The sequence below is a fragment of the Elaeis guineensis genome, chromosome 9 (assembly GCF_000442705.2).
Source record: "Elaeis guineensis isolate ETL-2024a chromosome 9, EG11, whole genome shotgun sequence".
NCBI classification, from domain to species: domain Eukaryota; kingdom Viridiplantae; phylum Streptophyta; class Magnoliopsida; order Arecales; family Arecaceae; genus Elaeis; species Elaeis guineensis.
In genome coordinates, this window is record NC_026001.2 from 88,423,068 (window position 1) to 88,495,156 (window position 72,089).

At 34.5% G+C, this 72,089-nt stretch overlaps 1 protein-coding gene across 1 annotated transcript; it reads left to right on the forward strand.

Moving 5' to 3' along the window:
• The first annotated feature begins 38,391 nt into the window (after positions 1–38,391).
• LOC105051172 (protein LOWER TEMPERATURE 1) lies at positions 38,392–54,753 on the forward strand. Its single transcript, XM_010931483.4, has 6 exons — positions 38,392–38,582; positions 38,729–38,774; positions 45,609–45,732; positions 52,684–52,763; positions 53,862–53,965; positions 54,266–54,753. The coding sequence occupies exons 1-6, from the start codon at positions 38,430–38,432 to the stop codon at positions 54,302–54,304; spliced, it is 546 nt and encodes a 181-aa protein (XP_010929785.1). The 5' UTR covers positions 38,392–38,429; the 3' UTR covers positions 54,305–54,753.
• Positions 54,754–72,089: the final 17,336 nt, after the last annotated feature.

The window sequence follows — 72,089 nt, forward strand, 5'->3', positions numbered from 1 at the left end:
TCCCTCTCTTCTCTAAACCTAAAGCCGTTGTTTATAGTCGAACTAGTATGAGATAGCCATTGAAATCCACGAATTCGAGCTGCCCCTATTTTGGTGTTTTCTCTTCCTTGTTCTGGCACTATTCCACCTAGTCCTCCATGATTTGAGGCCATGATTCTTCTCAAAGTTCTAATTGAGCTCTCAGAGACTCCTATGGCCATAATAGAGCTTAGCTATCAATCGATGAGCTCTAGTTTCCCTAATTTGACCAACCCAAGTGTCGGTTCCTATTTTTTTCTTTTTTCCACTACTAGTAGCCATGATTGATGCAGCCATTGAGGTCTTTGTTAAAGATCATGCTTGGGCAAATATAAACCATCATCACCGACTGCCTTGAGGTTCCTTCAATGAGTTCAAAACAAGGCTGCCCTTCCCCCATTTTGCCAAAAAAAAAGAAGAAAAGAAGAAAAAGAAGAAGCAAAAGAAAAAAAAAAAGAGAGAGAGAAATAATATGATTTGGTTATATTCTATTTCTCAACCTTCGATGGCACATCGACTATGATCTCAAGCACTATCACCCACCACCTGTTAACAATCCCTAGCCACTATCTGGAGCCACCTCAGGACATCCCTTCCTTTGATTTTCAGTCAAATACCCCCTGCTTTGCCTCGTGCATTTTCTATTTTGATCTCTGCTTTGGCTCTCTTTATTCAGTACTCCACCATCAGAAATCAGCCTAATTTCACCATACATGGTGGTTGCCAACCCTATCCTTCAATCACCACTATTAGACATCTGATACACCTTATCTCTTTAGCCTTTTCACTCTTATTTTATCTCTCATTCTTTCTCTCTCTTTTAAGACTTTTCTTTCTCCAGTTGGTAGGTGACCCCAAAGAGTCTCTTTCTTGCAACCTGCATTATTCTCAATAGGAGATCCTAACTCATGGCCATTAGGCAATGCGCCAGCCTCCATCCTAGCCTTTGTTCCTACTAGATTTGGCCATCTTCAATTGTAGCAACTAATTTGTATTCTAGTTCGACCTTTGATGAGAAAAAATTATCCAAATTGACTAATTTACTCCTTGGACTCTGCCACCAACATATCCTTGATTTATCTTGATTTGAGCATGAAGCCATACCCTAGTTATTACCCTAGTTGGGTTATTCCACTCTCTTAACCCATTTGGATTCTTGAGAATTTCTTATCTATTTAGCTTCTAAGAAATTGACTATAAAATTAATTAAATTTCAATGACCTTGAATATGTGTATCGAGTCTATTGGATTGAAGTGTGGATTGGTAAATACCATATTTGGTTTGTCATTGATAGAGATAATCTAACACTTCATAGTATTTTTTCTTCAAAATTTAGATCTTGGAAATCATAATTAGTTTATTAAATTTATTCTATTACATGTGCTTTATATTTGATAAGGTTCGAGCATATTACTGTTATTATTCTAATTATTTTCTGTTGGAAATGAAACAAGAATGTAGTATGTATTTGGTATATCTGTAAATTAGTTATTTTTGAACATAAGATTTGCTTAGAGCATTGAATTTGGAAAGTTTAATTGAGTGATTTATAAAATTGACTTTATATATGTTATTAGCATAACTACATATGATCCAACCTCCCTCATGGGATTATACATTGATCTTGTTGTCTTATACTCTAACAAACTAATTTCCACACTGAGCTACCGATATTTAGAATGGTAGTATTTATTATCTATTATCTGGCATTTTGTGCACCTTGTATCTGTTATCTCACCCATGCTACTGGATTACGTAGCAATAGCTTGATGTTGGATTTAGTATTAATTTTTGAAAAACATATATTTAAAAAGGGAAAAGAATATTATTCTCTGAATTTTGATATGTCTAATCATGATATGCGATAAATTATATTTGATCTATTCTACTAGCATGCTTAGACCTCATTTTGCTATGTTATGCCACTTACTGGGTGGTATAGCTCATTACTCTTTCTGTGTTTTTTTTTTAGATCCTGAATCATGCATTGCTCGGAACATGAGAGTATACTAGATCTCCTATAGATATTCATGATTATTTAAACTTCTTAATTTAGTTAAGTTTAGTTTCATTTATTTTTTTTTAGATTTTTATTTAGTCTAAATGTAGTAATTGGTTGGAGCAATATGACTCTTGTTATCTTGGAATATTTTTTTATGGAAATAATTTGATTGGATCTTTATTAAATTGATTCTCAAAGATTGAAGACTTTTATTATTTTAAGAAATTTTGAAAAACTTTTGGAGCAAGTGAGAGCTGATCAGATGGCTCTCTACTTTACTTACGGAATGGTTCCTGCCCCTGGGTTGGCCATGGGGCTTTGTTTACCAAAAAAAAAACTTTGTTTGTCTTTTTATCTTTAAACCTTCGATGTTGGATTGGTGCTCAAGTTGTGTCTATGTCTTAACGCACGATGAAATTCTTTTATGTCGGACCAAACCTCAAAATTGATGACTTGACTACTATCTTAATGGTAAAGTCAATGGTCTGATTGATCGACTATTTTGATTGCTAATGGCAAAATCAATGGTCTGATTGATCGATCATTTTGATTGCTATGAGGAAGCTTGCACACTTTTCGGGTAAGATGGATGGTTATAATGTTCAATATTCAGATATAGAGGAAATTCATGAAGAAATATTACGTTATTTACTAATGAGTGGTGTTATTGGATTGATCCTTTGGTAGAAAATTTTTTTCATTTTAAATAATGAAACTATTCCATTACTACCAACCTACGAAATAACAAACAACGTAGCATTCATGCCATTGGACATGAAATTATAATGATTTGATCAGTAGCCTTGTATTCTTGTATGGTCCATCTTGTGGGCCTACAGCTTTTGTTACATACTCGGTTTGGAGCATGACACATATTCATTATTAGAAGGGCATAAAGGGCAGTGACGGCAGGATGGGTAGCCACTAACTCTCCCATTCATATAGTAAGAGGGAAGGCATGGTGAGGGTGCTAAAAAGGATATGCATCCCTCTCCACATCACTAACTAAAAGATGAGAAGAGAAACGGCCAAAGTAGTAGACACAAGGCATGCCAAACAAACAACATATGTCTCCTAAACATCCAACATGTCGTATGTTGAGAGAGAAAGAGAGCTAAACTCATCTTCTATGTATAGGCATAGGGCAAATTCTTTGTGCACCGCAACTGATATAGAAAATCCAATGTGGAGCATACCATCTTGTCTGATTGGTTCACATAGTCATAGCTTTCCAATGCATATTTAATGTCTGCAGATTGATTTTTTCGTTTAAAAATTTTGTATAACGAAAATATCCCTATTTTTTGGTAAAATTATAATATTCTATGTCCATATTATGACATCCTGCATCCAGAAAGTCATAATTTTTATCTATAGAATGTCATAATATAATGCAGGATGTCATAATATGCACAGGACGTCATAATTTTTTTTAAAGAATAGGGGTATTTTCATGATTTAAAATTTTTAAACGAAAAAGTCAATCTGCAGGCATTAAATGCATGTTGGGAAGTGGTTGGATAAAAATATCCCTTCTATATTATGATATTTTGTGCCATATTATGACATCCTGGGCTATAATATGCCACAAGATATCATAATTTTTTTCGAAAGGCAGGGATATTTTTGTCATACAAAATTTTTAAATGAAAAAGCTGATCTACATGCATGAAATACGCGTTAAAAAGTGGTGATTACGTGGACCAGACAAGGTGGTATGCTTCACGTTGGATTTTCTACACCACCCACGGTGCACAAAAAATTTCTCATAGGCATAAATAGGATATACTATTTTTGTCTTTTTTTAATGCAATATATGATGCTTATATTCACAAAGCGGTTGATAGCCATTTTTTTCCTTGGTCCACCAGCCAATGTAGCTTCCAAAAGTCCAAATACATCATCTTAGAACTTCTCTTTGTTAGCATTGCAAAAGATAAAGCATGTAGAATTAAGAATGTGGATGGATTGACTAGGGCTAAATTCAACTTAGATCATAACCAATCAATTCGGATGCAGCTATGGTTAGAATACCACTTGCATACAATTGCAAATGCAAGTGATGCTTCGCTTACTGGACCAAAAATCATATGGAATAAAATAGAAATTAAGACTTCATATCTTTTCATCTTTGAGAATGTGTGGGCCTAAACAGACCATAATAGAAGAAGGATTCATGTAGTCTACCCTAACTAGTCATACTTTTAGTATATGTTTCTTTGTAGCTGGCATTAGGAAAACATAAATTGTTATCGTACTTATTGAAGCTACAAAGAACAAAGCTAATAAGAGGTTAGGGTAGTTTTCTTAAACAGATAAAAAATGAGCAACATTTGCATTATGACTTCAATATCCATTAAAATTGTTCATCTATATGCACCAGCAACATTTATTTTTTGAGGAAAAATATGTATAATCATGTAGGAGTAGCAACATAGTTGTTACATTATGTAACGAATTATTCCATCTCTCACCCTTAAAAAAGAAAATTATTTTTTGTCTTTGCTTCATGAAGATCATCTACATTACAATGGTGTCCCTGCATCTATGAAAATAGATTGGGATTAAAAAAAAAAAAAGGTAAATTTTCTTTTATTTTCAAAAAATACCCAACAAACTTGATGTCAAGGAGGCAGTTTTGAGCAATTTAAGGTGCAACTTTTTATGAAATGATACTTCAAATAGACAACCATTAGCTATGTGGCGTAATTACATTGTTTCTTAACAGTGGAATAATGTAATTCTTTAAATGTTAAGTCTTTATGTCATACGTGGGGTGCAAATAAGTGCCATGTTTTATGAGTATTAATGTCATCATTCAATTTAGCATGTGATTGTTATTGAATAGAGTTAAAAAGTAATTTTTAGAACCAATATTTTCTGGATTTCTATTTTTCCTAAGAAGGCCAAGGCCTACATTTCCACGAAAAGCACAATATTGTAGTCGAAAGCTATAAGTTATGACCACTAAAACTTTCTGTCTAGTTCCACAAGCACATAAGCTGATGGTGTGATTATAAACATATCCGACTATATGCATGAATCAGTTCATAGAAACCTGCAAGCAACCACACAAAACTAGTTTACCAAAAAAAACCACACAAAACTTGCATGTATTCATTTTGTATGCAGATGTACCTAGCACAAATAACCCTCTCCTTAGGCTATTAAGATGGGAACATGCCCATACAATTTCCACCAATTTTTTTCAAAGGATGCAACTCCTGTCAGTCTCTAAAATAAATCATTTTTTCTTTTATTCTTTTGTGCATGGGCATACATTATTATATATGTATTTAGATGAAATAATGTTCACCAATATTCAAGGTTGAGGATCCTACTTAGATGAAATAATGTTTGATGATGGGCAGCTAATCTCAAATTAATATGGTATTCTTAGCCTATTGTAAAGATTTGCTGGGAACATCAAATATTTATGATCTAACAAAAGAAAATATATCGACTTTTGTTTTGGAAAAGAAAGGGGGGAACCTATCCAAATTCATTGAAATTATAGATAAAAACCAAAAAAATATACTAGGAACCTTGGTGTCTCCCAAGGGAGATTACCAAGGCACAACAAAATCTCTTACAAGTTTGATCCTTATCTCTCTCATGCATCTAATCTTCTTTCCACTTTGATGGAACCAATACTTCCATGAAAGGAACCATTGCTTGGATCAATAATTTCTCCTGATGCACGAAGTCTTCTTTATGAAGATCTTTGTGTTTTATTCTATATATGATATCCTTTTCTTTCTCCAATCATCCCATATGGTTATAGTGAGGTAGCCCTACCATGAATCCTCAAGACCCTTAAAAATGGTTCCTAAATGGTTTTAGGAACATTACATTACCATTACAATTGTTTGATGGTTTCAATTTTGCTTTGTTTAATAACAACACCTTCCTATTTACCAACCTTTCTTCCATATATTCTATTCCTTCTCCCTAGCCACACAAGCATTTTAGGCTTTTCAAGCATGGCATTGTTTTAAAGAGTAGACAAGAGCATGCTAATTGTGCATATTTTTTTCTAGAAATCTATAACAAGATCTTAAAGAGAAGCCATAAAATCATTCAGCATCATTTTAGGACTATTTTTGTCAGGAAGGGTTGGACATTCTCCATCGGGGAATTGATCAAATTTTTCAAGTGGTCCAAAAGAGGTAAGGCAACTTGAATGTTCCAAGATCCTTCAATGAGTCCTATATCTTTGCAGCCTTTAATAAAAAGATTCCCTGGCCACCTACCAATCCATCTGCCACCTACTAATTATTCTGTATAGAGTTAAATCTCACTCTGTAATCCTCACTTTGAAAGGCCGTTTGTTTAGTCCAACATCAGTTGTACACCGGCAAAACATTGGGTCTTTATACAAGACCAAAGAACCAAATAACACAATTCTTGTCATGGCTGGCAGGGTAGATACCTTATGGAAACATATGGAGATGTTGTTCTCACTGGTCTCAATGTGGGACCAGGCAGGTGGAGCCAGCTGTGAGGAATTAGAATGTTTGGAATTTGGGAAAATTTCTAATTTAGGTTGTAAACCATTAAATTATAAACCATCAGCCAATAACCATTTAATGGTTACAATTATAGACATTAAAACTCTAATTACCAAGAAGTGTATGTGAAAGCAAAGGCAGGATTTATAACTCCGCCACGCTATGTAGAAACTTATCAAATTGTATAGGTTCTGAGACTCGAGTCCCACATATTTCTGGGTTCTATCTTTTGGCTGAGCTAACTCGGCTATAGGCAAAAATAACATCTCTACCCCCTTACAATCTATACAATTATTTTAATACATATTCATGGTGGATTTTCCTCCCTTTACATCAAAAAAAAAAAAATCTAATTACCAAGTGGAGCAAGTTGTGACCAGTAAACACTTAATGGTCCATGATTTAGCCACTATAATTGTGTGCACCTTATGCTACCACGCATGAAGCAAGACATGGGAAAAATTGCAATAAGATAGTGAGGTTTAATTAGAGTTAGAACTTGCCACTTGTGTTTCATGGTCACCTCTCTCAATCCCTGAAGCTGCTCATGTTCTCCTGGGTAAACACTTGTCTCCAGTATATACTGCAAAGGAGAAAATGGTTAGTTGGAAGAGAAGAAAAGCTCCAAATAAACAGAGAATTATATCCATCCAAGGAGAAGAAGAGGAGGAAAAAGAACTAACCCTCTTAAGGGCTTCACTTTGCAGGAGGTTCTTGCTTGCTGGAGCATTGCTTCCTGGGTTGGTCATTGCGGACTCCTTTCAAGGGGTCACTAAATGGGAATGCAAGGGGATTGATTGCTCCTTGGGTCCCCTTTACTTCCTCTATTATAATCTCTGGGAGTTGGGGTGTGAAATGATCTAGATCATAACAAGATATGAGAATAGGAGACTGTAAGGAATATTTTATGTTCATCCAAGGCAACTCCAAAAGACTCACTTAAATCTGTGAGAAGACACAAGAAATTACTGCCATGCTTTTAAAAGGAGCCTTTTTGTTGGCGATACTTTGGCATGAAAAAATAAATTTTATATCAAATTATCATATTTGATATAAATAATATATGAAAGAAATGATAAATAAATGACAGATTTTATTGAAAAAATAAATTTATACTAAATTATTTTATTTTGTATGAAAAGTAGATTAAAAAGATGATAAACTAAATGATAGGTTTCGTATCTATATTTCTAAAAGAGAAGATAAAATAAATACTATTAGGAATGTGGTATTTATTTTTTCATACTATATTATCGAATGAAGATACTGAAATTATCATTCCATGATGAAAAATATCCTCACTTATATTATATTATATAAAGTATATTATATAACTAACATACTAATAAATAATTAATAAATATTTATTAATTACCAATAAATTTAATATCAAATTTATTAATAATTAATATATTTAATTTGTATCCAAAAAAATATATTTATTTATATATCAAAGCATATTAATATTTATTTATAATAAGAAATATACTTTTCAATATTTAATATTAATTTAAAAATATTTATTAACTCATGTAAATATGTTTCAATATTCAAAATAGTCAATATTAACAATATTTATGTGAGTAGGCTATAAATAACCAACAAAGGATTTGAAAAAAATATTATTATTTAAATTTTTTATTCAAAAATATTGTTAAAAATTTGACAATATTTCTATATGAGATTATCTCCAACCAAACATAGTAATTTTTTTCGAAATAATTGTTTCACCAATCAAATACATTAATAATTTTTTCTTTTCATAATTTTTTTTCTTTTGATAGATAAATAAATTTTTTAGAACCATCAAATTATCTCATAATCTGACACTCCATAATCAAATAAATCCTAAAATTTTTGCAGCATAATTTTTTAAATTTTTACTTACCGTTCACCGTAGAATAACAGGTCCTGATTTCATTGATGGCAACGAACCATAGTTGGTGGAAAGCCCAAGTACATGTTGCAAGTACCATGAAAAAAAATCCAAGGATGCTAACTACTATAGTTTGCAACTTTCAAAGCTCATCGCTGACCCATTTCACCCGTGGACGGATACTAATTACTACAATAAAGAAACACGGGAGCAATTACAAGAAGGAAACACTTATTTTATATCCAAGTCATGATATGTGGGTATCTCATTTGGGCCCTGAAGGGTGGAATTCTATGATATTGACGACTCATGCATGGTATATGGCCCAACGTTGGTCCCAACCACCAAGGGCAAAGATTCAGGCTTAGCTGGGGTGCCATAATTTTTCTTTTTTTTCTTTTTTAAGCTGGTATTCCATTTGGTTTGTTAGCATGTGAGAGAATTTTTCCACTTTATATTTTTTCTACGCTTTTAGTATATATTTTTCCAATACTTTCAAATGAAAGGCAGAGCCCAGGAAGAAAAGAGAGTTCCAATGTTATACATTCGGGCAGCTTCTAAATGGGCATAAAAAAAAGGAGCAAATTTCTTTCATGTTCAATGAATGTATGTTATTGTCAAAAAGATGCCTCATTGTAGTTTCAAGAAAGATTGCAAATTGGCCGGAGTAATCTTGGTGGAAGAAAATTTCGTAAGCAGGCTTATCTTGGAACGACCAAGATCATGATCATTTTGAAAAGGCGAATCAAAAGATGGTTCTTTGGTGTACGGAGTTATAGCTTTTAATCCCTATTGATTAAAACTTATGTTAAAATTCATTTTATATTAAAAGCCCGATCGATAGAGGTTAAAGTTACAGCCCGGTCTATCAAAGAATCAATTATCAATTTCACCTTTTGAGAAATGGTAGCCATGCATTCTTCCAAAGGAACACCGTTCATGCACATTCAAAAAGAGAGATTATTTACGAATTCAAAATGGAATGACAAGAATAGTATTGCCGTAGCCTAAGCTTTCCATTCACGTATACTTTGACACACGGCAACATCTTTCATTTTCTTGAAAATTAAGAGTTTAAATTATCAAATTATCTTTTATAAGTTAGATCTTGGAGTGCAAAATTCTTCTTATTCCTACGTAATCTCAAATCCTAGTCTGAGCTCCTTCCCTTCCACCTCCCGTATGTATTAATTATTGTGATGGTATAAGTTGCATGCAATGAGAAGCCCAAAATTCTTCTTATTCCATTAAATTTATGATCATCCACTATCGAGTGTGGCTCGGATAGTATTAACTAGCTCTCCGCTCTCTTGATGACAAAGTAAGAGTTCAATTCTAAGTGGCATGGGCTCCTAGTATCTTTGGCCTACTTATTATTTCTCCTAATATAAAGTCTTCGTTCCATAAACTTAATTTAGGTGATCCATTGAATGGAACAATAAAATATAATAGTACATATAGTGTTCGTGGTGAAAGATGTGGCAATAGAGGAGAGATTAATTAAAGTAATAGGCTTATACTCAGAAATGATGATTTCAAAAATTAAGTAAAAGGCATAAATTAAAATCATGCATAAGCTAGGTCTTAAATCCTATAAATTGTTTAATTTAGCTTAGGCATGCATCAGAAAACAAAAATTCCTGATGGTGGAATCCCATATGCTTTTTATGTTGAAGCCATTTGAATGAGATCAACATCTTCCAATGGTGAGTTTTATATACTAGCAGGCTTAATACTGCCAAAGTTCGTGTACTTTATTCAACAGGTTAATTGTTAAAACCCTTCTAAATATCTGCACATGTTAGATATTTGGATGCAATTTACAAAATGATCCCAAGTTGGTTATGATTAACATATTTAGCTTTTGCTGTGGTACTCTAAAGAGCTTTTAAGTCCTTTTCTCATTGATTTTTTTCTGGCTATCCGATTAAATATGGATGGTATTGATTTACCTACTGACAATCGGTTGTATCCAATTACATATATGGCTGGTTTAGTAAATACTTTAAAGTTTTAGGGCATTTTAAAATCGAAAACAACGGCAATTAGGGCAAATATGTCTAGATTCAAGGACTTTTTAAAAAATATTTTCTCCACCCCTTTCTTCGATGCCTTGGAGTAGTAGAGTATTGGTGGCAGTGCATTAAAGAGAAGAGAGGAGGAGGGAGAGGTCGGTGTTGAGGTTGTAGGTAAGATCTAAAAAGGAAGAAGAGGGCAGCATTGAGAAAGAGTGCCATGATGGTTGTAGGTTAGATCCAAAGAGGATAGAGAGAGTGAGTTGGGATCGCACATGAGATCCAAGGAGGAAAAGGGCAACGTTGAGCCACAGATGAGATTCGAGGAGGAAGAGGGTGGCATTGGATCATGGATGAGATTCAAAGAGGAGGAAGAGGGCAGCGAGGGTGTCAATGATGGGCGGCTACAGTGGCAATATCGAAAAGGGAGGGAGGAGGGAATGGCAATGATGTCATGATGTCATCCCCTTCACCCTCAACCTCTCCTTTCTCTCTTATCCTCTGCCACCACCATTCTTATTTCAATCCATAGCTTGCTCCCACATAATCTTCCAATCCCTCCCTCACTGTGTATGGCTGTTCAACTTCGATAGCAACTCACCCCACTCCTTTCTCCTGTCTTCCTCCTCCATCAATACCATGATTATCCTGACCTCTAGCCTGCTCCTCACCGCACAATCTCCCCATCCATCCTGCTTATGGCATATAGCTGCTTCCACTCCATGACACCATAACCCCTCCACCTCTCAATGCACATCATCGTACCCCTCCACCTCTCACCATATGTTACCATCCCCCTCCACCCACCATAAATACTATAACAGCATCCTCTTTGATGCCAGCCTCCATCATCACATGAACAACCACTCCCTTTTTATCATGGTTAATGACAATGGTACTTTGCTTCTTCCTCCACCACCTCCACTCCCTCCTCCTTTCCCTATCCACTGTCGCCGCCGCCACCACCTATGTCTCTCAAAAGAATAAGGCTTCAAAAAAATATTAAAATATTTTTTTGCTTTTGATATATTTAACCAACTCTTTTTATTGCTAAACAATAAAGCCTTCCATAGAATTGCTCGTTATAAGCCTTTAAAAAAAAATGGAAGGCCAGGTTGGTGCATGATTTCACAAAATTTTTGTGCCAAATTTTCAAGCACAAATATAATCAAGACTAAATAAGATCAACCCTAAATTTTTTTTTGATATATGTGATGGACATTAATCCCAACTATCTAATTCTATTGAGCCTGAAATTTTAGATCTCGAAGCCCAAAATTCTTCTTGTTCCCATAAGGTTAATTAATCTCGAATCTAATCTAAGCTCCTTCCCTTCCAACTCCTGCATGTACTAATTATTATGATGGCAGAAATTTCATACAAGGAGAAGTCCAAAATTCTTCTTGTCCCTTTAAGTTCAAGATCATCTATTGTCGAGTGTGGCTCGAATAGTATTAACTAGCTCTTTCCTCTCTTGATGAGAGGATAAGAGTTCAATTCTAAGTGGCATGGGTTCTTAGTGTTTTTGGCCCACTTATTATTTTTCTTAATATAAAGTCTTAATTCCATTAGCTTAATTTAGGTGATCCATTCAATGGAACAATGGAATGCAATAGTACATATGGTGTTCCTGATAAAAGACGTGCCAATAGAGGAGAGGTTGATCAAGGTAATAGGCATGTACTCACGAATGGTTATGTTAGAAACTAAGATAGAAATTAAGATAATGCATAAGATCTAGTGGCTAGGTCTTAAATATTACAAATATTTAATTTAGCCTAGGCATGCATCAAAAGAAAAAAAATTCTTGATGGTGGAATCGGATATGCTTCTTATCTTGAAACCATTTGAATGATATTCACATCTTCAAATGGTGAGTTTTAGGTGCTCGTAGGCCTAATCTACCAAAGCTTGTGTATTTTTTTCAATGAGTTAATTATTAAACACCCTCCTAAATATCTACATATGCTATATATTTGAGTATAATTTACCAAAAAATCCCAAGCTAGCCATGATTAACATATTTTGCTTTTGCTATGGTATTTCGTAGAGCTTTTAAGTCCTTTCATCATTTATTTTTGTAAGCCGTCTGGTTCAATATGGGCACGTTGATTTATCCATCGACAATCGGCAGCAAATACTTTGAAGTTTTGAGGCAATTTCAAATCGAAAATAATGCACTCTAGACAAATATTTTAAGATTTGAGGGCATTTTAGAAAGTATCTTTTCCTCCCTTTTCCTTGATGCCTTGGTATAGGCATGGCAGCGGTGGTGGCGCATTAGAGAGGAGAGAGGAGGAGGAACAGATTAGCATCGAGATTGCCGATAAAATCTAAGAAAGAAGAGGCGGCATCAGGCGAGGGTGCCATGGTGGTCATGGGTTGGATCTAAGGAAGAAGAGGATGGCATCGGGGTCATGGATGAGATCGAAAGAGGAGGGGGATAGCAAGTTGAGGTCACATGTAAGATCTAAGGAGGAAAAAGGTGACATAGGGCATGGGTGAGATTCAAAAAGGAGGAGAAAGAGGGTGGTTTCGGATTATGGGTGAGATTCAAAGAGAAGAAAGAGGACAGTGAGGGTGTAAGCGGTGGGTAGCTACAATAGTAATAATGAAAAAAAAAAAAGAAGAAAAGACTGCAGTGATATCATGATGCCGCCCTCTCCACCCTCAACCTCTCCTTTTCCCCTTCTCCTCAACTACCATTATCTCCACCCCAACCCACATCCCACTCTTGCATAATCTCCCCATTTATCTCTCGCGGTCTATGACCGCTTCAACTCTGTTGGCACCCCACCCCACTCCTTTCCTCTATCTTCCTCCTCCACCAACACCATCTCTACCCCAATCTCCAGCTTGCTCTCCATCATGTAATCTCTCCATCCACCCTACTTAGGGCATACAATGCTTCTGTTGTCTAGAAAGATAGCAACCCAAAAAAAGGATGAATTGAATTATATAAAAATTTTAACTAAATCTAAACTCTAAAATATTTTTATACTTTAAATTAATTTATTTAAAGTGCTTATGAGGTGTTCAACATATGTAGCAGTGGAATTAAAATATAAGAGAAGCTATGCAAATATTAAAACTATGCAAAATAGAAATTAAAAGCTAGGTAAAACAAGCAAGAAAAATCATAATACAAACCCATAAATTTTATAGTGGTTTGGTCCAACCTCACACCTACATCCACTCTCCAAAAGCTTCTTGAAAATTCTACTATAATCCTTTTAATTACAGTACATTTGTTTTACTCAGACTCACAAATAAATCCAATTATTTTTTAGGATCACCACTCAAAACCTATATACAATTATTTTTCGAGATCACAATCAATCCAGTTGATTTTATGGGCTTACCAATCAAAACCTACAATATTCAAATTTGGGCTTGAATGAGTCTAATCTCCAAGTTTTTTTCTCCAAAGAAACTTATAAAGAAATTAAAATATAAGTAGAAGAATTTCAGCACAAAATAAAATTGAAAAAAAAATTCTTTGAAGTATGGAGAAGAGGTTGATGAATTACTCTTTTGATACTTCACTTCTCATTTTTGATGCTTGAGATGATGTAGAAAATATTAGAGAAGATTACTCTTTGAAAGCTCTCAAATTTGTACACTTAATCCTTTATTTTTTTCTTTTTCAGGATATTCAATGATTCTCACTCATTTAAAAGTTTTTCTCTTTAATCCCTCTTAATTAATCTTTCCATATGATTCTCTAACTTTTAATAGACTTGAAAAAGTTTAAGAGTGAGTTTTGACTATTGGAAGGATTGAAATAGCCGTTAGAAGCAAAAATTAGTCGTTAGAAAAGTATGAAAAAACTAATTGTTAGTGCAGTCGTATGATAGGAGTCAACTAGATTTTATAAACGAGTCGGCACGAATTTAAAAATGAGCCATCTCGAGCAGGGATCCTAAAAATATAGTTTTATATCTTCTCAAAGAGAGTTAGCTCGGATGGACTTCGAATCGATTCAAGCTTATGTCAATCTTCTTCCAACATGTCAGAGTCGACTCAAAATCTTTTGGAGTTAATGCAAAACCTTCCGACATCATTTTTTTTCATATTTTAGTCTCTTAAACTTGAATTTCTTGATCCTAATGCTTCAAAATGATATTTGCTTCTTTCAATTTTATTTTCTTCATAACGAACCATCTAAAATTATGAGAACTTGTTCTTTCAAGTGTATTGACTTGGTATTTTGAAAGGATTTATCTTTAAGATAAATTCTTCATTTTGGATACTTGAAAAATTCTATATTCAATTTTAAATATATGATTAGTACTATCATTACTCAATATTTTGTTATCATCAAAATCAATCATAGAGTCAACAATCTTTTTTTTTTAATGATGACAAAACTTTGAGTATATGTGTAATAAAGCATATTATGTATTTCAATTAATTTTTTAATATACAACATAAAGTGAATAACTAGACACACATAAGCATACACTTCATGAATGTTACCGTTATATTCAAGAGTGCATACATCCAAAATGATATTCAACATAACATACTTATTCATGTGATTTTCTTAAGCAAGCAAATGAGTATCTCAAGCATAATGAATCAAGCGATCAACTCAAACATTTCAAGCATATGATCATCTCAGGCATATACTCAACATAACTCTTCTGCTTTTTGATAGTATCAAAAGAGTATAAGAGAAAGATTTAAAATGAATCATCAAAATAAATTCTAATCAAATATACACACATTCAATTTTCAGAATTTGATTTGAGTTCTCTTATTTTCAAATCTTGGATTTGACTTTCAAATTCAGATTTAGAACTTCTTCGTTTTCTCAAAAATATTGATGCAAAAATACTTCTCAATTTCAGTTAAGAAACTATCTTGAGCTTTAAAGATTCAATAGAGATGGAATTTTTCAAAAAAACATAGTCTTAGGAGCACTTGTTTTGATACTAAAGTAGAGCACTCAAAAATATATCATAAGAATTTATCTCAAATGATGTAATAACAAGAATATAGTCATAAAAATTTAGATTTGAGATATAGCATTTTTTTTATCAAAAGATAAAGTGATGAAATTTAAGGCAAGGATAAACTATTTGATACTAATTATGAGAATTACGATATCAATTATGAAAATTTAATACCAATTATGAGAATTATGATACCAATTATGATAATATTCTTGAAAAATTCTACTTGATACCAATTGAAAGAAGCTTGAGTTCATTTTTTTTAAAGAATAATTAATTTAATTCTTTTTCTTACTAAATATTTTGAGATTCAATCCAAATAGCAACAATCCAAAAACAATTATCTTTTTTCTTTTAATCAATATAGATTTAAAAACATATCTTCTTTATTTTGAATAAAGTTGATGCATTAAAAGTTTCTCAAATTTAATTATAAATAGGCTTTAAGCTTCAAGAATTCAAGAAGGATAGAGCTTTTCAGAATAAAAAATTTTTATAGGATAAGTTCAGTTTTTCAAAAGTTATTTCTTTCTTTTCTTGAAAAGCATCAAACACTTAAATTTAGAAATGATATTAATTTTTTTAATTTATCTCAAGTGATATCACACTAAGAATATATCAGAGTAAAATATGATATTATAGTAAAATAAACTTGAGATAAAGTATTTTTTCTTTTTATTAAGAGATAAAATAATGAAGTGTAAAGCAAAACTAGATTGTCTGATACCAATAGTAAAAATTAATCTTCTTGATATCAATTATTTTAAAATCAAACCAAATAGTAATTATCATGATATCAATTAGAGATTTTAAAAAAATATTTTTTAAATATATTTTTCAAAAATAACCAATCATAGTAAAATATAAAAATATATTTCAAATTTAGCTTGATACCATATATTTTGCAATAGCAACTTTTTTAAAAAAAATTATATTAATTATTTTAATTTTGAAGTGATAAAGATATATCGATTCAAATTAAATAGTTTTAAAAATTTAGAATGATAAATCAATTTGAATTGATATCAGCAAATCATTCAAATTAAAAAATTTTTAGTTGTTCTTTAAAAAGATCATTTCATCCTTTTCATAAGAAGTATTAAGCAATTAAGCTCAGAAAAGATATTGATTTCTTAGATTTATCTTAACTAATGTATTATCAAGAATACAACTTTGCAAAATCAGATTTGAGATAGACATTTTTTATTTTTGCTAAAAAGTATATTGATAAAATACAAAGTGTGCAAATAATAAATTATCTGATACCAATTAAATAAAATAAAAGTTTTTTTTAAATATTTAGCTTTAAACATAAATGACAATTTTTTTTGAAATATTTTACATGATATCAATTTTAAAAGAATATAGAAGAGTATTTTTTAATTTATTTTTTGATATCAATCAATCAAAATAAACTATGAGTGTTCATCAATAATTTTTTTTCAAATCAAAATAATTTTTTAATACAAATTAATTATCAAAAACTTATGATATGATCAAAAATGTAAAGTATGAATAATTGCTCAAAATGAATCAAGCGATCAAAATCATAAGAATGCTCAAATAAATCCATAGGATAATCAAAGTATGATTTTTTACTAATGATCTTTCTCTTAAGATTAATAATGATTTCCAAAAGTGAAGAGAACAATAAGAGTATATAAATAGATCAAGATAAATAATTATTAATAATTTTTATTTTTATTAAGTTCCAAAATGATTTCTCTTTTGATATTCCAATAATGTTTTCTCTTCCTATTTTTCATAATAAATGCGACAAAACTTAATTTTCTTGATCTTCCCTTTTTTCTTCCAAAGAATGCACATTCATTTGATTAAAAGTAAGCATTTCAAGAATATATTTTTTTTCTCCTTTGTTTTATAAACAAAACAAATATTCAATAAAGCACAAATATAAATATCAAGCATATTGAATTTTCATAAAAAGATCAAATTTTTATTAATTAGCTGAAACATAAATATAGAATTGATAAAAATATGAATATATATACAAAATATATGATGCTAATTTCTATACAGATGAAAGAAATGGATTGCTAGGTTCACTAAAGCTCTATAAAAGAAATCCTAACATTCTAAGTAAGTATAGGTCAGGATAATCCTAGGATATAGATTTGGCTGAATAGAATGAGAGGGTGGTCTTATACTCCAGATGACTATCTTCGAACATCCCTTACTATAGAGAAAGTCTAAATCAGCTAGGCAGACTCCTCTCTGACCAATGGTAGAGCATCCATCAGCTCTCTCTGCACATGTTGTGCTTCTGATGAGTACCTCTAAATCTCCACATAAACAAAAGAGGTGATTCTAGTGAAAATTCTCTCGATAAGTGCATCCTCATCCAATATACCAAATAATCGTGAGCTACTCTCTAGATGGCTGATCTGGGACTTCATTTTTCTTTGGACGAATTGCTTTTGGGGTGCTATTGGAGAACAAGGACCATAAGAATCATATGAAAATGGAGAGAAGAGGTCCAATTTTGAAGGGAGAGGGGTTTGAAAGAGATTCAGCTCAAAAGAAAAAAAGAATAGAATGATAGAGACATGGGACATCTCTAATTAGAAAATTCATCCTAGACACAGGGGTCAACTCCTGTTAAATCAAGAGTCGGCTCCTAAAGAGGGGTTAACTCCAATAACACTAGAAGTCAGCTCTCATAGCATTATTTCTCCTCCAAAAATCACAAGTTGACTCTCCAAGTCAAGAGTTGACTTCTCAAAGCAGAAAATAGTTCAAGAAATTTAGATTCAAAAAAAATTGGCTCAAATTGTTTAGGGATCAAAAGATAATCAAATCAAGGATTAAGAATGATACATAAATCAATCAGGAGGATCAAAAATTAATCAATTGGGGGGTTTAAAATCAATGAGATTGAATTAGGAGGAAACTAGATGTAGGCTTTATGGTTTAGATTTAATTAGAAGATTTTTAAATTGTTACTCCATGAATTGATTTGGATGATTACAAAATATTTGAGGGGGTTACTAATAATTTTGGCTTATAAAAAGATTTATTGTATTTAAAGGCAAAATCATAATTTTATCAAGTTCTGATTTAAAAGTCTCAAGAGCAAGAACAGAAGATTTGTGATCTATTGGAGGTAATTTCATATTTTTTGGATATATATTTTGAGAGAAAATCAAGTTTAAAGAAAAGGATCGACCCTATGAGTCAACCCCTGTCAAAAGGGACTGAACAGCACGCTATTTTTGGCTGGCACACCCAAAGGAGATGATCCTAGGGGTTGATCTCTATTGTCTGTACAAGTCAAAGATACAGAACAGTCAGTTTCTATTATGTGCCACAGAGGTCGACTCATAGGGTCGACCCTTGTGCAGGGGACGACTCTATGAGTCAACCCCTGTAACAGAAAATCTTCATAACGATTAGTTTTTCAACTCATTTTGGCAGTATTTAATGCTCATTTAATACACTCCAACGGCTCTAATCCTGCTTAGATTACTCTCCACCATCTATTGAAGCTATAAAGGCACTTAAAGGAGAGAAAAGGAATGGATTCAAGCATTCATTTGAGCCCTAAGCAAAAAGCCCTCTTGAAGCAAAAAAAGCTTTCATTTCAAGTTCATCAACCTCTCAAAAGCTCATTCAAGTCTTCAACAATCTTGAAAAAAATCAAAAAAGCTTCTTTCTTATTATGTAAAGTATATTTAAAATTTTATTTACTCATTAAAGATCTAAACTTATATTTCTTTGTTATTAACTCTTATACTCTATTTTTGTCTTGATCTTTAGTTTTAAAGGGTTCAAAAACTTGGATAGGTTGATCCGAACTTGAATCGGATTGTATTGGATTGGCATATATCGAAAAATAAGTATTCTAGCTTGGGATAGCTAGAGTCAGAGGTACCACATTGTATTCTTGTTGAATACGTTTTAGTAGATTTAAATTCCCAAGAGAAGCTTGAGAGTGGATGTAGGTGCAAGGTTGCACCGAACCACTATAAACCTTAATTATTTGTAGTATGCTTACTTGCTCTCTTTCTAAATTTCTCTATTTTCTTACATTCTTGCATCTCATTTCTACACCTTGCTTAAATTACTTACTACATATAACTTGCTTATTATTACTTAATCCTTGTAGTTTAAATTAACTTTAAAATTTTAAAAATCCAATTCATCCCCCTCTTGGGTTGCATAGCTGGGCAACAAGTGGTATCAAAGCTCGATGCTCTAGTCCTACTTTGATTTAACCATCAAAGAGCTAAAGATCTATGGCAACTCAAGTTGGTGCTTCACTAGCTGAGGGGTAGTCCACAAACCGACCTCCACTTTTCAATGGGTCAAACTACACCTATTGAAAAGCTCGAATAAAATTTTTATTCAAGCACTTGACTATGATATGTAGAGTATCATAGTTAATGACTACACACACCCACTAAGATAATTGATGGTATAGAATCAACCAAATCTGAAAGAGAATGGGATGAGGTTGATAAAAAAATGGCTCAACTCAATGCTAAAGTCATGAATATTTTATATTGTGCTTTAGATGCTAATGAATTTAATCATATTTCAACATACATGTCGGCTAAAAAATATGGGATAGGTTAGAAGTAACTCATGAAGGCACTAATCAAGTTAAAGAATCAAAAATTAACATGCTTGTGCAAAATATGAATCTTTAAAATAAGCATGATGAATCAATAACTGAAATATTTACTCATTTTACAGATATTATTAATGATCTAAAAAATCTTGGTAAGTCTTATTCTAACAGCGATCTTGTGAGAAAGATTCTTAGATCTTTACCAAGGACTTGGGAGGCCAAAGTGATCGCAATCCAAGAAGCAAAGATCTGAATATTTTACCCTTGGAGGAGCTTCTAGGATCGCTAATGACATATGAGCTAAGTATGAAACAACATCAAGAAAAAGATGTCAAGAAGAAGAGGATAATTGCCCTCAAATCTACTGCTCAACTCGATGAAAATCTGATGAAACAAAAATGAAGAGCAAGATGAAGAAATAGCCTCATCATTAGAAAGTTTAAAAGATTTTTGAAGAAAAGAAAATAAGGGATGAGGAAGAGGCGCCTACAAAAGGAGAACATAGCAAGGAGAAAGATAAGGAGCAGCTCTTATTTGTTATGAATGTAAGAAGCTGGGCACTTTAGGTCTGAATGTCCACAACTTAAGAAGGGCTCCAAGAAGTACAAGAAAAAGGCTATGGTGGCTACATGGAGTGATAGTAATGAGTCAAGCTCCGAAGAAGAAGATTCACATGAACAAGCTAACTTGTGCCTTATGGTATATGAAAATGAGGTAAACACTGAAACTCCTAATGACTTTACTTTTGAAGAACTTCAAGAAGTATTTTATGATCTAGTTGATGATCTAAAAAGTTAGGGGTAAAGAACAAAGAATTGAAATCAAAGAATCAATCTTTACTAAAAAAATGAGATTATTTCAAATAAAAAATTAGTCTTGACACAAGAAAATCTGAACTTGAAAAATAAAATTGCTAAGTTAAAACTTATGGTAGAAAATTTACTCTAAGTTCAAATAAACTTCAAATGATACTTGATAATCAAAAGACTTTATGATAAAGTCGGTCTTGGCTAAACCCTTTAAAGAAATAAAAATTTTGAAAAATATCTTTGTGAACTCATCAAGCAACAAGTTTTTAAATATTACTTGCTTTAAATATGGTAAAGTAGGACACAAATCCTATACATGTTTCTCTAGCAAATCTGAAAATTCTAATGTGAAGAAAATATTGGTTCCAAAAGGAACCATTGTGACTAACCAAAAAGGATCCAAGAAAATTTGGGTACCTAAAGTCAAAACTTGATTTTTGTATGTAGGTGTGTCTTGCATCCCAAGAAATAAATCGAAAATAGTATCTTGATAGTGGGTGCTCAAGACACATGGTCGGTGATGAATCTCAATTCATCACACTTGATGCAAAAGATGGAGGGATGATCACCTTTGGAGACAATAACAAAGAAAAGATCATCGATATAGGTAATATTGGTATCACTCCCTTCAAATATATTGAAAAATTTTATTAGTAGATAGTTTGAAACATAATCTATTAAGCATTAGTCAATTTTGTGACAAAGGGTATAAATTATTTTTGAATCTTTATTATGCATAGTAACTAGTCCCAATGATAAGGTATTAAATTTGTTGGGCATAGATATGGTAATATTTATATGGTAGATTTGAATGATCTTTTCAAGATAAACATGTAATGCCTAGTAGCCTTGAATACCAAAATTAATGAGACTAGTTGGCTTTGGCACCGTAGGCTTGCACATATTAGCATGCATTCTCTTTTAAAACTTATTAAAAAAGAATTGGTTATCGGTTTACCTAAATTGAATTTTGAAAAGGATAGAATTTGTAATGCATGCCAACTAGGTAAACAAACAAAAGTCTCATTCAAATCTAAAAATATTGTTTCAACTTCTAGACCATTAGAATTATTGCATATAGATTTATTTGGACCCACTAGAACTACTAGTTTAGGTAGAAAATGATATGGCTTTGTAATTATTAATGATTTCTCTCGTTTTACATGAATTTTCTTTTTGGCATATAAGGATGAAACTTTTATGTGTTCTCAAAATTTTATCGAAGAGTTATTAATGAAAAAAAATTTTAATTCGAAATATTTAAAGTGATCATGGAATTGAATTTGAAAATCAATATTTTGAAAAATTTTATGATGAAAAAGGCATTGACCATAATTTTTCAGTACCTAGGACACCCCAACAAAATGAGATAGTAGAAAGAAAAAATAGAATCCTTGAAGAAATGCCCGTACCATGCTATGTGAAAGCAACCTCTCAAGATACTTTTAGACGGAAGTTATTAACATGGCATGTTACATTTTAAACCGTGCTTTAATTAGACCAATTCTAAAGAAAACACCCTATGAGCTTTGGAAAGGAAGAAAATCAAACATTATATTTTTTTCATATTTTTGGTTGCCGATGTTTTGTTTTGAATAATGGTAAAGAGAGATTAAAAAAATTTGATACAAAATCTGATGAAGCTATTTTTCTTGGTTACTCCTCTTCTAGCAAAGCTTTTAGAGTTTTCAACAAAAAAACTTTAGTAGTAGAGGAGTTAATACATGTTTTTTTGATGAGACTAATGATCTTCCTTCAAGAAAGAGTGAAGATTTTGATGATGCAGATCCTCTTATAGAAGGATGAAGGAGCTCACCCTAAAAGACTCAACAATTCAAAATGAAGAAGAACATGAAAACAAACAAGAGGATGAAGATGAAAAACAACAAGAACAACCTCAAGATACCAATGATCTACCCAAAGAATGGAGGTATGATCACAATCATCCCAAAGAATTAATCATTGATGATCCTACACATGGAGTAAGAACTCTTCTTCACTTAGAGATGCATACAATTATTTTATATTTATTTCTCATTTTGAACCTGAAACCATAGATGAAGCTGAAAAAGATTATAATTGGATAGATGCAATGCAAGAGGAACTTAATCAATTCGAAAAAAATAATATATGGACTTTAGTATCAAGACCTAAAAATTATCCAGTAATTGGCATAAAATGGGTATATAAAATAAATTAGATGAACATGAAAATATAATTAGGAATAAAGTAAGATTGGTTGCAAAGGTTATAATCAAGAAAAGAGAGAATTAATTTTGATGAGACCTTTGCACTATTGCTAGATTAGAAGCAATTAGGCTTTTACTTGCATATACATGCTTTATGAATTTTAAGTTATTCCAAATGGATGTCAAAAGTACTTTTCTAAATGGTTATATTACTGAAGAAGTATATATAGAACAACCTCCCGATTTTGAAAATTATATTTTTCTAATCATATTTTCAAATTAAACAAACATTATATAGTTTAAAACAAGCACCCAGGCTTGGTATGAAAGGTTAAGTAAATTCTTGCTTAATAATGATTTTTCAAGAGGAAATATAGATACAACCCTTTTCATTAAAAGAAATCATGATGATATCTTAGTTATACAAATATACGTTGATGACATTATATTTGGATCTACTAATGAAATTCTTTGTCAAGATTTTACTAAGCTCATGCAGGGGGAGTTCGAGATAAGCATGATGGAAGAATTTATATTCTTCTCGGACTCCAAATCAAACAAACAAAAGAAGGGATCTTCATCACCCAAAGAAGTATACAAGAGAACTACTCGAAAAATTTGAAATGGAGGGCTCCAAAGCAATTGGTACCCCCATGAGCCCATCATGTAAGCTTGACAAGGATGGAGGTAAAAATATAGACTCAAAACTTTATAGAGGCATGATTGATTCTTTATTGTACTTAACTGCTAGTAGATCAGATATTATGTTTAGTGTTTGTCTATGTACTCGCTTTCAATCAAATTTAAAAGAATCATATTTAAATACAGTTAAAAAAATTTTAAATATTTAAAAGGTATACAAACTCTAGGATTATGGTATTCTAAGATTCATCAATTGACTTAATAGGATATTCAGATGCGATTTTGCTGGATGTAGATTAGATAGAAAAAGTACCAGTGAAACTTGTCAATTTTTTGGAGTTAACTTAATCTCTTGGTTTAGTAAGAAGCAAAATTCGATGGCACTGTCTACGGCTGAGATCGAATACATTGCAGTCGAAAATTACTGTGCTCAAATCTTGTAGATTAAGCAACAACTTGAGGACTTTGGCATCAAACTCAATGAAACTCTCATAAGATGTGATAACACTAGTGCTATTAATCTAACTAAAAATCTAATTCAGTACTCTAGATCAAAGAATATTGAAATTAGACATCATTTCATAAGAGAACATGTCCAAAATAATGATATAACTCTTGATTATATTGTACTGAAAAATAATTGGCTGACATCTTTATCAAGGCCTTAAGTGAAGATAGATTTTGTGAAATTAGGAGAGAACTAAGAATCTTGATCCATCAGCTTGAGTATCTTTCTGATTCCAATTTTTTTTGCCAAAAATTTATTGAATCAAATTTTTGAGCTCAATTCTCATCTCTTCCTTCTTAAAAGCTTAAAACTATCCTTCATCTGATCAATTTCTTAAATAGACATCCTTCCCTCAAGTTTCAAATTTTTTTTCAAAATTTTTTATCATTTTTTTAAATATTCCTAGCCATGAGTCGACCCTAGGGATAAACTTGTAATTTTTATTAAAATCCATCGGGCGCTCTGTTTTATTGGAAATCTCCATTAGTTAAGAGGCCGACCCTTTGCCTTTTGTCTTCCTCTTCCCACCGAACAAAAATCCCTCCCTCTCCACTCTCTCAACTGCAAAAATTCTCTTAAAATCCCTCTTCCCATCGAATTTTCCTCCTTCAAATTGCCCTTTTAGGAACTAAATCTCTTTTTTTTTCTTCTTCATTTGGGCGGATCAAACTTACCCTAGCTTCAAACCCTCTTCTCCAAACCGGCGGTCTATCTCCCAAAATCTTTATTTTTCCTCTAAAATCCTTTCCACTCTATCTCTCATTTGATCTTCTAAGCTATTTCAAGTCTCTCTTATCCGAAATGGCTCTCAAATTGAAGCTACCGGAGAAGAAAGTCTATTCGTGGGGTTAGAGGAGGAAGTGCACAGAAAAAGAATGCAACTGAGTCCTCTCCTGCTCCAACCCCAGTTTCAAATCCTGCTCCAGCATCTTCACAGTCCCACTTAGTCCAAGCAAGGTACCACTCTCCAATCGAAAAGTAGAACCCAGGAAGAACATAAATTTTGAGTTTTTTGAAAAAGAGGGGTTCTCAATTGGATCAAAAATTAAAAATCAAGGATGTGAGTTTTATTGTCTATTGAAAAAAAATACTTATGTTGATTTGGTCAGAGAATTCTATTTAAATTTAAGTTGCTACAATGAAACAGTAAAGTCTTCAGTGAAAGTGTTAACATTGTTCTTGATCCATTGCATTTGGGACAAATCTTGCACTTGCCTTGTGAAGGTTATTCTCATATGGAGCTCCCAATCAAAGAAGAGAACTAAGTGTTATTTTAGGGAGAGCATTTACTGAAAATTTAAATAAATTAGAAGCAAGGATACTTTCAGTAGAGATGAGACTTTTGCATCACATGGTGACCAAACTTTTTGTCCCTAGGAGTGGCAGGCATGACCTCTTATCTGGTAGAATATATGCATCATGTACCATGTGATCATCGAGACCCCCTTGAACCTTCCTACTCTGATGATTGAGGCCATGAGAGAGACCCTAAATAGGTCCAAGACTTATCTGCCTTCTGGTATGGCACTCACCCTGGTCTTTAGAAGGTTCGGAGTCTATTTTGAAGGAGAGGCAGTCACCAAATTATCACATTCTGACACCATCAACTGCCACACACTGCACCCATAAGTTTTTCAAAGATTAATGGTGGTTGGTCAAAGGGTGTTGAGGAGAGAGCAGAGGAAAGACAGAGGAGAGAGCAGAGGAGGAGGGATCATTTTCACCTCCTCGTGATCACAAAGCATTTTCTGATATTCAGTTCGTGTCTGATCACGAGGCTGGTCCCTCAAGTCAGTGAGGAGGGATACTTCTATACCACAGTCAGGAGCAGAGTAGATCCTTCAGAGATCAGACTTGCAGACGATCAGATTGAGTTGATGTCCCAGCGTGTTGCTTCATTTTATTCCAGTAATTTGCCACCTCAGATTTTACTCAGAGGACGATATCTCAGGCTGTTTCAGATCAGATCTTGATCCCTCATGTCTCTACTATCTTTCAGATGCTTACAGCTCAGTCCGCATGACTTGAGGAGCTTGAGGGATATGTTCTGAGACCGACAGGCAGAGCTTTTGATTTACAGAGGTAGGTATTAGCGTTAGCCCATCCTCAGTCGCGAGAGGACATCATAGAGGTCTCCAACCTATCTGCAGAGGCGGCTAGGCTTCGAGGTGTTTGGAGAGTGGCTTTGATTTTTTGAGGAGAGAGATCAGGGGTCCAGTGAGGCTGTCTCTACTCAGATTGGTATCCTGATGCAGTCCATGTCGAGAGCCTTGGAACAATTGGACACCATCAGACTTGTTCTCCTAGCAAGTCCATATCTTCTTAGGCTCCAAGGCCTTCTGCCCTTCTGCTCGTGTCGGTACTTCTACCCATGGTCGAGGCAGACATGGTTAGGACTGCCCGTGGCTTTGATCCTGCGACTCCTCATCATATCTCTGACTCTTCTGATTCTGACGCCTCTAGTCATGATATTTATTAGATCTAACATAGTTATCTTTTATGCTAGGATCTAACTTATGGCCTTTGTATTTTTGGCTGATTGACTCATGAATAGTTATATTTTTTGTTACCCATGACTTTTTATGGCCTATGTATTTTGACTTGACTCTTATGTATTGTGACACTTATGTATCTGATAACTCTTCAATCATATTTTGGATATATATATATATATGCTTTTAACTTCTATAATGTCATTTGGATTGATTTTTATGAATGGCATCAATTGAAATATCTTAAATATGTGATATGAAAAATACCCCATATATGTGCTATGAAATATTATGAATGGCAATATCTTCTATATGAGCAAATTGAAATATCCTTTATATTGCTATAGTGAGGGAGAGTCTTTTTTAATTTTTCTTTAAAAATCCCTCAAGATCTTAATTAATGTTGTCAAAAAGGGAGAGTACAGAAATAAAATCGGGCAATAAGCAAAATTATCAAAAAAATAATCTTATAAGCAATTTTCAAACTAATCTTCAAACTACTCATGATGTATTTTATTCAAATAATTGGCTATAATATTTAAGTGATGCATCTTCATAAATTTTAAAATTCTTAATCAATACTTTATATATATTATATTTTGCTGTTGCTCAAGTATTTTATCATTATCAAAAAGGGAGAAGATTGTTGCTCCATGAATTGATTTTGATGATTATAAGATATTTGAGGATTTACTAATGATTTTGGCTTGAAAAAAGATTTATTGTATTTCAGGGACAAAATCATAATTTTATCAAGTTCTGATTCGAAAGTCTCAAGAGCAAGAACAGAAGATTTGTGATCTATTAGAGATAATTTTATATTTTTTGGATATATATTTTGAGAGAAAATTAAGTTTAAAAAAAAAGGTCGACCCTATGAGTCGACCCCTGTCAAAAGGGGCTGAACGGCACGCTATTTTTGACTGACACATCCAAAGGGGACGATTCTAGGGGTCGACATCTATTGTTTGTGCAAGTTAAAGATATAGAACAGTCAGTTTCTGTTCTGTACCACAGAGGTCGACTCATAGGGTCGTCCCCTGCACAGGGGTCGACCCTATGAGTCGACCCTATGATGGAAAATCTTTAATAGCTAATTTTTTAGCTCGTTTTGATAGTATTTAATGCTCATTTAATGCACTCCAATAGCTCTAATCCTACCCAGATTACTCTCCACCATCTATTGAAGCTATAAAGGCACTTAAAGGAGGAAAAAAGGAAGGGATTCAAGCATTCATTTCAGCCCTAAGTAAAAAGCCCTCTTCAAGCAAAAGAAGCTTTCATTTCAAGTTCACCAACCCCTCAAGAGCTCATTCAAGTCTTCAACAATCTTGAAAAAAATCAGAAAAGCTTCTTTCTTATTGTTAAAATATATTTAAAGTTTTATTTGCTTATTAAAAGAGCTAAACTTGTATTTCTTTGTCATTAACTCTTATACTCTGTTTTTATCTTGATCTTTAGTTTTGGAAGATTCAAAACTTAGATAGGTTGATCCGAACCTTGAATCAGATTGTATTGGATTGGCTTGTATCCAAAAAATAAGTTTCTAGCTTGGGATAGCTAGAGTCAGAGGTACCGATATTGTATTCTTGTTGAATACGTTTTAGTGGATTTAAATTCTCAAGAAGAGCTTGGGGAGTGGATATAGCTGCAAGGTTGGCACCGAACCACTATAAATTTTGATTGTTTGTGGTGTGCTTACTTTCTCTTTCTAAATTTTCTATTTTTTACATTCTTGCATCTTATTTCTACACCTTGCTTAAATCACTTACTACATATAACTTGCTTATTATTATTTAATCTTGTGTTCTAAATTAACTTTAAAATTTCAAAAATCCAATTCACCCCCCCCCCCCTTGGGTTGTATAGCTGGCAACATAAATCCTTAGGGTCAACCTAGGATGGAATGCAAATCATCAAGCATACAATCTTTTATGAGTTGATGACTTATCTTAATGTTCCTTGAATCATGTAGTTTTTTGATATATTTCAATAATTACATATTTTATGGAAATGTCAAAAATTAATTTGAAAATTTTGTATCTAAATATTTTTATATGCCATCAAGCTCATTTTAATTTAAGTTTCACAAGTAATATCATGTTATGAAGGGTTTGGGAGCATGCTGAATTTAAAATGAAACTTATGCTTCTTATAATCAATATGATATTATGATTAAGAGGATATAATCAGCAAAATATTTTAGCAATAAATTAAGGTTATTGTTAGTATTGAAGGAGTCATCAAAATCAATCAATTATTCTAAATAAATTCAGCAAATAATGATGGTATGATGTAGAGAATGTTCAGCTTTTACCAAGGATCATCACTTATCCATTTTTAATCCTAAGCATCCAATTTCAAGAGTTTACTCTTTTTATACCCTTGGATGCTTGGTATACCTATAAAATTACTTCTTAACTTTTGATACTCAAACAATCTTGAGTCTAATAGAGTTAGTGCATATGATTCTTTTTAAAATTTAAATTTATTTAATTAATGTATGGCCAACTCTTTTAATATTATATTCAAAAATTTTGTACCCTACTTTGTTACAAATGAAGCAAACTATAGATTTATTTTTATGTCAGGCTTTGCTAAATATATTTTTAACAAATTTTTATTCTCTCATGAATTGTAACTAATTCCAGCTTTGTTGAAAATAGCTCTTTGATTATTTAAAATCAATAAAAACTTTTGTAAACCAATGGTGAATTTTTCTAGCATAGACTTCGATGTTTTAATCTCTTTTCTAAGATTATATTTTTTTTTGTATAAAAAATTTTTTAGATTTCAAGAGATTTTCTTTTTCTTCAACTAAAACTCTCTTTTCCTTCAAAAGTTCTTCTTTTTTCATTAAAATCTTATTCTTTTCTTCATCTAGTGATATCTTTGAACTTTTAAGTTCTTTATTTTTTAGTCCTATCTTTTTATATTCATCTATTAAATCATGAAAGGCTTTATATAATTTATCAAAAAAAATTTGGAAGGAATTTCATTGTTTATCTCATCATCAATAGTCATGAGGCATAGATTGGCCACACCTTCCTCTTCTTTATTGGAGATTAAAATGTCACAATCACTCCAAATATCCATCATTGCAATCTTTTTATTCTTTTTGAGATTCTTTTTGACTAGAGGGCAATCCAGCTTGTAGTATCCCCTCCTATTGCATTTGTAGCAAGTGATGTTGCTTCTCTCCTTTTCTTCATCATCATTCTTATTTTTCAAGCCTTTCTTCATCATGAACTTCTTGAATCTTCTAATGAATAGCCTCAAGTCCTCATTTTTATCTTAACTTTTTTTTCATTTTCATCCTCTGACTCATCGCTTTCTTCAAATTTAGTGAATGATTTGAAAGTGATGATCTTCTTTTTCTTTGAATTTTCTTCTTTCTTTTGATGTATGTTTAACTTATGCATCATGAGTGAATCGATCAACTCTTCCATGAAAGCTTGATGAGATCTTTAGCTTCTTGTATAACTGTCACTTTTGCTTTCAATTTCTTTGACAAATACCTTAAACCCTTGCAACAAGTTCATGATTAGTATTGGTTTTGCTAAGACCATTTAAAGCATTAATTATATCAGTAAATCTGATAAGCATATCAAAATTGACTCATGTTGTTTATTTTAAATATTTCATACTTATAAACAAGTAAATTAATTTTGGACTCTTTAACTTGGCATTCTTCCCTCATGAGTAATTTCTAGTTTATCCCAAATTTCTTTAGCTGATGTACAAATTGATATTCTATTAAATTCTTGTACATCCAAATAATAATATAAACTATTAATTGATTTGACATTCGATTAAGCCATCTTTTTATCATATTCATCCCAATACTTTTCTGACTTGAGATGAGACAATCATTTACTTCAATAGTAGATATGTGTAGTCCTTTAGTTATGAATCTTTATATATCATAATCTAAAGTTTGTATCAAAATCTTCATTCTATCTTTTCAAAATATGTAATTAGTGCCATTGAATAGTAGTGGTCTAGATATAGATTGACCTTCGATAAATGAGGAACCAATTAGAGTTGCCATGATCTTCGCTCAAGACTACTAGGTCAACAAATGATATTAGAGTAACTACTCTGATACCAATTATTGTCCAGAAAGATAGCAACTTAAGGGAGGGTGAATTAGGTTGTATAAAAATTTAACTAAATCTGAAATCTAAAATAATTTTATGCTTCAAATTAATTTATCTAAAGTACTTGTAAAGGATTTAATATATGTAATAGCGGAATCAAGATATAAGAGAAGCTATGTAAATATTAAAACTATACAAAATAGAAATTAAAAGCTAAATAAGGCAAGCAAAGAAAGTCACAACATAAATATATAAATTTTATAGTAGTTCGGTGCAACCCCACATCTACATCTACTCTCCAGAGTCTCTTAAAAATTTTACTATAATCCTTTTGATTATAGTACATTTATTTTACTCAGACTCACAAACAAATCTAGTTGGCTTTCGGGATCATCAATCAAAATCTATATATAATTATTTTCTAGGATTACAATCAATACCGTTGATTTTATGGGCTCACTAATCAAAATCTTCAATATCCAAATCCTGGCTTGGATGTATCTAATCTCCAAGTTTCTTTCTCTAAAAAAATTTTAAAGAAAATAAAATACAAATAAAAAAATTTTAGCATAAAATAAAATTGAAAAAAACTCTTTGAAGTACGAAGAAGAGATTGATAAATTGCTCTTTTGATGCTTCACTTTTTTTTTTGATGCTTGAGAGGATGTAGAAAATATTGAAGAAGATCACTCTTTGAAAGCTCTCAAATTTGTGCATTCGATCCCTCTCTTTTTCAAGTATATTCAATGATCCTCACTCATTTGAAAAAATTTTCTCTTTAATCCCACTTAATTATTCTTTTCAAATGATTTTTTAGCTTTTAATAGACTTAGAAGAGGCTTGAGATTGAGTTTTGACCGTTGGAAGGGTTGAAATAGCTGTTGAAGCAAAAACTAGCAGCCGAAAAAGTACAGAAGAATTAGCCATTAGTATAGTCCCATGATAGGAGTTGACTTAATTCTACAGATAAGTTAGCTCGATAAGCGAGTTGGCTCAAGTTTGAAAGTGAGCTAGCTCAAGCAGAGATCTTGAAAATACAATCTTCTATCTTCTCTAAGAGAGTTGGCTCGAATTGACTTCGAGTCAACTCGAGCTTATGTTAGTCTTCTTCCAACATGTCAGAGTCGACTTGAAACATTCTGGAGTCAATTTAAAACCTTTCAACATTATTTTTCTCATATTTAAGCTTTCTAAACTTGAATTTTTTAGTCCTAATACTTTCAAATGATATTTTCTTCTTTCGATTTCATTTTTTTCACAACGAACCATCCAAATTGTGAGAACTTATTCTTTTAAATGCATTAGCTTGGCATCTTGAGAGAATTTGTTCTTAAAATAAATTCTTCATTTTGGATACTTGAAAAATTCTACATCCAATCTTAAAAACATGATTAGTACCATAATTACTCAATAATTTATTATCATCAAAATCAATCATAGAGTCAATAGCTTCAACTTTAACAATATTGCACCCACTCTACCTCTCACCTCACGTCAACACGCACCTCTCCACCTCCCATCTCAGTTGCCATCCCTCTCCACACACCACAAATACTATAACAGCATCCTCTCTTATGCCAATCTCCCTCGTTGCCATGAACGATCACTCCCTCTTTATTATGGTTAAGAGCAATGGTACTTTGTTTCCTTTCCACCACCTCCACTCCCTCCTCCTCTCTTGATCCGCTATCACCGCTATTGCCACCTATGCCTCTTGAAAGAATAAGCTTCAAAAAAGTATTAAAATATCTTTTTTACTTATGAAAAAATAATAAAAGAAGAGATTGGAAAGAGAAAGGGTTAAGCTAGCTAATCTGCTTCTAACCTATTAAGAAGAAAATATTCTAAATATCCTAATTTATTGGACCATCTGTATATCTCCTAATTATTTATAAATATTAGAATAAATTATATAAATATTTTTTCAATTTTAGTCCAATTTATTTATACCCTCTCAACTTTAAAACGTATCAAACTAGTCCTTCGAATTTTCGAAATATTCCAATGTGATCCTCCTGTCTACCTTCGTTAATGGAATGATATCATTATTTTATAAAATGACTAAACTATCCTTATCCCTATCTCCTTTCTCTTTTTTTCTCTCTAATTGTTCCCTTTCACCACCTCCAACACCAACATATCTCCTCCCTTCTTCTTATCCTCCCTTTCTTCTCTTCTACTTCTCCTCCTCATCCTCTTCCTCCAAACCTTTTCGTGCCCCTCTCCATGGTGGCTCCCACCACTTTTTTCTTTCCCATTGGCGATCTCTCCTCCCCTTCCTCCTCATCCATTTTTTTTCTCATCCTCTTCCTCTGAGCTCACCCACGACCCTTCTTTTCCCCTTCTCTTTCTCCTCATCTACTTTTTCTCTTCCTTCAAGCCTACTTATGAGCCTTCTTCCTCCATAGTAGCTCCCTCTAACTCTGCCTACCTCATCGACAAACCCTCCTTCTCTGTCTTCTCCTTTCTCCATTCTTCCTCTCCACTTCTCCTCCAAGCCCATCTATGTCCCTCTCTATGGTGGCTCTCCCTACCTTTGTCCTTTTCTTATGGCGATCTCTCCTTCCCTTCCTCCCATTCCTCTTCATCCATATTTTTTCCTCGTCCTCCTCCTCCAACTCACCCATCATGACCCTTCCTTCTCCTTCCTCTTTCTCTTCATCCATTTCTCCTCCTCTTTCTTCAAGCCCACTCATGACCCCTCCTCCTATATGGTATATAGCTACCTCCACCTCCATCCTTCCTTGTCGGTAGTCCTTTTCTCTCCCTCCTCTCCTTCCTTCTTACCCACTTCTCCTTATCATCTTGTTCCTCCTCTAAGCCCACCTATAAGTGCTCTCTGTCTTTCCCCTTTCTCCTCCTCCTCACCCTTTCTCCTCCAATCCTACCTATGAGGCCTTTAATGCTGTCCTCCTCTTCCACTCCGATCTTCGTGATCCCATTCTTTCTTTCTATAGCAACTCCCTCTATCTCTATTCCTTTATTGCTGGTAATCCATCCAATATGGGCAAAAAAATTTTATCTATTAAAATAGAACACTAATACTATTTGTTAGTAAGTGAACAATGGGACCACATTGAAATATCTTAAAAACTGAAAAGATTAGTTTGACATATTTTAAAGTCGAGAGGATATAAGTGAAATTGGACTAAAGTTAAGGAATGTTCCTATAATTTATCCTAAATGTTATAAAAGAGTACTATAGCAAAATCCAACATATTTAACCTGCTCTTTTTTCTGCTAAACAATAAAGTCTTTTATAGAATTGCTTGTTGTAAGCCTTAAAAAGAAGGGCAGGTTAGTGTATGGTTTCATAAAATTTTTGTGCCAAATTTTCAAACAAATGTAATCAAAACTAAATAAGATCAACTTTGAAATTTTCTTTGATATACATGGTAGACATTAAGTCTCAGCTGTGGACCCTCTGAACAAAAAATTCAACTATCAAATTAATGAATGGTAAATTAAGTAACATTAGAAAAATAAAAGAAGAAGAAGAAGAAAGAGATAATGATGATGATAAAAACAACCAATTCAAATAGCCACAGAGTTACACTCTTTGAGTGGATCAAATATGATGATCACAATAAGCTGATGGAGTAGTAGATGATGAAGGTGAAGCATTAGTAGAGAGAGAGTAGCAACAACAGCACAACATCATGAATGAAAAAAATAGCAAGTGCAAATACATATCATAATTTGGAGTAAAAGTAGAAAAATTAATCTATGGTTGGGTTAGTACAAAAGAATAAAAGAGTCAAGCATCAAAAAGAGAGAACAGAAGAGAGAGAGAGTATATGCCACATATATGAAATTGTAGGATATCTTATAGATAGACTATAAATTCACTTAATCATAGCCGAAAGGAAGAAGCATTGAATAAGAGAGATGATGATGAATATTAAGGAAAGGAGAGAGAGTGATGGGATGAACGAATATGTAATAGAAGAAACAAGAGAAGGATAGAGTTTGATTATTCCCTTAATTTAGATTTCATGAAAAATAGGTCGAATATGATGTCATCCCTACTATTATATGCACTTGTCTCCTTACCATATTAATCCTACTAAGTTATAAAATATGCTTTAAAGCCTCCTGTGCTTAGTAATCATGAAAACGTATGTCTTGGTGAATGAAGGAATATACAATACCATATTATTCATCTCATTACTGTATTTGAGCTTAGCACCTTAATGCACATGGAACACAAAGAAAACATTATTTGTTGGATGATGTTATTTCTATCTAAGTTTTAGAGTAAAGGGACGGATGAGATTGAGATGGATATGGGAAAGAGAAGGAAAGACATTGTTGGAAGCGGCTTGTGAAAATGTAACCCCAAGTTTCTTTTTCTTTCTTAGTTTAAAAACTAAAAAAAAAAATAGAGACTTCACACGTATAACTTAGAATATTTTAGAATCTAATATAGCATCTCATTTTGAGGCTTTCATCATTTGTAGTGGATATAATATGTCTAGAGAAAAGCTTATTTTAGAATGACAAAGTGTAGGTTCACTATGATATAAAAATAAAGTTTTTGTTTTCAAACTCTATATTGCATGTAAAGATGTTAGAATTATCATTATAAAGTATTATTTATATTTTGATAAATCTATAGACTAACCCATTGGGTCATTCTATTCTGAATCTTAAAGCCTCACTAGCAAAACTATTAATTTAAAGTTTTTCTATTAAATTATTAATTTAAAATTGAGATACTTTTTTTGTTATGAACAGGCAATCTACTTTCTTTCTATTACTTTCATTTTTCCATTTAAGTATACAATTATGTTGAAAATAAAAAATAAACCACCAAAATTAAAATATTTTTTTTCTTTTTAGCATGTGAGATGATGTTTTATTTTACAAACAAATATTTTCATGTGAGACCATTTTGCAGAGGATAGAGCTAGATGGCAAACTTGGTTTACCAAACAAATTTTTTTTTTGATAACAATCAGAAGCTAAACGCTTGCATTACTGATGAAAAAATACAGAAGCTAGTTCAAAAAATATACAAATAAACATATATATAAAGGTGAAACATACAACCATCATGAATTTATCAGGTGTATGTTTGATTAAACTAAAAAAGAGTTGTCAGAACCTACCACCAAAGCTTACCAAATAATTATTGTAATACACTTGTAATATCAAGCAAGTTATAAAGTTTATGTAGATTTTACTCAGGGTTGTAGTTAGTAAAGCTAGTTATGTTTGGTTCCTAATGACATGGATCAAAGTCTTGCTCCCCCTACCCCGATTTTGGCTAAGATTTTTTTTATTTAAATTCTCAAATAAATAAATAAATTATGGCTCATATGGTAATTATTATCTTAATCGATGAAGAATTTTGAGAAGTCTATAATTATCTACATCATGGATAGGAGAAGATAAATATTTAACAAACCTATAATTTTTTTTAGAAATTAAAGGAATCATAAACTTGCTGAAATCTAAATGCTTAATGACAAAAATCTGCATAAATTTTAAATTGAATAATAAACACATAGTTTTAAAACTAACAAGTGGTTGACTTAAAGCTAGATGACAAGCTAATATCTTGCAGTCTGCAAATATATGCTAAAAGATAAAAAAAAAATACTTACTTTATATAATATCTATAGAAGTTCCACCATTAGTGACACTAATAATATGACATGCAATACATGATAAACTTTTTAAATGTAAAAGGAGACCTTGAGTTATGATGCAGATTATAATTAGAGATCTTAGTCAAGTATATGCCCTAGGATGATAATGATTTGGTGAATTTCTTAACATGTTTGAGATTATATTTTTTTTACAACAAAACTTTTGACTGTTGACATTTCATCGAATTAGAAATGCAAATATAGTTTTTTGATGAACCCCTTCTTCTTGTGCATTTATTGTTTCAATATGATACTATTGTAAGAAGAAATCAAACAGGATTTATTCCATAACAATTTTTAATTTTATATATCATGGATTGAAAAGTTAACAAGTTGACCTTTAGGAAAATATTTTACTAGATTCCTTTAAAAGGTATATTTTCACTAAAGAGCATGCATTTATAAAGTATTAATTCTAGCTTTTTATAGGGTAAAAATTGCCAATAGACATAAATAAGAGTAGCTTTTCTCTAAAATGCAAGAAAAGAAAGAAAATAGAATCATCCTAAATAGATCATTTGAACCTAGTCTCCAATGAAATGTAAAAAAATACTTTCAAAATTAGAGTTTGGAAGCTTCAAATATAACTTATAGCTTAACCTATGGTTGTCTCGATTCTAATTACATAGTACTTCAATTCTGGTGAAAATATGCATGCATATAACTATCTAAACTAGAATAATAATTTATTGTTTGTTATAAAATATTTATTGATTGATTATATAAAATTTTATGAATTTCATATACAAATGCATATGGCTACAACTCAAGATGATACAAGAATCCACACTTTATATCATAAGAGTAATTTTGATGCATCAATTAGAAAAAAGGGAAGAGCTTGCTTATAAGGTAAGTCGATCCATAAAATATAACTTATAGCTTAACCTATAGTTGTCTCGATTCTAATTACATAGTACTTCAATTCTGGTGAAAATATGCATGCATATAACTATCTAAACTAGAATAATAATTTATTGTTTGTTATAAAATATTTATTGATTGATCATGTAAAATTTTATGAATTTCATATACAAATGCATATGGCTACAACTCAAGATGATACAAGAATCCACACTTTATATCATAAGAGTAATTTTGATGCATCAATTAGAAAAAAGAGAAGAGCTTGCTTATAAGGTAAGTCGATCCATATTAGATACAAGAATCTATCCTTTGTATCATAAGTTTGTTTAACTTATAAGGCAAGTCGATCTATATTGGTGTTAAGATATTACCTAAATTATAGTGCATTAAGCAGCACTTCATTCTGTTGGGAGGGCCTCGTAGTATTCTTTTATACTTATGAGTTTGACACTATTTTGATTGAGGGCAATTTTATTATTGTTGCTACTTAGATTAGTAAAGTGCTAACCCCATTCTTATCTTCTTCTTCCAAATATCTGTTTGACGGTTCAAACCTAATTATTTATTTACTCTTCACATAATTATCAAGCAAAGAAAACAGCTAATTAAGCATCGTTTAAATTTTCAAGAGAAAAATGTCATTAGGATTATTATAAGAAATGAAAATTTGAAAAATATAATCACTTTAAAATGTAAGAGTAAAATAATGCTTCTAACTCTAAGTTACTTTAATAATTATCAAGCTTGAAAAATCAAATATTAAATGTAAGAAAAATAATATATAATAAAAAATTTTATAAATCTAAATTTGATTATATTTAGCACACACCATGAGCTCATGCAAATCAAGCAATGTGTACATTTACATAATGTTTATCAAAACATCAATATTTTGGATTTCTTTTTTTTTTGCACTATGAAATATTTATATTCTTTTAATTATTTGAAATTTTATCAAGAATTAAATTTTTTTGATTCGATTTTATTTTTTGATCATAGTTGGTAATGTGAAAGATCTAATCTAATTAATAAAAATTAATTTGTAATTGAGAACTAACTGCTAAGTTAATATCAGATAATATTTAGTTTTATTTTTTACATTCCGGTACAAAAAGAGGGGTTGTGTATATAATATGTATATCGTCTGATGTACGGTGCTGTAGCTTTCAAGTTTGTTTTCCAGAAAATAACTGAGGATGGAGGTCGAAGGCTCCGCCGGACCGGCGAGCGAAGGCCTCGCGGCGGCGTCACCGGCGCGAGCTTCGGATCGGGCGGCTGCAGGGACTTCCAAATACCTCACCAACCTCCCCTCTCGCGGCCTCTTCTCTGCCGACTTCTCTTCGAACCTGGTAAACTCTCTCTCCTCTCTCGCCGCCCAAACCCTACCTCCTTCTCTACCCCGACTTACCCAATTATCTTTTATAGATGTTCACTTCTTTAGTTTTTTTTTGGAGAATTGTCCCGTCTTTGATCACGCATTGAGAGCTCTGTGCAGGGTGGAATGCGTGTGTACGTCTGCGATCACGATACATCGCCTCCAGGTTCGTTTAAATTCTTATGTCTTTGTTTTCGTATTTTATAAGCTTGCAAGATTTAATCTCTCTAGTGTTCATTGTCTTAAGGATGCAAATTCTTGAGGATTTTGCTCGAAAGATCCCATCTTTCCAGTTTAAAATTGGAATTTTGAAGAAACATTTATATAATGGTCAAAAATGTTCCCATCATGTGGTAGCATATGAATTTTTTATGGAGTTTTTGTGGTTTCTACATGGAATTTTCGTCCCATTTCTTTTAATTGGTAACGCAATGAAGAATGTAATTGGAACTGATTTAAGTTTTATAAAGTTCATTTGTCCACTGGGATAGGGCTAGGGTTTAGGAAAATTGATTTGCTTATCTGCTGTGAGCTGGCTGATATTGTAAGAACCTTATATAGGGACAATGTGCCTCAATATGCTTGAGAATGAATGAGCAAAAGAAAAATACAAAAAAAAAAAAAAAAAAAAGAAGTGCTGAGTGGTATAAAAGTACAGGATCAATACACCTCAATTGATGCCACAGAGGCCTGATTGGCTTATTGCTGGTGTATACTGGACTTTGTCATACTAGCTTCTACCAGTATGGTATGTACTGACTAGTATGCTGCCAGTATTTACCAAATTTGAACCCTTGGTGTTTCATAATAAATAATTTCCATTCTGACTGATGAATTGATCTAGTCATATCCTTACACGCTACAGTAATAAATTTGTAGAAGAAGTTGAATACTTTATTGCAAAATTGGTTGCCTAGTAATTTGTGAGACATGAATCTCTTGAATGTAGTGCATAAAAATTATTAAAGAAAATGGGTTTCCAATAGATGTGCATATAAACTACAAGTTTTCTCTTTTCTAATAGATTCATCTGTAAGATACATGGAACCTAGGCTTGGTGAGAACCTAACCTGCCAAAATAAGTGATTGATGTGGGAATCTAGTGCTCAAAATTTATCCTGTGGCTTGTCTTCTTGTAAATGATACATATTGATAATATTATATAAGAAATAAAATTTTTGGAGGACCACCGTAAAGATATAGGCATCAAACTTGATTAACCTAAACATCAAGAAAAGCAAAATCAGAATCGGACCCTGTCCTGGTCGACCAGTGGTATGGTTTAGTACACTCCCCCATATCGGACCATAACGGTCCTAAGCCGACACGATAAAGAAGTTGAGGAGAGGGAGATTGGAGAAAGAGAGAGGGGGGAGGGAGGGAGGGAAGAAAAGAAAGGCCGGTGGAGATGATGGCAGTGGCCACCAGAGAGCCGTGGAGGCCCAGGATGATCGAACCATAGAGGGAGACAGGAAGAGAGAGAGGAAGGGAGGGGGGAAGGGAAATGGAAGGAAGGAGCGGCAGTGGGAGACCAAACCAGCAGAAGTCCAAGGGGTGATTCCGGCCTTCCGGGGTCCTATATGGCCCTCCGATGACCATCGCTGGCCTTCCCACACCTTCCTGTCCTTCCGCTTCCCTCTCTTTCTCTTTTCCTCTCTCTCTCTCCCTCCATGGTTCGGTCATCCAAGGGCCTTGGTGGCCTCAACGGCCCCCAATGGCCACCATCGGCTTTTTTCTCTTTTTTATCCCTTTCTCTTCCTCTCTTTCCTTCTCCCTTCCTCCGTTTTCGTCAGTGTTTTGAATTGAATCTTGAACTACATCGATAGGCCACTGGTATAGTTCGGTACATCCAGAATTATCCAGTTCGAGATGGTTTAGTGAACCTTATGGAACATTGTACGTCAAACTTAACGCTGTCAATATCAATAGTAGTGAAACATAATGGCTTTGTTTAAAAAAAAAAAAAAGAATGGGAATTGAATGTAAAAGCCCTGAGAGGAATGTGCTTGAAGGATAAAGCTATCTTTATTGGTTGTAGTATGTAATAGTTTGTATTCTTTGGCAATAAGGTGGACTATTTTGAGCAAGGAAGGGTAGGAGATTGTTAATCACAAAAAACGCTAGAGAGATTGGATTTCCTTCTTCCCTCCTCTTCCTCCTCCTCTTTTTCTTATTTCTTTTTTTAAGATTATGTGCAAAACATGGTAGAATCACTTATAAAGATGGTTAAGGGTGGCTATAAATTAGGTGTGTGTGAAGACAAGGGATGGTCCATACTCCCATCCATCCATCATGTCCGTTTCATGCAACTCTGTTGTTGCATCAACATCATGGGGATGTGGACAAGATCCACATGGCACAGTGTCCAGTTTTAAGCCATACTCACATGTATAACAATAATGGTGAATGACATCCTAGGTCCATATGTGTCAGTCTTTGCGTGCATGCAGTAGACTTGATCGAGTGAATATATTGATTTGCTATTAAATTTTTACAATTTGTATTATTGTTCGGCACAAGGCATGTCATGAAAATATCTCGCTACTCAGTGATCTCGTTGATAGTATATTGTTTTTTTTTTGGACGATTCTAAAGAATAGTCTCATTGAATGGATAGATATGACTTTGATGCAGCGTGTTTTACCAGATGATGCACCTACAATCCCATCAAGAGAACTGTGAACTAGAACCTAACTCAAGATTATAAGTTAGATTGTTAACTTAGAGAGAGAAATGTTTTCATGTAGAGTAATTTAGGGCCATGAAAATTGTTGACTTTTATTTGCTCTCTAGGAGAGTAGGAAACAAGAAATTCTGTTGGAGCTTGAGAAAAATGAATACGAAAAGTTATTGAGGAAAGGCTTATATGAGAAAAGTTCTTGAAGAAAGGCTTATTTTAGAAAATTATTAGTAGTGTCAACTACTGCTAACTACTACAGTAGCTCCCTCTTGTCGAGACACATTCCCTGCCAGAGTGGCCCCCGCATTAGTGTGAGGGTATGGCATTTGGGAATGCCATAACTGGGTATGTTGAACTTTACACACCTCATAAAGGTATGGAGAAGCTTTTTCCCAGTGAAGATGTTTGTCCTGTGTTGGTCAACAGAAATCTACTGTTAGATTTGGAACAAATTCCTAGATGGAGGAATCTGAGAATCTAAAACTGCCTCTCAGGTCATAATTATGTATTTCTGATTTCTTTCTTAATCTCTATAGGACTTATACATTCTAATTTGTGATATGTCGACCTATATAAGAAAAGCGGGCAGCATTTTTTTTTTCTCATTTAACATGATAGTACAATATTGGTAATAAATGATATGTTAATCAGGTTATTAGTATTGCTGAAAAGAAATGAACTCTTGTAAGTGATTTTAATAATCCAATAACCATTCAATAGAGATGATAATTTTGGTGAGGAGTTATTCATGTCATACACCATTAGGGGTGCAAATGGGCCAGCTCGGATCGGGTCATGAGTGATCCAACCCGACTTGGTTCCTTGATCGGGTCCTAATGTTGGACCTAGACCTAACCAATAAAAAATCTGATTGGGCCGGGTTGGGTCCATGGTCAAAAATTTTGCCCTAATGGGTCATTCGGGTCGGGTCGGGTCGAGTCCATATATAACCCTATCCCAACCAGAAAATTTGGGTTTGGTTTGAGTCTGGAACGTAGGTTTTATTTTAAGAGGTTTCATGCATATAGGTTTGTGTTTTTCTGTTTCATATGTCTGTGTTTTTCTTAAAGAGGCCATGATGGCAAAGAGTAGATGAGAATTTAGATGCAGCCCACCAATATTTAATTGTGCATTGGGAAACAATGAAGATAGATTATCACTCTCTCTAGTATAATGTACTCAACACAGCAACCCTGTAAAACCAAGAGTAAGAAGAAATTAAATTTCAGCCCTCACGTAGTCCAACATAAAATTATAAACCTGCTGGTTTTCTGGCCATTATTTTACTTCAATTGCTAGAAATAAATAAATCCCATCAAATTGAATCTAGGATGGAAAGTCAAAGGCTATGTAAAATAGTGAACAAGAACACAAAATAGAGCCCAATTTTATTAGCTTAAGCATACTACAATCCTAGTTTAGTAACAGATTTTAATACTTTCTGAAGATGTTTCAACTGCCCAATATCAATTGGCATACAAGATGAAGGCCACAAGTCATGAAATGTAGGATTTTGCTGAGTTGGTGTCTATAGGACCGAGGGGTGGAACCGGGCCGAGCTAAGCCAGGCCCTACCACAGTACCACTACCCGAGCCTGGCTCAAAAATTATTTTCGGGCTTCAGGCAGGGTCTAGGCCCAATAATTTTGTAAAAATCCAGGTTCGAGCCCGGCCCAAATCCATTTGGACTAGCCCGAAACATTGCTTGGCCCGAGCCTATCATGTTTTGTTTGAAGGTAAATTGGCTGCCTTAAGCATCGAAATATCCACAGGTAGTAAGAAGAAAATAGTTATATGAAGCATCTTTGGTGAAAAGCATAGTAAGAGTCCACCCAACCATCCTGACCTTTTCTTATTTTAAATGAATCTCTAAATTTTATACGCAACTCAACCATACTGCATGTCATGGATCAGCGCTCTCCAGCAAGGTAAGCAAGAAATTCTTGTAATCCCTAGAGGTGTCATCAATAGCATCAACATTAAAGGTGGTCTTGTATCTAATCTTGTACTCCTCTTTGATCTTCTTCATATCAATTTTGGCTCGGCTGACAATAGCTCTCGTAAGAGAGTCCTCATCTGTTCCAAGTCCTAAGACTGAAGATCTCACCATCTGGCCACATGAAGCAACATTTTGATATTGAATAAACAAAAAAAATCCCTAAGACACCACCCTTGGTACAAATGTAGTGATATTACCTCTACAAAGGTGTTTTCCAGGGGATCCTATGCAACAAACGACGTCCTTTAGCATCGATATAAATTGGCTGCTACCACTGCTGTCAATATCCTGTATCAATTCATAGCTCTAACAAAATTAGGGTGATTTCAGGCTCTCAATATTCGGGCTTGAGCCTGAATTTCGGACTGGGGTCGAGCTTGCAACTAGGCTCGGACCCGGGGCTAGCTCGAGCAGGCCAATGGTAGGCCAAGCCTTGCCTAAAAATGAAATGAGCTCTATATCCGAGCCCAAACCAAGCTCGATTTTGTTCTGGCCTAACCTCAAGCCCGACCCACAGTCGGGCTGGCCCGAAGCCCATCAGGCCAGCCCAAGCCCATTTCCAGCTAAGACCCCACCTTCTACATAGATTGGTGCCTAACACATCAACACCGAATGGGTTTCTTTTCTTTTTCTTTTGTTCTTGCTGAGTTCAGGTTGGGTCGGTTCGGATCGGACTTCAATAAACCCAAACCCGACCCAAAAATAGAATGGGTCTAATTTTAAAACCGATCTAGCCCCACTGGTCCTTTAAAATGGATCAGATCGGGTCTTAGCAGGTTGGGTCGGGTTCCAGGGTTGACCCAACCTATTTGCAGCCTTATACGCCATCATCCCTACTGGGTTTTCCTCAGTTTGATATACATAAGACAAGAAGACAGATTAAGAAAGACATTGAGAGGGTGAGGTGAATTAGGAAAACAATAGAGGGGGAAGTGAGAGGGTATAGTAAAAAGAGGAGAGTGGAGCATCAATTTAATTTGAGAAAATGTAGGTGCGGCACTTCACACAAACTACATGTGGCATAAGGAAATTTGTGTAATTTGTTGGAATTGCTGCTCTACATGGGGTTAAGGAATTTTTCATGTGCATTAGTTTGGGGACCCCACATCATTTTCCATTTACTTTCTGTGCATATAGATCTTTCTTGTTTAATAAGATTAGTTCATTGAGTTGTCCAATTTTCACCGTGTACAAACTACGAAGTTAATAACCAAAACTTGTCTTTATTATATGACAACCAAATTTTTGATGTATATATTATATGTATTGCTGATTCTTGAGTATATATTATAATGTTTCACACATTGTTGACAGCCCGTTTCTGAGAATTTTTTTCCCTTAAGGAAATGAATTGGTTGGAAATTGCAACTGAAAATTTGAGTGTCAAAGTATATTTATCTGTTTGTGATAACCCAAATTTTCATGGATTATAAACTTAACAGTGTAGTTTGTTTCTGTTTTTCTTATTTCTCATACCAGGAAATCTGCAAATATGTTAAGCATGCACTAGAAACATTCTATATGTACACCTATTCTTGAATCTTCTTCCCAAGACTTAGGCAAGTCATTTACTATTGTCATATACTAACACATTTACCGATTCATCTATCTCACTGGGTCTGAAGCAATGCAAGAGATGCCATATCTTCTAGACCTTTGGGTTTTTTAAGCCAGCCAACTTTTTTCAGAATAGCTTATCTTGGAAAATAAAAAAATTCAAACCTATCAGTGATGGCTTGGATCCACCATTGGTGCCCTCCAACTAGTAGTCTGAACATTTATCTTAATTAGATGCTCTTGGATTTTGGAATGATGTTGCCAAAATAGTGGGTCTCCAATGTTGCTGGCAACAATTGTGGTTTCTCATGTTTGTGTGGAGACTCCTAGGCAGAATTTTTTATTCATTACCAGTGCAGATCATGCCTGGTTCTTGGATACTGTTGAACTTTGTGCTTAGGAGAGGCCTGGGACCTTTGCATCCAATTTTTAGGCTTGATTTGTGATGCTTGTGAAATAAAGCACTATATAAAGAAATGATCATACATTCTAAGCATAATTATACTTTTGGATATGCAGCTTTTGCATGCCTACAAACCCTTCCATCTTCTCATCCTAAATAGTAGTTACTCTCTTGTAAGTTGTACTTAGAGCTAAACTTTCCTTACTAGCTCCTAAGGTTTGAAAATATGGTGGAATTATGTCATAATACTAAAACATGCATTTATCTTGTCCTCCATGATATTCATGATTATTCAACTAATTTTGGGTTTGAACATCACTGAATCACTAAATTTCAATGGTTGCTATTCTTTTTTATTTAGAGGACCAAGTTATCAAGACAAATACAACAAATATATTGATTAGAGCTCTCCAACTCAGCAAACAAAGGAGTGAGTCAAAGGATGTGAATGCTAAAGCTCCAGCAGAGAGCAGCAGGGGGAAGAGGTATGGATTTCTATTTGATCTACTGGTGGTGTTTACAAAATTTTATTGAATTAGTCTGTAATGTGGGATGCACATGATAATGACCCCATACTGCATTATAATTTTATTTTACTATTTTTCTTTTTCAAGTTGCTTTATGGATTTAGTACAAGAAGACTTCCATATATAGGCAATTTAATCATCTGAATGAGCGCATGCTGATGTGTGCAGATTTCTTGCAAAGTGCATGCATCTCATCTAACATTTGCATGGAATTAGGTATCCATTTGACCATGTCTATGTGCCGATGTCCTCTTGTTTATCTTGGAATCATTTCTTACAAGGTTTGCACCAGTTACTCTGCAGTCTAGCTCTTGCACCTGCTTTCAGATGCTCCAACATTTCATGAATTTGATAATTTTTTTCACGCATGCACACCCGCACATGCACACGTGTACTTGAGTTATAATCTCATTGATAAGATCTGCAGTCTAGTCCTATTATGCAAAACATATGATCCATCAGTAGATGAGACTCCATATTGTTAGTTATAATATACAATACTGAAAATTCCTAAAAGCAAAGTTATATGCTCCATAATTTTTTGCCCCTGTGCAACAAGTAATCATGAAATGGGCATATTTCAATGAAAAGATAATAGTTATATTGGATTTATGCCTTGGAATAATCTAAAACCTGCTGAATTTTTAAGACCATGTGTTTTGAGTGTGTAGATCATGATCGACGGTGTAGGCTCTTGTTTTAGATGGCTCAGCATATGTTTTTGATAACCCTAGCTTTATTGCTATTTATGTGTTTGAAAAGTCTATGATGACAAGTTAAATGGTCCAATTTTAATTATGATTTGAAAAAAAAAATCAAGACTGATAAATTTAGGACATGTGCCTTTCAGAAAGTGCCCCTGACAAGAATAAGCAACAAAGTAATGGTGAAGTCATCCCAAAAAAGTGGTGATAATACAATAGCCTTTTATTGATAAGGTCACATTTGATTTGGAAGAGATATCAAATTGCCGAATTTATTTTCAGCCAAATTTTATAATCAGAATTATTTAACTTCATGTTTTGAAATTTATTTAGTTCTAGGGCATTTGATTTAGAGCTATGTTTGGATGACAGGTCATGTTTCAAAATATTGTGTACTAAAAAATATTATTATTTTTCATTAAGGCTATGTTTGGACATTTTGAATTTTACGGTCATGATCTTATCCAGCTTGAAGTCAAAAGTTTTAGATATTTCAATAGGTCTCTGGTTGTTAAAAAGACAAAGTTCAAAAATGGAATATTCAGGTGATAGAGAGGGAAAAATCATGAACTTGGAAAATTCCCCACAAAGGAGAAACATCTAATTCCGTGATTTGATGTATTCTGTGAAATTTCATTGTACTACAACCAAACACTAGGTTGTCTAAAATTATATCTTTTTAATTTCAACAAACAAAAACTACTGTTGGGTCTATATATTCCTTGAAAAATAAATGCTAAATAGTAAAAGATATTGCTAGTAGTTATTAAAGAAAACAAAATTGCAATTTACAGTACAAGTTAGAGTGCACAAGGAAATAAGTATATTTTGTTGCATAGAGACCAATTCAACCTTCAGGGCGCCATTCTAGCCTGATGTGTTATTTGTCATGTTGAGCTTTCTGTGAAGCTAGATAAGGGCTCAGAGGAATTAAATTGTAGTTTTACTATTTGCAAAAGAAACTTGGAATTTGTCTAAATCTCACAAATTCAAAGCTTGAGTAGTTTAAATATTCACCAAGTTTGTCTTGTGCTTGTAATTGTTTGTATATGGAATGTAAAGTCTGTGAGAATGGAAATGAATATGTCATGCCAATAAAGATTGATGACCAAGAGATATCATAAAGCAACTGATTTCATTACTTAGGATCTTGTATACAAACTAATAGGAAAATAGATGAAGATATATAAAATAGGATCAGAGTTGGTTGGATAAAGTGGTGATGTGCATCTAGAATGTTATGTAATAGGCATATATCTCGAAGAATTAAGCCAAAATCTTATAGAACAATAGTAAGGCCTTTGATGCTATATGACTTAGAGCAAGGCTCGCTGTGCCAATACCGAAGCCCGAACTGGTCGGCTGATGGTACGGTATGCCCACCATTTTGTACCATGCTCAAATCAACATAGCAGGGTAAAGGAAGAAGGAAAGAGAGATAGAAGGGTGGAGGGAAGGAGAGGGAGGAAGGAGAGAACCTCTGGAGGCCACGGAGGCCCATTGAGGCCACCAAAGGGCCATTGCACCCTCTGGAGGGTCGGAGGAGGCCGATGAGGAGGTGGGAAGGAAGAAGAAAGAGAGAAAAAGAGAGAGCCTTTAAGACCTGTCAAGGCTATTGGAGGGCAAAGGCGTCCGATCGAAACAAAGATGGAATCCTCTTTTTCTAGGATATCGGGTGAAGTTGGCAACAGTATTACCGACTTCAGCCAATCCCCCCCCTCCCCGGGGAAAAAAAAGAAAGACGAAATAGGAGCAAAAGCTCCTATTTCAATTGGATGCCTTCGGCCCTCCAATGACCTCGATAGATATCTCTTCTCCATCTCCTTCCCTCCCCTCTCTTTTTCTTCCTTCTTTCTTTATCCGTCCCCTCGCCTCACCAGTCCTCTAGTTGGCGCAATGGCCCTCCGGCAGCCTGTGGAGGCTTTCTCTCTCTCTCCCCCTCTCTTTTCCTCCCTCCTTTTTTTTTTTCTTTTCTTTGCCCTCCCCTCCTCGCCGATGTCTCATTCAAATGCCGGAATAGTCTCAGTCAACTATTGATATGATTCGGCACACTCTAAACTGAACAGTTCGAGATGGTTCCGCCTTCCTAGACTTGGAGTGTTGGGCAATGAAGAAAATACACAAAAACAAATTAAATTTAGCAAAAATCAGAACCTTAAGATCGATATATGACAAAACTAGAAAGAATAAAACAAGAAATGAATGTGTTAGATGAGCTATAGGCATGGTCTCCATACTGCCCCATATCATCCGGTAGAGTGTACTATACAGTACTGGTCTTGTATCGGTATATTGTCTCGTACTGTACCAATATTTGGTGCGTAGTCTTGTACGGTTTCGAATCGCATACTGATACTGTAATAGGATGATATCAGTATGGGATCCGGTACCGAGATAGCGAACCTAGCCTATAGGAGTTGTATAAATGGGGACAAAGTAATGAAAAATTGATTGAGATGTTATGGACATATACGATGAAGACCTAAGGAGGTTCCACCATTCAATGAGGAGAGGTACTTTGTTTTGTGTTGACGTTGGTAAAAAGAAAAAGGAGGGGAAGATCTAAGATAACATAGGTGGAGATGTAAGGAAGCATATGGAGAAACTTGAATAACATCAGAGGTAGCCCAAAATAGGAATACTTGGCAAACAAGGATTTATAAAGCCAACTTCAAATAGTTGGGAAAAGGCTTGATGATTATGATTATAATTAGAGTTTATTGCTTGTGAATCCATAGTAGGTAATTGGTGGTTAGGAGACCTAATATTACTTTTAAATGCAAGTATAATTCCTTCTTAGTAGCAAACAAATTTTCTAAAGATATAAGGCTAACTATCAAATAATAACTAATAAGTAGAGTTGAATTTAGAAATAATACTCAACATGCGAGATGCACATGAGAAGCAATAGGATGGATGGCTGTGAAATCTCAATCTAATTGCAAATCTTGATTTAGTTATGTTAGTATTAAATGCATTCCTATAATTTTAGCTTGATTCTCTCTTGCATTCACACACACATGTCGGGGGTGTAAATGAGCCAAACTCAAGCTGTTCATGAATAGCTTAATTAAGAGATCTCACGGCTCACATTTATGTACTTTAAGATAATTATCTTGATTCTTGACTATAGTCTAATTTGATCAAAATTTTAAATATCAGTACAAAATCGTGTCATTTTTTCATCAGAATGATATGGCATCAATACTGTATAGGTACCTATGGTATTTACCAAATTGAAAACATCAAAAAAAATAAAAAATTGTATGGACCTATATGCTCTACAGGATACTGATAGTATGCACTGATACAGTCAATACATGCTGCTATAGATAATTTTGTCATCCTAGCAACCGTACCAATGCTGGTTTTGCATTGAGGTAGTATGATACTGATAGTATCATCCCATTCTTGCAGTTTTGGATCATGAATTTAATAATCAAGATATATTCTATTATATATAAATTATGTAAGTTTATAATAAATAAATATAAGAAAATATTTTTATATACAGAATAGTAGTTAAGATTGTATCATATATATAAAATATTTATTTGTTCATAGTTCATGCTTGATGGAGCCAAGCTTGAGTGAACTAATCTAGCTCTAGCTTGGCTTGTTTGTTAATGAATCAAGCCAAAGATGAACTGGCTCACAAACAACTCACTCTTTAGTCTTTTGACAGCCCTTTACCCAGTGTACCACGGCAAGAGAGAAAGAGAGAGAGAGAGAGAGAGAGAGAGAGAGAGAGATTTTAATAGTCATTGTCAAATTGACCTGAATTGGGTGGCTCGGCCTGTATAAAACTGAATCAATGCCAAGTTGGAATGGTTCATATGGTGCATCTAGTTTGGTAATAATAAGCCTCACCTAGTCCCCCCTCGATGCTTCTGGAGCCTTTGAGGCTCTTGTTTGCTTACTCTCTTTCTCTCTCATGAGAATGCTCCAGCAGAGCTTAGATCCATGCAAAGGTTTTCACTCCCTTTCACCTTTTCTCCGCCTTCCAAATCCTATCTAATGCCAAGATCCACACTCATGAGCATTGAATCCTAGGAATCCAAATCCACTCAATGGGAGCCAAATTGATCTCTCTTTCCCCTTCTTTTCTTCATCCTGGATGACTGTTTGGTCTCATTTTGGATCTTTGGAGAAGAAAGAGAGATCTGGGTAGCGGAATTAGTTTAGGGTTCCAAATCGATCTCTCCTCTCCCACTCAATTGGCATCTTCATCCTCTTCCTTTTCTGCCGAGATCCACGCAAAGGTTTCCACTCTCTTTCACCTTTTCTCCGCCTTTCAGATCCCTATCTAATGCCGAGATCTTCACTCATGAGCATTGAATCCTAGGAATCCAAATCCACTCAATGGGAGCCAAATTGATCTCTCTTTCCCCTTTCTTCATCCTGGATCACTGTTTGGTCTCATTCTGGATCTTTGGAGAAGAAAGAGAGATTTAGGTAGCAGAATTAGTTTAGGGTTCCAAATTGATCTTTCCTCTCCCACTCAATTGGCATCTTCATCCTCTTCCTTTTTTGTCGAGATCCATGCAAAGGTTTCCAATCCCTTTCACATTTTCTCCACCTTCCAGATCCCTATCTAATGCCAGATCCACACTCATGAGCATCGAATCCTAGGAATCCAAATCTACTCTATGGGAGCCAAATTGATCTCTCTTTTTCATTTTTTTCTTCATCCTGGATCACTGTTTGGTCTCATTCTGGATTTTGGAGAAGAAAGAGAGATATGGGTAGTGGAATTAGTTTAAGGTTCCAAATCGATCTCTCCTCTCCCACTCAATTGGCATCTTCATCCTCTTCTTTTTCTGCATTCCAAGCCATCTATCGATGATGACAATGATACCAGGTGTCTCTCCCACCCTCCCCTCTCTCCCCCCTCCCTCTTCCTTTCTCTCCTTTAGCCTCTCGCCCTCCCTCCTACTGTTTTGGTATGCTCCCAAACAGCATGTTACAAACGAGCCTTGGTGTGGGTTTGGCAAGTCTTGTTTTTAACTAAAACAGATGTGTTTAATAATGAAAAAATATTTATCTACCGAATTTTCATTAAATAGTGGGATGACAATTAAACAGCTGCTTTGGCTTCAGACTTTTGCATTATAAGCTGGTAGCCGGAAATGTCTGTTTTCAAGTTAAAGTAATCAGATATAGGATATCATATATGTAACGGTACTAATTTAAATTTCTAAGTTAAAGTTCTTTCCTAAAGAATTCTGCTAGGTCACATTAATCTCACCATCAATAACCCTTTCACATGCATAATTAAAAAACCATAATGGGATCTTTTTTGATACTTTACCAGTCCCAAACCTTTGAGAATCTATTTCTTCTGCTTAATCTTCATGGTTATGCGAAGTTGATGTAAGTGCAATGGATCATTGAAAATATATGGCATTGAGATGTTTAGATGGAATGTCAAGTAGATTATAACCATGAGTATCAAGACTTGTGCGAAATATTTAGACTTGGGTTTTGTTTCCTCATTTTCCAATCTTTCCTCTTAAGGGCTCCATCTGCTTGCCCTTTTTTTCAGCACAAATGGCTTGTGTTGCTTCATGTTGCTTACAGGTGACTGCATTATGTAGCTATTGATTACCAAACGTGGTCATGTTGTGGCATTTTGCTTAAAGGGTTGCTCGATCACTATCAAATATATTTAGGACCCGTTTCAAAATTTCGGCCCTCTTGTGTTGCATTCTCTTATTGAAGATCAAAACAGAGTGAGTAGACAAGGGTGGAATCTGATCTGTGCAGGATGTGAGACAAGGTTCAAACAGACTAGATCAAAACCTGTTCACGACACTTTTTAAATTAACTTCGTCAAGATGTGTTACATTTTTTTTAATGTCGTTCTGCATTGCAATTACTTGTCAATGCATCTATTAATGCTGTTCTAACAAGTTTACTTATAAAATCTATTAAGAGAACTTTGGCTTTATTTTCTTGAAATCTTAATGTTGCTTTATAGGACTTCATTAATTACCAAACATGGCTAAACCGAATTAAATAGAGAAATCACTAAACTTAGTTTATATTTAACCGATCTTATCTGTTATTTCTTCATATCTATCATTGGTTCTTTTTCAATGACGGGCATGCCAAGCTAGCATAACTCACTTAGATAATCACTGCTTGTCTGTTCTAGTTTTCAGATTTTGTATAATACTGGATCCACATTTTTGTTTGTTGGCAGATCTGCTTTTAGAGCGTATGATGGCAGGAATCCAGCCAAAAAAGCCAACACTGGTAGTGCTTCTGGTATTTCTGGACAAGGTATTTTTTGACTTGCTCTGGTAGTTGAATGGATTCAATGATGAGTTAACAAGAAATTTAACTACCTTCCCTTCCTCTTTTATGAATTACTAGCCAATATTCTCTTCTGTATTATTCTTTTTGATCTACTTTATCGATATATAAATATTGCTTAAAGAAGTAAGAACATTATTTAACATTCTGAAATTGTGTCTCCTCTGCTTTTTTCTGAGATTGATTTCTCATGACTTCTCAAATTTTTGTATATGTATTTGAGGAAGTCCTCATGCAATTCAAAAACTTTTGGTGAAAATAAAGTAACTGAGCTGTCAACTGAAGCTATAACTTATTCTCTTTGTTTAGATTTTAATTCTGTAAAAAAATAATTAACAAATATTGAAGGTAAACTATGATTTTCCACCTAAGTTCTGAATTCTGCTTAAAAATTGATTTCTCTAGAAAATTCTTGTCCAGAATGTGCATGCCTAAATCTCGATCTCCCTAGAAACATTCTAACGCCAGCAATTGCATTGAGCTTAGCTTATGACAACAGTATATTCAGAAGATCCGACTCAATTAAGGGATTGTGATTCAAAGAACTATCTCTAGTTTCAGCAGCACATTCTGGCTGCAGCATATCAACAAAAATTCATGTCATAAAATCCATATAATACTCCATCAATGCGATCCTCTCGCATGTTGTAAAATACTTTCTATGTTCACACAGCAACATTCTTATGATGCATTTGACTATAACTAACTCCCAACAAGATGTCCAGCAAGCTCCATATGCTAGTGTTTATAGCAAACTCATTTTTTTACTCGAATGAAATTGGTGTGACTGAATCCACTACAAAATGCCAGCCAGTATTTGTTTCTTCTATTGGAAAATTAAAAACCTTACAAAGATTGTCATCTCCTGCATTCCAGCAAAATATGAGTATATAATACTTGGCGCTACTTTAAAGCTTCCTGACCCCATAAGCATTTACATAGCATGGACCATGGAGGCCTGAATGGTTCATGTAAAAAAATGGGCATTACATGTATTGATTATTACACTACATCCTACATTTTCTGGTTTTATTACAAGAATCTCAAGAGATTTTGGTGTGGTAGAGGGATCAAGTATCGGGGTGCCTGAGAAAGCATTACAGTCTTTGACCGTGGAGCGGTTGCGTGCACTTCTGAAAGAGAGAGGCCTCTCGCTTAGAGGAAAAAAGGCAAGAACATGTTTACCACACTGTTTGGTACTGCTTATATTATTGTTTTTAATAAGAATAATCTGTTAGGCATTGTTATAACCTTCACATTTTATAATCATATGATCAATAAGATAGATGTTCACCAGTGTTAACTGGTTAGGGTCTGTGAACCAGGGTGATTTCACATAACCTTACTGGATTTTTTTTTTTTTTCTTTTGCCAGTTGTGTACGTGCAAGGACTGCTTATTGCCAAATCCAACTATTGTATATAATTCTATAGAAATTCATGATCATGGGTTGTTTTTGCACTTATGCAGGATGAACTGATTGCGCGCCTGAAGGGTCAAGATATTTAGAGGATGAAGAACCAACATCGCTCCAGCTGGTTTTTTGGTCAATATGATGCTGTAGTAGGTTAAACTCCTTGTGTTGTATGTAAAAGTTGAAGCCCAAAAACAGTTCGCTTTTTGGACATAAGTTATCTCCAATATATTTTCTTTTTGTTCTTGTGTAACTGCATGTAAATTAGTAATCTTTTTGTAGGTCTGATGATGACTAGGGATTTCATAGTGTTAGGACTCCATAGTGTTAGATATGTGCTGTCAGTGCGGCTCAAGTTTTTTATGTTTTGATCCTGCCATCTGGTTTGTGGTCGAGGGATCATAAACCTACCAGCGATTCGGAGCATATGATTGTCTCCAGAAGATCTAGCGCTGCATGGCATATCTTCATGCATTAATTGTAATTGAACCTGCTGGCTCAGGTTGATGCAACAATGAGAAATCAAAGGCGTTTGAATGGGGAACTTTGGAGTGGCTTTTGATTTTTTCTTCTCAATGCTTGAAAATTTCTCATGCTGATGCTATGATAGCTGCTGTACTTTATATCTTTTTAATATTATGGGTAAAGATTTGGAATGAGAAGTGATCAGGTAACCTCATGCATTGTATTAGGTTGATTGTTCTTGTATATCTACTTCGCATCTAGTGCTCGACGTGTGCAACACAGAGGAGGGAAAAGGATAGATGGTTGTGACATATGTGCAAGTGTGATGGTCATGATCATCTATTTGAAAAATATACTGCCACTTTTAGCTTGTGCATTCTCTTTTCCTTATTTCTCTGAAGCAAAACCTGAAATTATCTGGGGCATACTTTTTGTTACCAGTTCAAGAGCAGACAAATGGTTGGCTCAGTGTCCATAGTTGAAGGCCCAGACTAATCTGCTTCAGCCGTGGAAAGCGGTACTGAAGTGCATATATTTGTGCCCCTGCATTGTAGTGAGAGTGCCAGACTTATCAAAACAAAAATGTTAGATCTAAAATACCCCTCCAATATGCCCTATTTCATATTTTGTTAAGAGTCTCAATGGATTTAACAAATATCTTGAGTTTTGGTCTAGAAGGTGCTTTAGTTATTATTTACTCTCTTTTTTCCAGGGTAAATGAGTTATTATTTACTTTGGGCATAAAGAGGTTTAATGGTAAACCCTTGCATCAACATGAGTTGTACATAGGGTGGCAATGTTTTTACTCGAGTTGGGCTGAGTCAAGTTGAGATATAAGCATTAGCAGAAACCTATAAATTTAAACTTAGAGATTGTTGGATGATTAGGCTAAAAATTTCATAGGATTCACAGACCAATATAATTAGAAAAAATGAGCTTGGGTTAGGTTGTTTTCAATAATACTCAGGGAGCCTGTGGAGTGGGTTGGTTTGAATCCCATAAAAAAAAAAAAAAAAAAAAAAAAAAAAAAAAAAAAAAAAAAAAAAAAAAAAAATCTCACATCTAGCCCACTAACAAAATCAGTTTTGGGCACGATCTAGTCCCATCTGTGTAAGCCTATTTCTAATTGGTTATATTGATCCAATCCAATGGTCCAATGGGATTTTCAATCCATCTACCTAAACAAGCCTTTAATTTATTTATTAAACATCTAGACTAGCCCAACACATTTAATTTGTTATATATATGCATGGGATTGTGTGGATTTTTGGTAAAAAATTAAATGGTAAATAAATTCCATGGGGTTTTAACAGTCTAAAGGCTAAAAATCTTAAGTAGATCAAATTGTAAGGGAATTGACCTGACCTAATTATTAAGGAAGAAATAAATTAGCCAGGTTAGGACTAAATATAAACCATACCCACTTTAATAAATAAGTTAAGTTGGGTTGACCCTTTTACAACCCAAACTCGCATATACCACAAAACTTAAGCCAGTTGCACATATGTTGGCAATCCGGGTCATAGATTTTCCACTTCCGCTCATTCATGTTTATGTTTTCCATGTTTTTCTTGGATCTGCTATAATCATTACAATCCATGAAAGATACTTCTCTGGTTGCAGTTATGCATCAATTCTCTTCTTTCTTTGCATGCCCAAATGCGTGGCATAAGTTGATCAGTTCTAATAGTAGATTTCTGCACAAACAGTGCTATAATCACGCGGCAGCACTCATCAATAAATATTTTACATTCTCTAAAATGATGTGCTAAATAATACAATTTTGATTAATGATAAGTTTATGTCTGCAAACAGGTCCTATGCACTGCTTATCGATATTTATCAATGGAGGAGGACCACAGTCATGTTCAAAGCTTCACATGTGATGAGGGAAGGTAACCAAGCTGCACACTAGTTGGCAGCCAAAATGTCGCAGAATGATTTCTTATTTACAGCTAATGGCTATCTTCCACCTAATTTAAAAAGGATTTTAGATGCTGATATCTATGGAATCATATACATCCAAGCCTAGTTTATGTTTGGTTTAGAAATATTTTCTATATTCTGTAATGTTTGTAGAAGTTAGTTCTTCCTATACCGGCAATGCTTCCTTTGTTGTATCAAACACGCACGCACGCACGCACGCAATTTTGATGATATCATAGTAACAATTAGATAAATAATAGACTTATTAATACCATACAATATTTAAATTTTATTTGGATAAATAGATTATTAATTATGATCAAAGTTCGAATTTGAATTCAAATATGATTTGATTGATATCTAAGTCGAATCGAATTTGAATTTAAATATTAAGAATCGATTGATCATGCGTTAAATTTCGAATATGAGATTTTGAATTGGGCCGACTCGAGCTTCTAACTTTTAGCTTAGATTCGGCTCCATTGCACCCTTAGCTTTTAGGTATGCGCTGCTGCGGTTGCGCCTTGATAATATCATACTCTGCCTTCATAAGTGAACCACTGTTTTTTCTTTTTGGTTTTCTCATGCCTTAAAACCAGCATGCAGCACTGTGGGCGCCGGAGCCATTGCCATGGGCTGCCAGACCGGGGTAAACAAAACATGCATGCAACGATTTTTTTTTAATTTTTTTTAATTTTTTATTTTTAAAAGTATCTCTTTCTCTATCTTATTTTTCAAATTACCGTCCACATTGAAATCGCGGTTCAACCAGCGATTTCACGAACATGTTGGCACCGACATATTCTTTTTTTTTTGACAAATAGAGGGACGATAGAGAACCCACCATGGAGGAGGAGAGGGGGGTTGGGGGTGGCACGGAGAAATCGTAGAGAGGCTGCAGAGTGGAGAGGCGGTGGTGCGAGGGGAGGCGCGAGGAGCAGCGGGTAGTGGGTGCACGAGCCACGGATGGTGCCAGGGCATGACAGCAGGGTGGAATGGGCGTGGGGTCCGCGAAGTATAGCAACAGGGTGGGGCAACGTGTGGCGCATCGGAGGGGGGTGAGTGCGAGTCGACCACCGACAAAGGAAGGTCGACCGCCGGCAGGAGAAGATCAGCCGGGGGATTGGGAGAAAGAGAAGAGAGAATGATGGAAAAAAGAGAAATAAAATAATAATAATTTATTTTAAAAATAATAAAATATTTTTTAAAATTTATTTTATCATTATTTTAAAAATCTAATTTTTTTTCATTACATAAAATAATTTATTTTTAAATAATTTATTTTATTTTTTATTTTTTCTTATTTTTCTTATGTTTAGCATTTTTTTCAATGTTATTTTTTAAAAGTAATATATTATTATTATTTTAAAAATCTATTTTTTCTTCCTTCTCTTTTATTTCAAAATAGATTTTTAAAATAATAATAAATTATTAATTTTAAAAAATAATTTTTAAAAATAATTCTTCTTAAAAATATTTTTTAAAATAATTTTTTAAAATAATTTATTTTCAAATAATATTTTAAAAAAAAATTTTTTTTTTTCTTTCTCCTCCTGCACTCTTTTGGTTAGATAATTTTGAAAATAAAATTTTATTATTTTTTAAAAATCTTTCTTCTTCCTTTCACCCATGTATTTTTCAAAATTATCTTTTAAAATTAATATTTTATAATTATTTTTTTAAATTTTTATCATTATTTTAAAAATCTATTTTTATTAAAAAACCTTCTATTTTTAAATTTTTTAATAATTATTATTATTATTATTTTTTATACTTATTATTATTATTATTTTTATATATTTTTTATTTTTTTATTTTATTATTTAAGTAAAATATTATTATTTGATTAATAATAAATTATATTATTATTTAATTAATAATATTATTTTAAAATATATTTATCACTAAAAATTAATAAATATAAATTAAAGAGAAAAATATTTCAAGAGAAAAATAAATTGATAATAATAAAAATTATTACTTATTAATAATAAAAATTATTATTTGTTTAATATAAAACATATTATTTGATTAATAATAAAATATGTTGCAGTGGCAACTACGGTTCTAAGTCAACTTTCTGATATGTGTTGCAGCTGCAGCGGACTCTGACTCATTATGGATTGAGGTGTCTAATGTACTTATGCCTCTCCTATGTAGGGGGCGGCGTGGAGGGAGGCATGGAGGAGTGGTGGGTGGCAGGCGGACGAGTCGTGGATGGTGTGAGGCATGCAGCAGGGCAAAACGGGCAAGGACTTGCGGCGGTTGGTGCAAAGGACGACGGTGGAGCGAGGCCGCAGGTGGCATGCTGAAAGGGGTGGGTGCAGTTGGTCGCTCACAGAGGGAGGTCGCCGGGGGGGGGGTGGGAGGAAAGAAGGGATAAACAAGAGAAAAAAAGAAAAGAAAAAAAAATAATAATAAAATATTTTTATTATTATTTTATGAATAATAAAATATTATTACTTGATTAATAATAAATTATTATTATTTGATTAATAATAAATTATTATTATTTGATTAATAATAAATATTATTATTATTTAATTAGTAATTAAATATTATTAATTTATTAGTAAAAAATATTATTATTTGTTAATAAAAATATTATTTTTTATTATTGAAATCGTCATTTGGGCATGCAATTTCACTGAAATCGTCACTTGGGCCGATGATTTTCGTGAAAATAATAATCAAATATTATATTTAAAAAATCATATTGAATTATTTTCAAAAATTAGTATTTTATTATTATTATTTTCTATAATTATTTAATTTTTATTTTTTGGGGTTTCTTCCCTCTCCTTCGCGCACCTCCCGCCCCCCGCATATCGGCCCCCAAACTCCACCCGCTCCCCCGCGGCTGGTGTATTTTAAAATTTTTTTAATAATTTATTATTATTTTTATTTTTTTAATATTTATTATATTTTATTATTTTTATTTATTTTTTTCTTCTTTCTTACTTGCACGCCACACCAATCCCACCCCCAGCTGCTCTGCACACCCTATACCCCCCCATGCCGGCACTCTGCCCATTGCGTCTCTATCTAATTTGTGTTGTAGCTACAGCAGGCTCAGACTTGAACTGAGGTGCCGATGTACTCATGCCTCTTTATTGGCATCAACTCCTCACCAATGATAACAGCATCCATCATCAACTATAAATCACAATCCTTCTCTTTCTCACCCCAGGCTGCTCCGTGAACCCTACCCCCATGGCACTCTGTCCATCGCATCTTCATCTCTGGAGCTTAAGCATTTTTTTAAAATTATTTTTTTAAAATAATATTTTACAGTGAAATCACCAGTCAAGTGGCGATTTCACCAAAATCGTCGGCCCTAGTGGCAATTTCAATAATAAATAAAAAATATTTTTATTAATCAAATAAAATATTTTTTATTAGTAAAATAATAATATTTAATTACTGATTAAATAATAATAATAACTTATTGATAATATTATTTAAAATAGATTTTTAAAATAATAATTAAATTAAAAATATTTTAAAAAATATTTTTTTAAAAAATAAATTTTATAATAATTTTTTTAAAATTATTTATAATTTATATTTTTTTCTTTTTTTCCCCTCGTTTCTTCCTTTCCTTCTCCCACCCCTCCGATCGACTTTCTCTGCTGGCGGCCGACCCACATCCATCCTCCTCCAGCGCACCACCACAGCCCCGCCTCACCCCATCTTACGTGTCGGTTGCCGTGGGCTGCCTCCCTCTCCTTCGTAGGCACCGTCTGACCCACCTTACCACCGTCCGCACTACATTCGTCATCCAATCTATTCCATACGACCACCACCCCTCCTCTCCTCCTCTTAGGTCTCGGTGGCCATCCATACGAACACAAAACACCCCCATCCTTCGCCCTCCGTATGCCCCAAAAAAAAAAAAATGGGAGCACATCTCCATCAAGTCGGCCGTGAAATTGTCATTCAACCAGTAATTTTCACATGAACATGACTTGAAAAATAAGATGGGAGAGGAGATACTTTTGAAAATAAAAAATAATAAAATAATAAAAAATCACTTTTGTTCTCTACTTTTATAATTAGTGTACAATCCACCTACCTTTTGAAGTTCACGTGCCTCTCACTCTCTGCAATTCAGACTATGGCCAGTTACATTTCAAATATGCAGCTTGTTCGAAAAATTTTTTTGGAACTATGCTAGTGAAACAAAACGCTAACTTTTTTGGAGCTCTCTGGTTCAACCTTGAAGAGGGAGTTGTGGGGATGGCTGAAGGTGACCGTTATGGCGACCATTTCTACATGCTTTGAGATTCAGATTTTTATTCTCTTATGTATGATTGTCGCGATCTAATCACCTACCAGAGCCAACGAGATAGTGGATGATGGCGAAGAGCCATGAGATCTCCTAATGTCTCGAAGGGCAGCGACCGACTGAAGACGAGCTGAAAACAGGCACTGCAAGGGTGGACGGTGTGGGTCTCGTCGGAACCATCACCGGAGGAGGTGATGGAGCTCACCCTATGGCTCCGAAGGTTGTAAAGGCCCCGGCAGAGGCTATCTAGGAGCGATCCGAGTGCTGGGCGATGTCTGCGGTCGTTGGAAGGAGCCTGGGGCAGCAGGTATCACCGGAGTGAGTGGCTAGAGACTTCCGGCTCCGGGAGGCATGAAAGGGGATGTTGGGCCTTCGGGCTGGAGAGGGCAATGCTCCTCTTCCGATTTGGGGAGACAGAGGAGCACGATCTGGTCCTCCGGCGGCCATGGAGTGTGGCCAGGCAGGCCTTAGCCTTGAACCATGGAGGCTGGGGTTCTTTTCAGTGGAGGGGGCGATCTCGATGATGCTGTATGAATTCGCCTTCCACGGCTCCCGACAAGTACTCGGACGAGGAGTGCTACAGGAGGTGGTGCGGCTCGCCGAAGAGTTGGTCTCCGTCGATGAATGCACACGGAGATGCGCTGGTTGGGGTTCGCGCTTGCATCTGGATCGATCTCGGCCCCTCTACGGCCAGATGTGCTCGTCAAGGGGCTGCCCTTTTTGGCAGCGCTTTGTATTTGAAACACTGAAGGAGTCTACCTCTGGTGCAGACTCTTCCATCTGCCAGCGGAGTGGTGTCGAATAGGGAGAGGCATTGTGGTGTGAGGTTGGGCCCGGATAACATCCTCCAGGTGGAGGAGTTGGAAGGGGACCAAGGATCGATAGGGCCCTCCCTCGGGCCCTGGCTGCTGGCTGTCTGATGGCAGGAGTTGGGGCGTGAGGCTGGATGGATGGGAGGAAGCCGGTGATGGGGTCAACCCACCCCGAGTCACTGGCAAGTCAACATAGATCGGGATGTTCTGCAATCGACTCGATCCGAGCGAATTCAGAGCCTGGAGCTGATGGTTAGATCCAGCCATCCAAGGTCACGCAGCGGAGGTCACCCGATGATTACATTCGGATCCAACAGGCAGATGGCCGACGAGGAGCAAGAGATCTGCGCTGGGGGCAGAGGGTGGAATGTGGGCCCGAACCTGTTCGGCCCATTGGCTAGCCCTGGCACATGGGTGATGAAGCAGGCGACCTTGCCCATCCAAGATGGGTCGGGCGGAAGAGGGAACCAACGTGCGAGCGGCGGGCCAACCCACGCAAGCTCGGCCCTATGACTCTGATGCGGGTCGGCTCCAGTGAAGCATACCAGTCAGGATTTGGGTCGAAGGGCTCCTAACAAGCTGAAACAAGAAAGAATAAGGCTAAGAAAAAGATCGTGGCCTTCCCACCCATGGATCTGGAGGCATTAGTGGGATCACTACAAAAATCTGAGTAATAGCTAATTATCATTACTAATAGTAATTTTGCCATCGCTAATACTATTAGTGACTACGATCCAGCGCTAATTTATGGTCGAACAATCCTAGTCGCTAATTGCCACTATTAGTGATGATTTTTTAGCCATCGCTAATAACAACTATTATGATGACATTTGTGATGGCTAAATTTGTCATTATTTATTTTTTATTTTTAATTAAATTTTAAAAAAAATATTAGCGGCAGCTATTTTGTCAATAATGCTGTTGCTAATAAGTATTAGCGATGGCTAAGGCCGTCACTAATGCTGTCGGTAATAGTTAATTTTATTTTTTAAAAAAATTATAATCATATTTTTTAAAATCTATTTTAATTAATCATAATCAATTATGGTTTCTAATAACTGTTATAATTAAAATTCTAAGATAATATGATAATTATAAATAAAAAATTAATTATATTATATTAAAATATAAATTATATAGTTTACAAGCAGTATCAAAAAAAATATACCATACAACAAAACAAAAGAAAATCATATCTGATCCTGCTCGTGTCCTCCTCTTTATCCTCCTACTCCTCTCCAACAACTGGTAGATGAGAACCGAAAGCATCCTGAAATGAAAAAAAATAAAATAATATTAATAAATTTTAATATAGAGGTATATCTTTCGATACACTCCTTCGATTCTCGAGCAGATTATTCTTACATATTTCATTCGATGATACGGAGCTATAGACACCCCCGGCCCATCAATTGGATGGTTACATTGAATTTTTAGTCCCTATATCTCTTTTTCTGACTCAAGCCTAAATATGTGAAGCTTTTAAATATGAAAACTTAAAACAAGTAAAAGGATTTACTAATAGAATTACCTGATGTGATATTTGGGATAACAAGTCCAACTGATTGCATAGTTGCAGGTCTCAAAGAATCTCCACGGTTGTATCACGGATAGTATCCCGAAAGCTCTGAAGTTGCTAGCTCAGAAGCCTTTGCACGACCTCCTTCACGTGTGCATTGCTTCAAGTCTGGGATGTCGAGGCTCGTGAGGATGATGAAGAGTATCGAGCCGCTGAAGGATCGAAGCTGTGGTCGAATCCTATAATCCGGCTCCTATTCACCCCTCGATGATCCTGAGCCATCTCTCAAGGTCAAGAAGGGGCTAAGTGGATCAGTCATTGCCATACCGCACAACGACATACTCCGCATAATCGCCTACACAGTTCAGAAATATATTAGTTCTAATATATATCAGATCATATAACAACTTAATAAATACAATTTGAAATTCTTACCGTGATCTATGGTGACCTAGAATCTAAGTAATCACCAGTCCTCCTAGACTAGTGTGTGACCTCCAAACTACAACTGGCCTGGTGATGATCCAGCTATCATATCTAAATAAATAAATAATAAAATTAAATTAATTAAAGCATAATATAAGAGTTTTTACAGTTCTAGTGAAGAGTTTTGGTATAGATTTTTTACCAATCTGTCGGCACACATGTTGTGGCCGATGGAGCCGTCCATGTGCCTGATCGGATCCTATTGGATGGCCTGATTCTGTCAGACCCTTTACCACCTACTGGAGTATTTCTTGCTGTTCTACTAGTTGCAGAGGGCCTCCCATACATCCTTCCACATCCAATGATCCTTGTAGGATCTCTAGTCCAATGGTGATAAGAATCGACATGCTCGATGGCGGACTGTCTGAGACTATAAAGGCTATCTTGGAGCCTCCATGTAGCCACCTTATCGAAGGTCCGACTATCAGTATCCTCATCTTGGGGAGTCTCAAATCGATAATACTCTACAAGATAGAATCGAAGCATGTATTAATAAGTAGAATACAAATATACTGTGAATTTTAAAAAATAAACATTTTTGACTTATTCGAAACATCTCCCAAGCTAAATCATGAGCTTCAATAGCCAGCTGGAGAACTCATTTACCGACCCTGACATCAAGCATCGGATAATGTCGTAACCACATGAGATACTCTAGGCTCTCTAAACATGTTGTGAAATTAATTTTGAAAAATAAATATTAACTCTAAGATGGCTAAATTCTAAATATATTAATTAAAGTTGTACTACTTACAACCGACTCTGAATGTGGATGAGCTCTCTATCCTTCGATTGAGTTGGAGGTGCCATGAGCCGGCGGGTCTTCTACCACGCTCTGTGTCTAGGAGCTGATCGCTGCTGCATGTGATGTGGGGTCACTGGTGACCCCCTGTTGTCTAAATTTGAGCACAAAAATCTAATATAAAGAATGTTATATTATTATCAAAGAATAAAATAACATAAACGAGAATATCTAAAGTGTTAGATTTTACCATTGATGTGAGAGGTGCAGAACCATACGAGCTGGCCGCATGATTGCTCTCTCCTCGAGGGCTCTCTCCTCGGTTGGTATGGCTCCAGCATCTGGAAGACATGATGTATAATCTCTAAAAATAAAAATAAATAGATTTATCAAATTAATTATACAATTATAGATGGCAATACAAGATTTAAAATGATGTAAAATAATAATTAAAATGATTCAAAGATTATATACTTAGCACTACTCATCGGTCTCTTCAGATGTTTGGTACCCTTCTGATTCTCCTTTCGATTCTTTCTCTTCTTCCACCTCTTCCTCTCTTTCTCTTCTTTCCTTTCTTGGATAGGATTGTCTTTTAAAATAAAATCAGTTGGATCTACCTCCTCATATTGGCCATCATGTACAAGAATGTCTGGAGCATCCAACTTGGCATCTATTGAAGATCGATAAAATCTAATGTTTCATCCTTTCAAAGTATTTTGATAATTGGGGCTCTTCTTCTTCTTCGAGCACATAATGAATGGCTCAGACTTAACTCAGCATACAGCCCACCAATCTTTTCTTTCTCTCTTCCTTGATGAAAAAGAGTATAATACACTTGAGCAGCTTATTAAGCTAGTACAAATGGCTTGTTAACATATGCTTTTGATCTATATTTGATTTCAATAAGCCCATGCCATGGATCAACCTTGTACTATTATTGTTATCAAATCATTGGCACTTAAATAGAATGATACTACTATCTTCAATATAGGTCATCTTGATCACTTCTTCGAGGATTCTATAGTAGTCACTCTCCGCCTCTTCCCACCAGCTGCCCTTTACATACACACCGCTGTTCATTGTGCTTTTATGATTTTCATATTGCTGGGTGTAAAATTTAAAATAATTTATGTTACAATATTATAGCATGTCACATATTTTGTTGGCCCATAACCTAATGGTCTCAGCTTCTTTGGTATGGATTCATTCTTTGCATGACCTGCGTATTATAGAAAGAATAAATTAGAAAAATTAAAAATATAAAATGATAATGGACACTTACCAATTGATGGAACCAATATGTAGAGTTTTATAAGCACCTGTGCATATTTCTTCATCACTTATCCTCGGATTGTCCCATCTTAGCATCTCATCATATTGCCCAAACATGCATAAGATTACTGAAATAAGTGATTAAAGAGTTAGGATTGTAATGGATACTTACTGGACATATGGGTCAACTTCCTCATAGTTTAGCAAAACATATGTCTCTGCCTATCGAAGTTCAGTATCGGAGAAAATTCAATAACCTTGTGCCCAAATACACGAGTAGGATAGGCAAATATTGAGATCTTCTGCTCTGATCCCTCACCACTACCATCATCATTTCGGTCTACTTGAGTCAGCTTTGTCTGCATATGGATTAAAGTAGTGTCAACTGAAATTTAAAATTTCTTCTATTATATAAGCCTCTACAATAGAACATTTAACTTGGACCTTGTTTTTTACTTTTTTCTTAAGACTGTGCATGTATCTTTCAAATGGATACATCTATCTATACTGCACTGTCCTCCCATCCTAACTTCATACACTAGATAAATCATGAGATGCTCCATGAAGTCGAAGAAGCTAGGAAAAAATATCTTTTCCAACTTGCATATGGTCTTACACTGTTAGCCTCAAGACTGGAGATATGGTCGTGGATTATTTGGTAGCACAAATGCTCTAAGAAAAGGCTAAGCTTGGTCAAAGAACTCTATATAAGTTGGAAAGAAGATCACGCTAAGTCAATGAGAGTAATCGTTGCATGAAGATATGCCAGTTATAGCTCTTTAGCCCATAGAATCTACAATCTTTGATATTGATGCACCAGCTAGATTATTTACATAACCATCTAAAAATTTAAGATTTTTATACAGTTCACAAATATCCTTCAACTGCTCCTTGTTAAGGTATAAAATATTTTGGCTTCAAAAATTTCTTAGTGGCACCTAAACTAACTCTAATAGAGGATGCATGCATATATTCTTCATATCTTCTTGAGCTTGAGATTATCCTTCATCTTGCCCTTGATATTATAACAGTATAAAAAATATTATCAAATACATTTTCTCAATATGCATGATGTCAAAATTATGACAGATCAAATTGGTAGACCAGTAGGCAATTTTCAGAAGATACTTCACTTCATCCAGTTATAAGTTCTACTAAACCCTGAGGCTTTTGCTTGTCAAATAGCATGCCAAACTGGACTTCATCCAGTTGGGATACTCTCTGAAATACTTCCATACCACTGAGGCATGGGGGTGCATGGTCCTTCTCTACTTATTCCTCCTGAAACTATCCCACTGCTTTACAAAGGATGATATTCAGAGAGAAATTGATGATGACAATCGAACCAGCAAGGCTTACGACTATGCTCAAGCTGAAATAATTTTATATTCTCACATAATAGGGACATACAAGCTTTTCATGAGTGCTCCATCCTAATAGCATCCCATAAGTAGAAAATCACTAATGATCTACATCAATGTAGCCTTCATTACAAAATTTTATTTTTTAATACATCAAAAGTATGTATGCCATCGGACTATAAGAATTTTAGCTCATAACAAGAGAACTTAGATATATATCAATGCTTCTACCAGGATGTCATGGTCTAAAAATGACTAATATAAAAAAGATGTTATGTTCTTTCATGCACATTCCAGACGGGAGATTGTATGGAATAATAAAGAGTGGCCAACATGAATAAGAGGCCGCTGCATAACTGAACGGTGTAAAGCCATCCGTAGATAGACCCAATCAGATATTACATAATTCTTGAGCAAATAAAGGATGGCAAGCATCAAATTGCTTCTATGCCTTGCTGTCCGATAGATGACTCATCATATCAGAGTACTTGCAAATCTCTTTTTTATGCTATCTCATCTGTCCAACAGTACTCTTGGACAAGTAGAGCCTCTGAAGTCTAAGAGTGAAAAAAGATATCGAAAAATCTTGTATAGTATGTCCTTTTGATTCCTACCCTCTTACCTCGGTTTAAATCGGCTTTCACCGCATATTCATATGAACTCTTCAGTTGATCCTCCTTATAGAAAAGTATGCAATCATTATGGCATGCATCCATTTTCTCATATCCCATGCCCAACTCTTTCACCATTTTCTTCGAAGTACAGAAACTTCCAACAAGTTTCTTATCCTTTGATGATATTTCTTTTATTATTGCTACCATCCTATCATAACAATTAACCGTTATATTAAACTTAGCCTTTAAACTCAATAACTCTGACATAGCTAATAATACAGTGTGTATTTCACATTCTGACCATAGTGATTTATCAGTAATTTTCAGCATATGGTAGAAATTATCGCTGTCAGCTTCTGGATCATTTTCCACATTTCAGTTAAATTCAGACTAGCTACATTCATAACCATGTCTACCATTCTATTTGTGTCTCTATCCTGCTCGCTTCTAACCCTTGCAATTTTCTCTCCTCTTTCCCATTAGATACCAATACTTATAATTGACATAAGTCCACTCTTATACAAATGGACAGTAATTATATTGAAAAAAAAGTAGGACAGTTCTATGCATGCAATTTTAAAATTTTTCACAGTGAATTTATTAGATTAAATATTTTAATCTATTTTACATGCATAAGATCTAATCTAGACTATCATGGAAGAACTATAATATGATTTAACATAAACTTAAGATCTAAAATAAAAATCTGCATCAATCTAATCGATGCTGTAGACTAGATCTAACCTGAGATCTATCAAAAGTAGTCTAACAAGTTTAAAACTCATTACCAGATTATGGGTTGCTGATCTCCATAAGTATCTCGTGTAGGAGAGAGTTTCTTCAGATTGCTCGCAGCCGCACGAAGAAAGTCCGACCTCTACAGATCGTCCACACAAAGATCGATGCAAATCAACTTAGGAGTGCTAGCTCATAAGGATCTTCAAAGACTGATGTTTCTCTTTTTCTTTTGATCTCTTGGATGCTCCAAAAAAAAAAAATCTAGAGGAGGAAAAAGAGAGAGGAGAGAGCTCTGATAGAAAAATAAAATCAGCAAGGAACACAACATGGGGCATCCACTATTGAAGCCCCTTTAAATAATAAGGGACTAGGATTTTGGGTCAAGAGGAGGGCGCCAAAATCTCCATGCCAAAATCAGTTTTGGCATCCCAAAAATTCCAGAATTGGGTGTTGGCATGAGGAAGGGATTTGGTATTTCTTATGCCAAAAAACTCTTCAAAGAATTCAAGAAAAAAATCCCTTGGCGCCACCCTTCTTTTCAAACATAAAAATCTCTTTCCTTCTTATCTCCTTATCTCTAATTCGGATCACATTCAAATTAGCAGGAGATAAGGCCATGACTTATCATGCTTGCCCCCCACCCTCTCTATACCCTCTCCTTCATGCCAAAAATTCACACACCAAAATCATTTTGGCATTGAGAAGAGAAGGTGGGTTTAAGGTGGCGCAAGGAGAAGAGATAGAGTCCCTGTTGACTTGGACTCTCCATTTTCAATTTAATTCTAAACCAAATCAAATCTGATTTGAACCTAATGATAGAAATAAACCTAATCTAATTAGGAGCCTAATCACCTTAATAAATTTTTAACCCAATTAGGAATTAGTGGAGCCCAAGTCCTGATCAAATCAGGATCAATTTTTTTTACAATTAAGCTTGATCAAGTCAAATTTAATCTAAATCAAATAAATCCAATTCAATTAGACTTGATCTAAATATTTTGTTTAATCAAATTGAGTCAATTAGCACTTCAATTGCTAATAAATTCTTCATTAATAATAGAGTTTCAGTCCAGTGGGACTCTCCTCCAGAGTCTCAGTCTCAGTGAGACTCTTCACCAGAATCATAATCCAATTAGACTCTTCAGCCATTAGATTAGATCAAATCTTCTAATGTGTGTGACTCATAAGTTTGAACCTAAGCCGATAGCATAGGAATAATTTTTTATACTAATCGATGTAACCATCTAGTAATGAAACCGACATTCGGATAGGTCGAAAGATTGCAAAGCAATATTCTAGAACCTACTGAGGTATGGTTACCGTATAGTTCATCTCTTTGACCCAAATGCTCAAGGTGACCTAGGATTTGAATGTCAACCCTAATATAGTCAATCACATTATATTTCAACCTTTCAAATTTATCACATGGATTATTTCAGACAAGATTTTACTAAATTAAAATACACTGATGCATATCTCCTACTTATTTAGAGGGTCAATTCCATCTGGACTCACACACCAACTTGATAAGTACTTGACTGCACCCAGTTACCTTCTATCACTGAATTAAAAATTCAGATGGTCCGGTATTAAATACAGTGAGTTACTTACAAGTCACTGTGGTGATCTCAGATCGGAGGGATACTTATACCCATACCTTTCACGAATTACTCTTAACAGTAGAGTGCTCGGCAAATGATCACGTTCGATACAAATATACTCCTACATTCTACCTGCATGCCATACTAGTATCTCCACACTCCTTGGTTAAGAAGACAATCAATCCATATGGCATACAACGATCTATATTTGATATTGCTATCATCCTATTAACATTATATCATTCAATCGCGAACACGTTTTAAGGGCTAAACGACAAATCCTTCTTTATCGATTAAATATAATTAAGGACTTCATCACAATACAGAAGTTTAAATAAGATGGACAAAATGTGATGAAAAAATGAAATAATTTTTATTAATAAAATTCATATACATTTTACAAACATGAGTACAATCGTCAATAGGCTGACGATTAGCTTTGAAACATAATTTTCAACAACTTTCACTTGGGCTAAAGTCAATCGATACAGTATCATATACCCATCTTCGATTTATGATCATCGAACTCCTTGATTTTGAGAGCTTTAGTAAATGGATCAGCTAGATTTTTTTTTTCCATCGATCTTCTGAAGATCGACATTATCTCGATTCACATCTCTCGGATAAGGTGGTAGCAGCGTAAAATATGCTTGGTGTGCTGATGGGACTTTGGCTCCTTAGCTTGAGTAATGGCTTCAGTGCTATCGTAGTATAACAAGATAGAGCCATCGACGGAGGGTGCCACTCCAATCTCATCGATGAATTTTTGCATCCATGCAGCTTATTTTGCAGCATCGGATGCCATGATATACTCCATCTTACAAACAAAGTCAGCCATGGTGTGTTGCTTGAAATTTTTTCAGCAATTACTCCACCATTCAGAGTAAAAATGTATCCCAATACACTCTTGCTATCGTTATGTCTGACTGAAAGTTAGAATCGGTGAACCCTACTAGTTTCAAGTCAATTTCACCATAAACAACCACTGGTCTTTAGTATTTCTTAAATACTTAAGGATGGTCTTTACGACCTTTCAGTGGTCTCTCCTAGATCACACTGATATTTACTCACTATTCCTAGTGAGTATGCCACGTCTGATCTTGTACATGTCATGGTATATATTATAGAATCTACTATCGAAGATATGAAACTCTACTCATATGCTCTCTCTCTTGAAGAGTTGTCGGACAATCCCTCTTTGAGAGAAAAAATTCATAGTCTATCGAAAAATAGCCTTTCTTAGAATTCTCCATGCTAAACTGCTTCAGCACGATGTCTATGTATGTGGACTGGGATAATCCAAGCAATCCTTTCGATCTATCTCTATAAATCTTCATCCCAAAGATATAGGATGCTTCTCCCAGATCCTTCATAAAGAACTGAGATGACAACCTGACTTTTATTCCTTGTAAGTAGAGATGTCATTCTCGATTAAGAGAATGTCATCCACATACAGAATGAGAAATACAATCATAGAGTTATTTATCCATTTGTAAATGTAGGGTTCTTCTTCATTCTAACGAAGCCATACGTTTTAATAATCTTATCAAAATATATGTTTTAACTTCTAGATGCCTGCTTAAATCCATAGATGGATCTCTGAAGCTTACATATTTTGAACTCATCTGTGAATGTAAAATTTTTAGACTGTATCATATACACCTCTTCTTCCAGCTCTTCATTTAAAAAAGTTGTTTTTACATCGATTTGCCAGATTTCATAGTCTATGTATGCCGCTATCGCAAGCATAATCTAAATAGATTTGAGCATTACCACAGGAGAAAATATCTCTTCATAGTCAATACCATAATACTGATGATATCCCTTAGCAACCAAACAGACTTTATAAGTCTCTATCTTTCCATCTATGCCCCTCTTCCTTTTGAAGACCCACTTACATCCTATAGGTTTAACCCCTTCAGATGGGTCAACTAATATCCATACATCATTGACCTTCATGGACTTCATTTTGGATTTTATGACTTCAAATCATTTATCAGAGTCAGACCTCTGTATTGCATCCATACAGATGATCGGATCCTCATTGTTCTCA

Excerpts from the sequence above, each read along its gene's own strand:
- LOC105051172 (XM_010931483.4), top strand. The coding sequence starts at position 38,430 with ATGGAGGTCGAAGGCTCCGCCGGACCGGCGAGCGAAGGCCTCGCGGCG. Across the intron at positions 38,775-45,608 it reads TCACGATACATCGCCTCCAG|AGGACCAAGTTATCAAGACA; the intron begins GTTCGTTTAAAT and ends TTTTTTATTTAG. Across the intron at positions 45,733-52,683 it reads GAGAGCAGCAGGGGGAAGAG|ATCTGCTTTTAGAGCGTATG; the intron begins GTATGGATTTCT and ends GTTTGTTGGCAG.